The sequence below is a fragment of the Narcine bancroftii genome, chromosome 2 (assembly GCF_036971445.1).
Source record: "Narcine bancroftii isolate sNarBan1 chromosome 2, sNarBan1.hap1, whole genome shotgun sequence".
In the NCBI taxonomy this organism is placed as follows: Eukaryota; Metazoa; Chordata; class Chondrichthyes; order Torpediniformes; family Narcinidae; genus Narcine; species Narcine bancroftii.
In genome coordinates, this window is record NC_091470.1 from 257,101,530 (window position 1) to 257,173,618 (window position 72,089).

The 72,089-nt window shown below is 44.8% G+C and overlaps 1 long non-coding RNA gene across 1 annotated transcript; it reads right to left on the reverse strand.

Annotated features, from left to right (window-relative positions):
• Window positions 1–9,403: 9,403 nt before the first annotated feature.
• On the reverse strand, window positions 9,404–45,752 carry LOC138752682 (uncharacterized). Its single transcript, XR_011350833.1, has 3 exons — window positions 45,704–45,752; window positions 29,495–29,734; window positions 9,404–9,481 (listed from the first exon to the last, which is right to left on the reverse strand). It is a non-coding gene; the product is annotated as an uncharacterized lncRNA (long non-coding RNA).
• Between the last annotated feature and the right edge of the window lie 26,337 nt (window positions 45,753–72,089).

Here is a 72,089-nt window from a genome sequence, read left to right on the forward strand (position 1 = left end):
CACAATGGATGATAGTTGATTCTCATGCCTCTTCCTGGTTATATCTTTATTTCAAAATGAGCATGAAAAGGGTGGACAGTATAGATCAGGGCCACTCTATGTCCTAGCCTATGGCAGTGTCACCAATGCGGCCAATGTGTGCCTCATTTGAGGGGAGCCAGGAATGTGCCTGTGCACAACCCACGGACTCTAGGACCTGCCGTGCTGCACCTCCTGTTGACTGGGACTGAGGATTTAGTTGAGCTGAAAGCCCCTTTGAGGGCTTCAGCTGGTCTGCGCGCATAAATAAACAAGGCCATTGAATAAAGCAAAGAGTTCATTTGGGGCAAATAAAACAGTTTGTCCGCAGTTTACTGCAACATTTAATATTATTGCTTTTATTTTACTCACTGAGTGAGGATGCAGCGACTGTGCCTTGGAGCCCTGCACACACACCCCTCCGCCCCCCCCCCCCCCCCCCTTGCTATGCCACTGAAGAAGGGGAGACCCCGTGATCTTCTTGGCTGTTTTGTTGATCCTTTGTATTGGCTTCCAGTCCAATGGTTTGCAGCTACCATTCCACAAAATGATGCAGCCAGACACGTCACTCTCACTGTGCTCCTGTAAAAAGTTGTCAAGATGGGACTGGTAGCCTTGCCCTCCTCAGCCTCTTTAGGTAGTGTAGGCACTTCTGCTCTGTCTTGATTAATGAGGAGGTGCTGTGGCTCCAGGATAGAACATCTTTTTTTATGCAAACCAAGGAAATTTGTGCTCTCAGTTCTTTCCACATTGGTGTGTAATGGAGAATAGTCGATCTTCATCCTCCCGAAGCCCACAATCTCCCCTTCGGGGTGCATCTGCCAAGATAACATAAGTAATGTTGCATTCTTCTTGAGGTGCATCTCTGCGCTCTGCAGACCTTTCCCGGGGATGCATACTGCTGTCAGCATTGACAGCTGGGAGATCATCAGCTTGAGGTGAAAGGTGATGTTGTCCTCTTGTGCCATGACTGCATGTGGAGAATCACCCTGAATCTGGGGCACTCATTGCAAAGGCCTTCCTGATATTATCCACCCAGGAGTTGCAGCTCAGGAAAAATCTTCAGAGTTTTATTGTTCCGTTTTCTGCACACTGATAACTTGGTGGGACTGTAGCCATTGGCAGAATGTGGTTAACAAAATGTTAGCTAAACAATCCCAGGAATAATTATGTCCTCCAGGCACTTTTGATCACTCTCACCAATCCGTTTGTTCCACCACTTAATGGACAGTGAAAAAAGCATATGGTCAGCAGCAGTTGTTTCATAAATGGAAGTATAGGGCACTGAGGGTCACCATCTGAGTTTCGTTCCTGTGCTGATCAACGACATGTGGAAACTGGATCTTGATGCTTCAGTTGAATGTTTTGCTAGTGTTCAAGGTGGGTTCATTTCCATCTGTTTCCTGTGACTCTGCTTGAGAGTCAACATGGATGGGTTATCCAATGAATTCAGTTATTTATTGTCACATGTACTGAGATGCAGTGAAAAGCTTTGTTTTTTACGCTATCCAGGCAAACTAACCTATACATCATACAGCAGGTGGAAGAATAAAACTAAAATACAGAGGCTAGGGTTACAATATAACAAGTGCAAGGTATAAAGATGATTAAAAGAAAATTACAAATACACAATGCAAGGTGTCACCTTTCTCTGATGGGTGTCCATTCAAGAGCCTGATACCAGCAGGAAGAAACTGTCCTTGAACTTGGACTTGGGCTTTTTTCAAGCTCATGGATCTTCTATCTGATGGGAGAGAGGAGGAGAGGGTGTGACTGAAGTGAGATGCTTTCCCAAGGCAGTGGAGGAGGTGAGGTGAGGGCCACCTTGACCATTTCCAGCCTTGCAAGATATCTTCGTCTGCTGATCTCTCAACAGGGAGCTTCTTTTAAATAACCTTGACCTGACAGCTCATCTCAAAGTGATTTTCTGTTACTTGATCTGAACACTTTCAATAAATTCATAACCCATCCATGTTGACTCTCATGTAGAGTCACATAAAATGGATGGAAATGAACCCATCTTGAACACTAGCAGAACATTCAACTGAAGCATCAAGATCCAGTTTCTACATGTCGTTGATTACTTGATCCGAACACTTTCAAGGTTGGTTTCTATTCACTGAGCTAGTCTTTGCCCATCCACATTGTTGGATATTGCAATTTTCCAGTCCTCGTGACATTGCCAAGTTCTAGCCTATATATAGGTTTGACTTCCACCTGGGATCAAGATATTGAAACACTGAGAGAGAGGGATAGTTGTCATCTTATCGATTCCACTGGGAATGGAGGCACACATCAGGTGCATGTGACACCCCAACATGCACATCAGGAGACGTGGAGGGGTGAGAGAATTCACTCCAGGCAGAATGAAAGGACTATATAGCCTGGTTCTGCGCTGCTGTGTTAGTGTAATTGAGAGTGGTGGTGTTTCAGAATTTGCAAGAGTTTGCTTTCAGTTAATGCGACCGAGTCAGCAGGTCACTATCACTTGTCCTGCAGCACCTCCAAGAACCACTTCACCCTGCTCCACATCTGCTTTCCATTTACTTCCAGGAGAACCCGGAAGACTGAGCGGAGTTATAAAAGGTTTTCAGTCCTTGTTGGATGCAGATCAAACACAGGATTAGGGATGTGGGGGTCACCGAACAGGAACAAATAGTCAAACTTGCAGATGAAAAGGAAACTCGCAACCTATAGACATCCAAATCAAACAGACAGGCAGCAGTTTAAAGTGTGTGTGTGTGTGTGTGTGTGTGTGTGTGTGTGTGTGTGTGTGTGTGTGTGTGTGTGTGTGTGTGTGTGTGTGTGTGTGTCTGTGTGTGTCTGTGTGTGTCTGTGTGTGTGTATGAGACGATGTGAAATTGTGTCTGAGTATGCAGGAGTATGTGTAGGTGTGTGTCAGTTTATATGTGTGTTCATGTGTGAAAGTATCACTTGCTATATAGGTGCATGTGTTGGGTTTGAGATTTGAAGCCCATATATCTGTCCAGATGATTGTTAAACATTGTAATGGTACCTGCCTCAACCACCTCCTCCAGCACCCCTTTCCATACTCCCACCAGCCTCTGTGTAAAAAGTTCCTGTTAAATCTCTCTCCCTCACCCTAAACCCCTGTCCTCTGGTTACCTATTACCCTATTCTGGGCAAAAGACTGTGTGTTCACCCAATCTATTCCTCTCGTGATTTTATGCACCTCTGTGAGATCGCCCTTCATCCTCCTTCACTCCAAGAAATAAACTCCTAGCCTGCCCAACCTCTCCCTATAGCTCAGGCCCCTGAGTCCTGGCTACATTCTTGTAAATCTTCTCTGCCCCTCTCCAACTTGACAACATCTTTCCTGCAGCATGGTGACCAAAATGGAGCCATCACCTTGGACCCTTCCCCGTTCCACAGATCCCACCTTCTTATGTGGACCCTTCCTACATCAGAAGTGACTGAGGATCCCAATGGGAAACATAGACTGACCCTCTGCCTCTGCCGACGCTGTTCCTCCATCTTCCCTCTGTTCACTTGTTTCTAGCCCTTCAGCTCTTTCATTTCTCTGTAGCCTTGACGACTCAAGTACCCATCAAGATATAGTCTGTGCATTCCAGATTCTAGTCTCCCTCTGGGTGAAAGGGTTCTTCCTTGGATCTTATTCGTCAAGATCTGTGGAAACTCCACCTTTCTCAGTGAAGGGCTCTGACTGGACATATAATCGCACTGATGCTGCTCCACCTGTTGAACTCCTCCAGCAGATTGTCACTCCCGATTCCTGCATCGACAATCTCCCATGTGAACCCTTATCCTAAAACTATACTCTCCAGTTTTACACCCTTGTTATAACCATGAATAAAAGTGCTGATTAAAATTACTTATTACATAACCAAGAAGTACAAATAGAAGTTTTGTTCGTCCAGTACACATTAGACTGATTTCTCTAATTAACTCACCCATCTGAAACCCATCAGTGTGTTCATTAATGGCTGCAGGGAGGCAGGACATCTGTTTGCACTAGTGTGTCTGAAATTCATTAGTGATACAGTTTTAGGGTTTTGCTAATAATGTACCTTGCCCTATCTGTGAACTGGATGTGTCTTCCTGTGAAATCAGTTTGAAAAAAATCTTTCAGAATCTTTGTTTACAATGAAGTTGACAATCCATGGCTGGATTTCCATGAGTCGGAACACATGAGTAAAACCTTTGTAAGCTCAGCATTATGATGGACCTGTCTCTCACTCACCTGCCTGTTGGTCTGATGTACAAACTCACAACAGCTGTAATAATTTGGCATGATTATTGAAGGCTGGTGAATCTTGAAAGCAGTTGGATGGAATTCAGACTCAAGGGAGAGACAAAATATCCTGTCGCTGTCTTTAGAACTTGCCACAAGGTCGTCATTGAAAGATCTGCCGGCATTCACAGTGACACTTACTGGAAGTCACAGTGAGACCTGCTGGGATTCACAGTGACACCTACTGGGATTCATGGTATCAGCTGTTGGGGTTCATAGTGGTACCTATTGGGATTCATGTTGTCACCCATTGGGATTTATGGCATTTCCTGCTGGGATTGTGTGCCACCTGCTGGGGTTCAGGCCCCTCTGGTTGTTTATGATAAGGAGCGTGCTTTTGTCCCACACCCTTCTGAACCTCTCCTATCTGTGCACCTGCCTAAATGTCTTTTGAACCGTTAAACCGTCCCCTGTTCTTCTGACAGCTCATACCACACACTCACCTCTTCAATATGGATAGCTTTCCCATTAGATCCCCTTTAAATCTTTCCCATTCACCTTAAACCTATGCTTCTAGACTCCCCTACTAGGAGAAACATTAATGGCATCCTGGGGCTACCTACTCTAGCTGTGTCTTTCATACTTTCATAAACTACTAAGCCTCCTTTGCTCCTGAGCTTAAAAAGTCCCACCCTATCCAATCTAGCTTTATAAATCATGCCCTCCAGTCCTGGCAACATTCCTGAAAATATTATTTGTGTGCTATCTGGTTAATTCTCATTCTTCCAAAGATGTGGGGACCAGAACAGCAATATTCTAAGTGTGGCCTATTCAGCGATTTGTCCAACTGTGAGATGATGTCCCAACCTTTTGACTGCCTTCTTCCCACCCTGTCAACCTGCATACCCTCTTTCAGCAAACCTGCAGGGGGTGCACAGCCACAACCCACCTAGTCAAGACCAGACGGCTCAACCCAGTCCTGGATAGACTTTGTCTTCATGTCAAAGGCTGTCACGATCAGAACCATCGATGTTACGAAAGTGTTCTTCTCTGACCACTGCCTCCTTCGCGCCTCCCATCGCTTACAGGAGGACTAGAAGGTGGGCAGGGGAACAAACAAGCTGAATGTGAAGTTGGCGATCCCAGAGAATGTAGAGGAACTAAAGAAGGAGTATGCTGGTTGGAGAACTGTGAAACTGACTCCCCAGTGACCTGGTGGGAAGCGACCAAGTAGAACATCAAGGCATTCTTTATCCTCAAAGGTGTTCAGAGAGCAAGACAGAGACCGAGGGGGCTAAGCCAACTGCAGACTGACCTGCAGCAAATCCTCCTTCTGCAGTCAAAGGGGGTGGACATGCAGGATGAGTCATGCTCATGTGTCTTCTTCCAAAAGGTTAACAGAGGGAGCTCTGCAATCCATAGCCTTAAGGAAGAGGACCAGACCAGACCTGCATGGTTCCAGACAGAAAGATCTCTGAAAGCCTCATGCTGTTCAGGGATATCATCGCTTATGTACAGTGCAGGTGTGTGGATGCCTGCCTGGTCAGCTTGTACCAAGAGAAGGCTTTTAACCTGATATCGCACATGTACATGATTGGCGCGCTCTCCAAAATAGGCTTTGGGGAAGGAATTTGGAATTGAATTAAACTGCTCTACACAGACATCCGTAGTGCAGTCCAAATCAATAGGTGGGTAACTGGTAGCTTCCCATCAAGTCTGGAGTTAGGCAGGATTGCCCATTGTCTCCATTCTTATTTATGTGCTGCATAGAGCCCTTCGTCGAATCCATCAGAAGGGATGAGGGCTTTTATAAATCAGAGTATTGAATGCAGGAGTTGGAATGTTATGTTGAAATTGTATAAGGCATTGGTGATGCCAAATGTGGAATACCGTGTGCAGTTTTGGTCGCCGAATTACAGGAAGGATATAAACAGTATAGAGAGAGTGCAGAGGAGATTTAGGAGAATGTTGCTGGGGTTTCAGGGTTTGTGTTACAGGGAACAGTTGAACAGGAGTGTAAAAGGTTGAAGAGTGATTTGATAGAGGTATTCAAAATTATAAGGGGGAAAATAGAGCCAATATGCATAGGCTTTTTCCACGGTAGGGGTGGGGGGGGGGGATTCAAACAAGAGGGCATGGATTGAAAGTAAAAGTGAAGAAGTTTAAGGGAAACACAAGGGGAAATTTCTTCACGCAGAGGGTGGTAGGGGTATGGAATGAAATTTCCAGCAGTGGTGGTATAAGCGAGATTGATGCAAATATTCAAGGAAAGGTTGAATAGGTATATAGACAGGAGAGGTGTGGAGGGTTATGGGCCAAATGCAGATCAGTGGGACTAGGTGGGAGAAGATGTTCAGTACAGACTAGCAGGACCGAACAGGCCTGTTTCTGTGCTGTAAATGGTTATATAGCATAAAAGAAGTGATGTTGCCAGGCAGCAGAAGTGCTCAGGTCAAGGCCTCCCTGTACATGGACAACGACATGGTACATGATCATTCTGGAGGCTAACCAGCATATGCAGGTATTTTGAGTCCACATCAGGCGCTAGAATAAACCAGAAGAAAATGGAGGCAATGCTCTTCAGTAACTAGCTCAACCTGTCCACCATCCCCTTCACAGTCAGATCACTCTGTAAGGTGCTAGGGATCTGGTTTGGATGGGCTAACGCATGCAACAAGAATTGGTCAGAGAGGATCGCAAAGGTCCACCAAAAATTGGATCTGTGGGCGTGGCATTCCCTCTCAATAACTGATAAGAGCCTGGTTATCAGGTGCGAGATGCTCTTGGTATTGCAGCACATTGCACAGGTGTGACTCATCCTCCACACCTCCACCCTGGTGTTTACCAGAGCAATTTTCTGAGTCATTCTTCTTTCTTTGGCTTGGCTTCGCGGACGAAGATTTAAGGAGGGGGTAAAAGTCCACGTCAGCTGCAGGCTCGTTTGTGGCTGACAAGTCCGATGCGGGACAGGCAGACACGGTTGCAGCGGCTGCAGGGGAAAATTGGTTGGTTGGGGTTGGGTGTTGGGTTTTTCCTCATTTGCCTTTTGTCAGTGAGGTGGGCTCTGCGGTCTTCTTCAAAGGAGGTTGCTGCCCGCCGAACTGTGAGGCGCCAAGATGCACGGTTTGAGGCAATATCAGCCCACTGGCGGTGGTCAATGTGGCAGGCACCAAGAGATTTCTTTAGGCAGTCCTTGTACCTTTTCTTTGTTGCACCTCTGTCACGGTGGCCAGTGGAGAGCTCGCCATATAACACGATCTTGGGAAGGCGATGGTCCTCCATTCTGGAGACGTGACCCATCCAGTGCAGCTGGATCTTCAGCAGCGTGGACTCGATGCTGTCGACCTCTGCCATCTCGAGTACTTCGACGTTAGGGATGAAAGCGCTCCAATGGATGTTGAGGATGGAGCGGAGACAACGCTGGTGGAAGCGTTCTAGGAGCCGTAGGTGATGCCGGTAGAGGACCCATGATTCGGAGCCGAACAGGAGTGTGGGTATGACAACGGCTCTGTATACGCTTATCTTTGTGAGGTTTTTCAGTTGGTTGTTTTTCCAGACTCTTTTGTGTAGTCTTCCAAAGGCGCTATTTGCCTTGGCGAGTCTGTTGTCTATCTCATTGTCGATCCTTGCATCTGATGAAATGGTGCAGCCGAGATAGGTAAACTGGTTGACTGTTTTGAGTTTTGTGTGCCCGATGGAGATGTGGGGGGGCTGGTAGTCATGGTGGGGAGCTGGCTGATGGAGGACCTCAGTTTTCTTCAGGCTGACTTCCAGGCCAAATATTTTGGCAGTTTCCACAAAGCAGGACGTCAAGCGCTGAAGAGCTGGCTCTGAGTCATAATGAGGGTCTAAAATGCATAGGATCTGAAGAGGCACCATGTACAAGTCATCAGACAATGGGGGCAAGGTCGTGTCCACTGTGGCCCTTATCCTGCAGACCACTTTCGTTTGTGGCTGCATCTGGCTGTGCGTGGAATCAAAATACGAGAACACCTTGTGCTGCTATGTGCTGAGGTTTACCTGTCTCAGGTGTTGTGAATGATTGGCCTGGCACCGGTGTCGTGCAATGTCCTAGTTAGTTGGACTTTGCCACACCACCTATCCTTCATGGAAAAGTTTTTCCAGGACAACACCTTCAACCACAAAGCCATCACACAGTGGTCAGCACAGAACATCCTACAGAAACTGAGAGAAGAGGACTCGATGGACCGAGTGGGATGGTTCCCTGAGCAGACCATCCAGGTCATCTGGCAGAATGCTTCTTTGCCAGAGCTCACAAAAAAGCACCAGGACTTGGTCTGGCTGGTGGGGAGAAGGGCCCTCACAGTGAGATCCTTCATTCTCCACCCATGTTGCCCCGGGATGGCTGCGGAGGAGTGGAGACTGTCGCCCACCTCTTTGCTGAATGCAAGTTCACAAAGAGTTTGTGGAGAAGGATGCAAGGGTTCTTGTCACAGGCTGTTCCTGAGTGCAACATCCAGGACTTCTGGAAGACCATTAACTTGGTGAAAGACGAACTTTGGTCTGGCCAAAACCTGTTGCTCTTTCAGCATACTGAATGTCGGTGAGGGAATGCTGCCAACTCTCACATTTCAGGCTGTAGGGGTACGTGCTGAGGGATGCACTGAGACTTGGTGCAGCCGACACAAGGGTGCAGTGGGGAAGGACAACGGTCTAGAGGCATCCCATTACTGGCACTGAAGGGCTGAGACTGAGGGTTAGCCCCTCAATGGGGCATTGAGAGAATAAATGCCACATTGTACATTGATGAGAATGTATTGATGTGACTGATATTATGAGTGTAAAATGGTTTTCTTGTTTATTAATAATTTTTTTTCTAAACGAGGTAATGTCTAATGACAATGTGTAGAAATGAAAAAGTGCCACAGTGTTGGTAATGGTGAAGTGAGAGAACAATGTAACATATACGTTGCTGAGTACGTAGAGATATGACTGACATTATAAATATAACAAATCTTGAACGGTTTTCTTATTTGTAAATAATTTATTGTGAATAAAGTATGTTTTTGGAAAGAAATACCCTCTTTCAAGGAACAATGTAGTGATAAACTTCTGCATGTATTTTATTTCATCTTGTGCTCTCATTATACAGGGCTCGTCATACAAATTGCATTAGTTCCTGCGACTTAAAAGCTTAATCTCACAGTAGTTGCCAGTTATGATCAATGGGGCTGTCCTATAATTTCTTGTCAGTTCCTTTGCTCGACAGCATCCTAATAAAAGTTCTGGCTGCAAAAGACAATATGTTCAGATTTCAGATTTATTGTCAAAGTACATACATGGGGCAGCACATTTGGCATAGCAGTAAGCGCAATGCCTTTACAGCACTAGCGATTGGGGCCAGGGTTTGAATTCCATGCTGTCTGTAAGGTGTTTGTATGTTCTCCTCATGTCTGTGTGGATTTTCCATGGGGGTTCTAGTTTCCTCCCACCGTTCAAAATGTACTAGGAGTGTTAGTATAGGTTAATTGGGTGTAAATTTGGTGGCTCGGTCTCGTGGGCCAAAATGGCCTGTAATCGTGTTGTATGTCTAATTTTTCTTTAATTAAAAAATTTTAAATTTAAGATTAAAATGACATCACATATAACCCTGAGATTCTTTTTCCTGTGGGTGAAGCAGAATTACCACTTATTAGTTGTGCAAAAAAGCTGTAGTCAACATATACATGTAAATAATAAAGAAATGTAAACAAACTGTCTGTGCAATTCAGAGAGAAAAAAATAATATGTACAAGTAAGAGTCCTTAAATGAGTCCCTGATTGAGTTTGTTGTTGAGGAGTCTGATGGTAGAGGGGTGAAAGCTGTTCCTGAACCTGGTGGTGTGAGTCTTGTGACACTTATATCTCTTCCCTGTTGGCAGCAGCGAGAACAGAGTGTGTGGTGAGTGGTGTGGATCCTTGATGATAGATGCAGCTTTCCGACAGCAGTGTTTCCTGCAGATGCTCTCAATGAAGTGGGGAGTTTTGCCTGTGAAGTCCTGGGCTGTCTCCACTAAGTTTTGAAGAGCTTTCCGCTCGGGGGTATTGGTGTTGGTGTCCACGATAATTTCCCTTTCTTCATAGAAGTCCAAAATTCTCTGTTAAGTATATTTACTTGTCACCAAGTAACTTGTACAATGAGAATGATTCTTCTGTGTGCATACCAACAGGTTATGCTGAACATTCATCCAGCCATGTGAAGAGAATGTGTCCAAGGAGTTCTTCAAAGTTAGCATACCTTGAAACTTTGCAGTTGAGTAGAACAAGAGAGAAACATGACAGCTACAGGTACCATAATCTTGATCAAACAAAGGGCTGCAAAAGATTTCTGTAGTGTTTTTCAGGACCAAAGGCTTTCAACTTCAGGTTTACAAAGGAGAAGCTGGAGCAAGGAGGGATGAAGGAGATTTTGTCGAGGTTGATAAGAGTTAAATAACACAATCTGCAGATGCTGAGGTGGAGTGCAATACACAAATGTGCTGGAGAAACTCAGGTCACACTACATCCATAGGAAGTAAAGGGTAACCAACGTTTCATGCCTGAGCCCCTCATCAAGGTAGGAGCAAAAACAGGAAGGTGTTTGAATAAAAAGGTGGTTGGGGGGGGAGGTAGGAGGGAGAGGGAATGGGTGCATAGGCTAACTAACAAGTAAGAGGTGATAGGTGGACCTAGATGGAAGGGCATGAGAGAAAGATGGGGGAGAAGGTCATGGGTAGCTCTCTAATCTGAGAAGGAAGTGAAGGGGCTGGGGAGCTAGTGGAAAGGAGTCAGAAGGGTAGTGAAAGAGAAAGATTGAGGGAGGGAGTCAACAGAAATTGGAGAATTACAAATGCCCTTGTTTAAAAACAACCTCATGAATCTTTTATGCTCCCTATCCAGTTTAATGAAATCCTTCCTATAAATGGTAAGCTAAACTGCCCTCAATATCCCAAGAGTGCTCTCACCAATGCCTTGTACAATTGTAACATGGCATCCCAACTCCTGTGCTCAGTGCCCTGACCAGTGAAAACCATGTACATCATTAGACGTTTGTTCAACATTATTGATGAGTAGTTATCATCCTTTGACAATGACTCTGTTCATCTGTGAATGACAGGGACACCTCCAGCAGACATTTCATGTCCCAGAGGGCATAGCATTGCAACTGAAACAAGAAAATGTTCAAATGCTGGGGTTGATTCCAATTGACCTCACCTACCACTCCACCAGCTTCTGCATCCTAGATGTTATCTTGCTGAATTTCCACCACCTACAATGAGATCCCACCACCAGACACATCTTCCCCTCCCCTCTCCACTATCCACAGGGACCACTCCCTCTGGGTATGCCTTATCCACTAATCCTTCCCACTAATGCCTCCTCAATACCTACTCCTGTGACATCAAGAAATGGTGCATTGGTGCCCACACCTCCTCCCTCACCACCATTCAGAGGCCCCAACAGTCCTTCCAAGTAGATGTCATCTCCTGAATCCATTCCCATTGTGTTCCCGCTGCAGCCAATTAGACTACATTAGAAGAGATTGGATTCAGACGGGGAGATCGTTTCGTGAAGCACCTTCGCTCTGTCCACTGCAACTGCAAGGCCTCCCAGTGGCAACCACTTCAATTCCACACCCTACCTTTGCCCTACCAACATATCCATCCTTGGCCTCATGCACAGCCAAAGTGAGGTCACCCGTAAGTTGGAGGAACAACAACTTATACAGTAAAAGTGCAAAAGTCTATTGCCAGAAATCCAGACCACCTGAGAATCTGGACTTTTAAATTTAAGTTTAAATTTAGACACACAGCATGGTAACAGGCCATTTTGGCCCACAATTCCATGCCGCCCAATTCATACCGAGATAAACTACACCCCCAGTATGCTTCGACAGGTGAGAAGAATCCGGAGCCCCCGGGGAAACCCAGGCTGACACAGGGAGAACGTACAAACTCCTTAGAGAGAGAGCGGGATTCAAACTCTGGTCCCGATCACTGGCACTGTAAAGTAATTGCACTAACTGTACCACCCCAGAGACTTCTTGAAAACTCTCTCTGTTTTTGCATGCATGCATGTGTGTGTGCAGGCGTAAACGTATAGATGCACAGCAGTGACAAGCGATCACGTGGAAGTCGCGGAAATGTAAGAAAAAAGTGTGTACTTTGTATTGATACGAAAAAGTTTCATTAATAAATTATTTCCCTGCTTATTTACCTCTTTGTTCTCCTTAAATTTTAATTTTAAAAGTACGGCCTGAGAATCCAGAAAATCTGAAAATCCGGACCGACCCAATACCCAATCAGTGTGGATTTTAGGACTTTTACTCTATTCTGTCACAGCCTTGTCAACCAGTAGTATCGGTATTGACTTCTCCAATTCTGTTACTCTCCTCCCCTGTGTTTTTTATCTTTTTCTACCCCTCTGTCTCCTCTCCTCCAGTTTTCCACCTCTTTCCTTTCCTTTCCTTCTCCACTCTTCTTAGCCCTCTACCCTCTCTGTATTGGGAAGGGTTGTGGCTTTCATGTGACAGCACTGCCCCCTACCTAGTCGGAGGACACACCAGCTGCCAATCAAGGTTTGGTTCCGCCCCACCCATTAGTGCACACCTTGCTGTTGGTCACATGTAAATTACCTGGTCTGCACTGTCCAGCCTGCCTGTACTTGGCCTTGGGCCATTGGCTGTTGTAATGAGATTAACCCTCCTGCCACTGAGCTATTGGCCCCCAGTAAATGATGTGGGCTTGTCCCTCTAGCATTACAAAGGTGCCATGTGCTCTTTGTTCTCTCCTTTTTCCAGCTTGGGACCACCCTGCTTCACTCCAGGCCTAGAAATGTGGAAGGGTGCTGGAGAAACTGTTGGTAAGATGTGCTCTGTTAAAAGGGTTGGGAGTGTTTAATTAGTGTCCCTTGTAGCATAGAGCTGTGTCTGCACTGAGTCAAGGGGTGGTGGGATATTGTAGTGATTTTCCCCAGATCACTGTATGTACCAGTTCATTGTGTATGTTGTGTGTGTGTGCTTTGCATCAGTTGCCATTTTCCCACACTTGCCTTCTGTAAATAAAATCCTTCCCTACATCAAAACTGTGTTCAGAGTCTTCGCCTTTGAGACCTACCAAGCCTATTTCCTCACTCACAACACTCTTTCCCCCATTGCTCCTCAGCTTTTACCCTCCTACCTGTTTCCATCTTTTACCTGTTATCCTTCCTCCCTCCTCCCTCCTCTCCTTTCCCCCCCTCCCCTCTCCCCATCTCTCTGTTCAGGCACCTGCCTGTTTTTGCTTAGACCTGATGAAGGGCACAGACCCTAAAACAATGGTCACCTTTTACTTCCGATGGATGATGCACGGCCTGCTGAGTTCCTCTGGATTCCAACTGAAATGAGAGCTTGCCTCTACAATCCTCCTGTTTGACCCCTCTTCCTGACATAAGTTGCCAGCACTTTGTGAATCCACCAGTGTTAAAACCTCATATTTTACAAACAGGACTCTCATACCTGGGCAAGTTGAAGGAGGAAATGAGTCATTTCTGGCAGTTCATTGGTCATTGTGCATCCACCTTAGGGGGCATTAGCTGCTCTCTAATGGGAACCAGCTGAACGATTCCAACATGTCAAAGTAAAGGGGAGCAAGTCCAAAGTGGCGCCTTGGCATTGGAACTGTGCACTCTGCCTTGCTCCGCATTATCTATTGACACCTCTCTCCATTCCACCTCACTCTCTCACACCTGACACTTTTGTTCCCAATTCATTGCCCTGATCATTGAGAAGTTGAACACAAATAATGAAGATAAACGCAGCCATTAACTCTGCCTTTCCATCTCTAATGATTCGCTCCTCAGCTGACGGGTCTCAGGTTTCAGGTTTTAAAGTTAATTATCAGCAGATGCTCATTTCAGATGAAACCTGAAAGAAAATACACAACCGAGAATATTTGGGAGATCCATGTACTGACATTTTGCTATTAACTGCGCCAAGTGTTATGGAAACTGAACCCACAGTTATTAGAAATACAATAGGTTCCAAATCAAAAACAAGTGAATAATTTCTGAATGGAATACTTTGTAAATGGACTGAAGATTTGGAGTCATTAATCTGTTGGAGGCAAGGCTGGAGGCAGTTGTTTCACAAAAGCCCTTTAGAAACTGGATTCTGCCTAATCATAGAACATAGAACAGTATGGGGACGGGCCCTTTGACCCTCACAAGTGTGCTGAACACAATCCGTAAGTTAAAGTTCATCTCTGATGCCTGGCCATGCTCCATCTTTTGTATATTCATGGGTCAATCTGGAAACCTCTTCAGCACCGCTATTGTATCTGCTTCCACCACTGCTCCTGGCAGTCCACCAGTCACTGTGTAAAATATTTGTCTGCATATCGTTTAAACTTCCCTTTCCCACGTTCAAATCATGTCCAGTGTGAAATGCATGTCCTCTCTTGTGTCGTTCATGTTCTCCTGTCCATAATGCATGTCTTCTCATATGTCATCCATGTTCTCCTGTCCGTAATGCATGTCCTCCAGTGTGTAATGTATGTTCTGGGTACAATGGGTGCATTCCAGTGTGTAATCCATGTCATCCCTTGAGTAATACATGTCCTTTTATGTGTAATAAACGTTTTGTGTGTCATGCATGTCATGTAGTTGGCGTGCTCAGATATGGGCTGTGAGTTCTGTCTCTAGGTATAGCTGTGCCTAATATTTTAATGGGAATGACTCAGGGGTGATCTAGAGACTGCACAGAGCAGAACAGTTCCATGTTTCACCCAGCAGCATTCACCTTTAAACGCATTATATACAATCCTCCAAGAATATAGCCTGCAGCATTCTAGTCTGGTGACTGATGTGCTACGGATATCATTAAGCTGCAAAAAGGAATTGAAGAGATTCCAAAGGATGTTACCTGGACTGGTTGGCTTGGGTTGCAAAGAGAGGCTGGGACTGTTCTCCCTTAAGTCTGGCAGGCTGATGAGAACCTTATAAAGATTTATAAAATCATGATGGCATTCATAAATAAGGAGAATATTCACCATCTATTTCCCAGAGAAGGGAAGTCTAAAACTAGTCAGCATGGATTTAGGGTGAGAGGGGAAAGACCTGAGGAGGACTTGAGATACACCACCTTCACACAGAGAGTGGTGGATTTGTGGTAGAGCAGGGTGTAATACACAGAAATGCTGGAGGAGTTCAGCTCGCTTAAATAGAGCTCAAAGAATTATTGACAATCCCTACCATCCATCACACAGTATCTTTGTGACTCACTACCATAAGGAAGGAGGTACAGGAGCATCAAAATCAGAACTGCTAGGGTGGAAATTAGCTCCTTCCAGAAGACTGTGAAATTGATGTAGCCTTGGATGTCATTTATGAAATAAGTAAATTATTTCAAAATATTTATATTTATTTTATATTATATTTTTATGTATTAATATCATAATTATGTACTGTGTGTTGTGTGTGCATTGTGGTCTGGAGAAATGCTCTTTTGTCAGGTTGTAGAAGAGTCAGATAATAATAAACTTGAACTTCTGTTGACAAGCTCTATGACCATGACCCTCACCCATGCCTCTGCTCACTCCGGACTTGACAGGAGCAGGCTGAGAGGCTGACTGGCATATCTCTGCTCTTCAGATGCGTTTGTATGTTCAGAATGAGCTCCTGGACCTGAACTCATCCCAAACTCCAATATCCAGCCAATACCAAAAGTTGGAGCCAACATTTGCACTCGTACCTCATTCTGACACTCTTTCCATGCTAAAGCTTTGCCTCATTTCCAACACTTCTGTCACCTCCTGCAATTTCAAACGTCTCCAATTGGCCAATTCCAAACTCTTGAAGCACCCTGTATTACCTGAAACAACAACACTACCATTAGACCCCCAAAGGTCTGGCTGCATCACTGATGACACATTCTTGGCATTACTGGATAACAGTGAATGGTTATTATTTATTTCCTTTTCTCTTCCTTTGGTATCTGTTATAATTTCCTTTCCCTTTGTGGTGTCTCATGTGTTAATTACACTAAAATTGTTGGGAGGATGTCCATTCCATCTGAACTTTTGTAGATAATGAAAACTCACCATTCATTTACTTTAGTTTCCTGTGAGTTTCCAGCTTCCATCACTCCATCAGAAGAGGTCATGCCAAGGACCTGAACTCGAGAATTTACCTCATCCTTGAACCTATCTTTCACTTTTTTTTAACAGAACATAGAACATTACAGCACAGTACAGACCCTTCAGCCCACATTGTTGTGCTGACCTATGTAGACCTACTCCACAATAATCTAACAATGGAGTGATGGGGTCACAGATAGGTATGAATCCCTAGTTGATCTCAACATCAGAGGAGCTTCAGGAGTAGGGTTTTTAATACAAGACAGGCATGGCTGAAACTCATAACCTGACACACATGGTGGGAAGTGAAGGAGGAAATTGCAGGTGCCCTGACTAAGATTCTTGAGTCAGAAGAATGGAGGGTAGCAAACCTTGTGCCTCTATTCAAAAAAAAACTCCAGGGAGAAGCCTGGGAACTACAGGCCAACAAGCCTATCATCTGTGGTTGGTAAGTTACTGGAGAGTGTTCTGAGGAAAAAGATGTACATGAGCTTCAGTGGACGAAGGCTGTTTAGCGATTGTCAGCACAATTTTGTTACGGGGGGGGGGGTCATGTCTCACAAATCCAATTGAGTTTTTGTTTAAGATGTGGCCAAGAGGATTGATGAGGGCAGAGCTGTGGATGCTGTATATATGGATTTCAGCAAGGCATTCAATAAGGTTTTGCACAGTAGGCAGCTCTAGATGGCATGAGATCTAAGGTGAGGCAGAAGAATGGATAGAATATTGGTAGAAAAGAGGGGCTGATGGTAACAAGTGGTGCATCACATGGTTCATTGCTGGGACCCATTGCCATTTAACATCTATATCAATGAATTAGATGAAATGTACATGATATATAACCAGATAACAATTACAGTATGGAAACAGGCCATATTGGCCCTTCTGGTCTGCACAGATTTAAATGAAACTACCTGCTCCCTGCCCATAACCCTCCAACCCCTTCACATCCATGTACTCATCAAATCTCTTCTTAGTGACAAAAATGGACTCTGCTACAACCACCTCTTCCAGAAGGTCATTCCATTCAGCCACATTCTCTGAGTGAAGAAGCTTCCTCTTAAGTTACTTCTAAAGTTTTTCCCCCTAACCATGTTAAAAACTTATGACCCCTCATTCCAATCTCTCTTGCCCTCAAGGGGAAAGAGCCTATTCATATCTACTCTATCCATTCCCTTCATAATTTTATATACCTCTATCAAATCCCCTCTCAACCGTCTAAGCCCCATTGATCAGCAAATCTGAGGATGACAATGAAATGTTTGGTATTGTAGGGAGTGAAGTCAGTTACCAAAGATTGCAGCAGGATCCTTATCAATTGGGCAGAGGAATGGTTGATGGACTTTAATGCCGAGAAATATGAGTTGTTGCATTTTGGGAGGCCTAATATGGGTGGGATCCACACAGGGAATGGTAAGGATCTAGGGTGATGTAGAGTATAGGTACATAGTACCTTAAAAATGGTGTCATGGGTAGACAGGGTGGTCTAAAAGGCATTTGACACATTGGCCTTCATCAGTAGGAGTATTAAATATTATAGTTGAGCAGGACATTGGGAAGGCCCCATTTGGAATACAGTACTGTATTGCATTCAGTTTTGGTAATCATGTAATAGGAAAGATGTTGTCAAGCTGGAGAGGGCGCAAAGAGGATTTACGAAATTGTTGCCAGAACTCGAGGTCCTGAGCTACAGTGGGAGGTTGAACAAGTTGGGGCTTTATTTCTTGGAGCACAGGGGGATTAAAGGGGTGATCTCAATGAGGTGTACAAAATCACAAGGAATAGATGGGGTGAGCACAGAGTTAAAGAATCGATCACTAGAGGAAGTAAGTTTAAGGGGAGGGTGGAAAGATTTAACAGGAATCTGAGGGCAACCTTTTTACACAGAGGGTGGTGGGTGTATGGAATGGGCCACCGGAGGAGGTGGTTGAGGCAGGTATTTGCAAGGTCTAAGAAAAAAATTGTCAGATTAATGAATAGGATGGGTCAGAGGGTCATGGGACAAATGAAGACAGGTGGGAATAGGGTGCGTGGGACATTTTGGTCAGTGTGGGCTGAAGGGCCTGTTTCCATGCTGTAAGACTCTGTGATCTAGGACACTGTCAACTCCCTCATAGTAGTGGAATAATGCTGATCCCAGCTTAATTCTTGTTGTATGTTGCAGCCTCTGTATCTAAACCCTTAACCTGAGGTAACTTCCTCTTGCTTCTAGACACTTTTATTTGCCATGTCTCTCTTATTTTTTCCATGAGCACCCTTTGCCCTGCTGGTCCAAGGGTAGGTCATTCCATCCAACATGACACAGCCATCAGCAATTTGTTACACAGACAGAGGAGATTAACTCTCTTCTCAGTGGATCTGCCTCATCATACATTTACTGGCATTCTATCCATTCACCCACTGTTGACCTCCCCCACCCTCTGTACTACCCCTCCCCACCCTCTACTACCCCCACCCTCTGTGTTACCCCTCCCCACACTCTCTGCTACCCCATCACCCACCATCTACTACCTCCTCCATTCTATTACCCACTCCCCCACCCTCTACTACCCATTCCCCATTCTCTCTGCTACTCTATCACCCACCCTCTACTACATTCCCACCCTCTCTATTACCCTCTCTGCTACCCCATCCCCCACATTCTATTACCACCTCCCCCACCCTCTCTGCTACCCCATCCCCCATGTTCTATTACCACTTCCCCCATCATCACTGCTACCCCACCCCTAGTCTCTTTCACTCTGGGAAATAAAGACCCAGCCTATCCAATCCCTATAATTCAACCCCTCCAATCCTAGCAACATCCTGCTGAATCTCCTTTGAGCCCCTTCTGACTGATGATGTCCTTCCTATAGCTGAGTGACCAGAAATCTACCCCTAGGTAATACATGGTGGCGCTGCCAGAGCTGCAGCAGGGAGGAGTGTTGGAGGTTTGGACCTGGAGCTCTGGTTGCCATTGGTTTGGACTGGGGTTTGTGTGGCTGTGAAGGCTGAGGGAGTGCTGGAACTGAATCCACGGACACTCTGGAAGGGACTCTGTTTTGATTTTCTTTCTCTTAGAGATGCTTCAGGCTATTTCTGCCATTGGTGAACCTATCTCCCTTATGGCAGATGAAAGGAAATTTCATGTAATATGACAATGTTTTTATTACATGACAATAAATAAAATATTGAATCTGCTGGACAACACTCTCCAGAGCCCTACCATTCACCGGGGAAGACCTGCACCAGTTTGACTTCCAAAAGTGCAGCATCTTAGACTTGTCTGAGTTAAATTACATTTGCCTCTCCTTGGCCCACCTTCCTAATTGATCTCGATCCCATTGTAAACACAAATATCCTTCCTCACTGTCAGCCACACCACTAAGTTTACTAATCAAGTTAACTGCACTGCCATCAAATTGTTCATTCAGATAATGAACAGTGCACCCTGGACCAATTCCTGTAGCACACCACTAGGCACAAGGATCCAATCAGAAAAACATCCTTTCAATACTCCTCTCTGCTTTCTTCCACCCAGTCAGTTTTTATCAGTCCAGCTCCCCTTCCATCCCATGTAATCTTCCATACTAACCTGCCTCGTAGAAACTTGCTGCTTCTGCTGCAGTGGATTCTGGGTAAGAGTCTGGTCAGACACCTAATATTCTTATCTCTTGAATCATTACATTGTGGGTTCAAATCTTGATGATATGATCTCAGCCAAGTCTCAGAGTCTCAAAGTAATACAGCGCAGAAACAGGCCTGGTCCATGCTGACCATCATGTACTCACATACGTTCATCCTAGTTACCAGTATTTGGTCTGTCATCTTCTATGCCTTGAGGATTCATGTGTTCATCCTTAGTATCTCTTAAATGTGTGGGACTACCTGGCTCCATCACCCTCACTAACAGTTTCAGCCCATCCTCTGATGGATGAAAATTCCCCACCTCTCAACCTTTCAATCCAAGCCTAACCCCTATATCCTTTGGTCACTTAGGCAAGACAGCAAACTGAGACCATGAGGGTAAACTAAACAATAAAACTCCAAAAACAAGACTTGAAGAACTGAGAGGATTAGTTCTGGCTACCAGTTCACTCTTGTTTGAACAAAGAAGGTTCACATTGCTACTTTTGGGACCTAGCCCTGTGCTAATTGATGCCAGATAACCACAGTGAATTTGTATGAATGCTTTGAAATCTTTCACTGCAAGTTAGTGGTTGTAGGGTTGGTGGGGTTTCAGAACAACAGAGCCACTTGCAGCTTGAGATTCTCCAACCAACAGCCAAATTCATCTTTTGGATGTGAAATATCATGTAACTTATGGGATTCAAGCACACTTGATCACTGCTACACCAAAATAAGGAGGGCCTACCACTTTTTCCCACAACCACACTTTGGCAAGTCTGTTTGCTTGGCTGTGTTTCAGGGTTGGCTCCAGAATGAATGTTAGAGGGCGACTCTTTCAGTGGTGGGAGTTGGGGGGGGTGGTGGTGCTAGCCAGGACCTACCTTTCCAACACAGGAGACAAGGTTGCTCCTTTTATTGTGTCAAGCATCACTAGATGCTCCTGATGCTTGACACACGCTAGTAATGTGGGGGTGGGGGGGTGTTTGATGGCCAGCGATGGCCACAACCATATGGGGGGGGGCACAGCACCTCGTTTGGGAGGCAATGCCTGTGGATGCCCTCTTCCCCCTTTGACGTCGACTCTGCTGTGCTCCTTCTGCCTTCATACAGACAGAGCCTAATAAAAGAGACTCTGGTGGTCAGGACAGCTAGAAGGTGATCACAGGAGGCTGAAGAACAGTTACAGGTCTTCCTCGAGTCAGCAGATTGGCTGGTGTTCAAGGACTCTGCTGAGAATCTGAGAACACTGAGGCTGTCACATACTTTATCAGAACAGCTATGGATGAGTGTATCCCCACCAAATAATTCAGTTTTCCCCAACCAGAAACCCTGGATGAACAATGAAATCCAGATCCTGCTGAGAGCCTGATCACAGGCACTGAAGTTTGGAGATCCAGATCAGTACAGCAGGAGCAGGTATCACCTTCGGAAAGCCATCTCCCGGAGATTCTGGATAAAAATGGAAATAACAAGGGACACCTGATAACCGTGGCAGGGCCTAAATGCCATAACCTGTTAAGAAAACCAAATCCAGTAAAGTAGCAGACTGCAAAGCTTCTCTCCCATCCTGTCTGTATCTGAGGATGACGTGTGTGTTGCCTTCAGGAGAGTGAATCCGAGAAAAGCATCTGGCCCGGATGGAATACCTGGCCAAGTTTTAAAAATCTGTGCTGACCTATTTACCAAGGAATTCACAGACCTCTTCAATATCTCACTCCAGCAGGGCGTGGTACCCACCTGTTTGAAACAGGCATCAATCATACAGGTGCCCGAGAAGAGTGTAGTAACTGCCTTAACGATTATTGACCAGTAGCACTTGCAACAACAGTGATGGTGTTTTGAAAGGCTGGTGATGAAGCCTATCAGCTCCTATCTGAGCAGTGACATGGATACATTCCAGTTTGCCTATCGTAGGTAGGAATAGCTCTAGGGTGGATGTCATCTCACTGGTTCTACATAAAGCCCTGGAACACCTGGACAACAAAGATGTATTCATTGGGATGCTCTTTACTGACTACAGTTTGACATTTAACACCATCAGCAAACTCCAAGACCTGGGCCGCAACACCCACTGTGTAATTGGATCCTGGATTTCCTCACCTCCAGTCTACAATTAGTGAAGGTTGGTAAGAACTTCTCCTCCACAATCTTCATAGTACCAGAGCACCACAGGACTATATTCTTAAGCCACTGCTCTACTCACTAAACACCTATGTCTATGTGGCAATAACACCATCAGCAAATTTGCTGATGTTTCCACTGTAGTGGGTTGTATAAAGAAAGGTGATGAGCTAGCAAATGTTCTCACTGACATCTTTAACATCTGCCTGAAAAGTGCCGTAGTCCCTACGTGCTTCAAAGCCACCACCATTGTCCCCAGGCCAAAGAACTCATCTGGGTCCTGCCTCGATGACTATCACTCTGTTGCATTCACCTCAGGCAGTCTGGATTGGACACAGCACTTCCAAAACCATCACCCTAAGCACAGGGTCCCCCCCCCCCCCACCCCGGGTTGCGTCCTCAGTCCACTGTTGTTCACTCTGTTGACCCACAACAGTTCAGCTAAACCCAGCTCGAACCATATCATCAAATTCACTGACGATTCGGCCATGGTGGGCCTTATTAGTAAGAATGAGGAGTCAGCTTACAGAGATGAGGTGCAAGTTCCTTGGAGTGAATTTGGTGGAGAACCTCACCTGCTCCCTTAACACAAGCTCCATAGCCAAGAAAGCCCAGCAGCACCTCTACTTCCTGTGAAGGCTGAGTAAAGTTAATCTCCCATCCTACAGAGGATATACTGAGACCATCCTGTGCAGCTACATCACTGCCTGGTTTGGAAACTGTACCATCTTGGACCGCAAGACTCTGCAGAGGGTAGTGAAGTCAGCAGAAAAGATCATTGGGGGCTCTCTTCCTACCATGAAAGACATCTACAACACACAATGCAGGCAAAACTGAATAAACATTTGTGAAGGACTCAACACATCCCTCACATAAACTGGCATCTGGAAGGAGGTACTGCAGCACTCGGCCCTTACATCCAGATTGAGCAACAGTTTTTACCCCAAGCCATCAGACTCCTGAATTCCCAAAACATATGGATAATGTAGACATATACTGTTTACATTTTAATATTTAAATGAGCTTACCTTCTATTCTAACCTATATTTATGTAAATATGCTGCATGGTCCTGTAGAAATTCCATCTCGCCTTTACCATGTGAGCATGGTATGAACAATAAATAAAGGTGACTTGGCTTGTCAGCGTACAAGAGGGAGATTGAAAACTTGGGTGAATGGTACACGAACAAAAACCTTCCCCTCAATGCCACCAAAACTAAGGAGCTGATTGTCGACTTTAGGAAGAGAAATCAAGAGGTATACAATCCAATACATTGGGGGTTCAGAGGGGGAGAAAGTGAGCAAATTTAAGTTCTTAGGAGTCACTATCTTGGAGGATCTTTCCTGGACCTGACACACTAAAGGCAACATGAAGAAAGCCTCTACTTCCTCAGGAGTTTGCAGAGGTTTGGTATGACACCAGAAACCCTGCCAAATTTCTACAGATTGTGTGGTGGAAAGTGTGCTGACCGGCTACATCATGGTCTGGTATGGAAACACCAATACCCCTGAGCATAAAGCCTTGCAAAAGGTAGAGGTCATAGCCCAGGACATCACTGGCAAAACCCTCCCCACTATCGAGAACATCTACAGGGAATGCTGCTGTCAGGACAGCAGCAGCAATCATGAAGGATCTGCACCTCCCAGTACAAGCTCTGTTCTCATTGCTGCCATCAGGAAAGGGGTAGAAGTGCCACAAAACTTGCATCACCAGTTTCAGGAAATGCTGCTTCCCCTCCACCATCAGAATCTTCACAATGGGTGGATCTGGCTGACGTAGTGGTTAGCGCAGCGCCTATACAGCGCCAGTGATCAAGACTGAACTGGGGTTCCAATCCTGCGCTGTCTGTAAGGAGCTTGTGCATTCTCTCCATGACTCCATGGGTTTTCCCTGGGTGCTCCGGTTTCCTCCCACCGTTCAAAATGTATCGGGGTGTAGGTTAATGGGGTGTAAATTGGGCAGCACGGACTTGTGGGCCAAAATGGCCTGTTACCGTGCTATATGTCAAAATTTAAATTTAAACAAACTCGATCAGGGACTCATTTAAGGACTCTTACTTGTGCACTTTATTGAACTTTTTATTCTCTCTGTATTGCATTTGGTTTGTTTACATTCATTATCTGTGTACAGTTATTTATTTGTTTGCAAGTATACTCCGAATACAGGTTTTTTTGGACTACCTCGTTCACAGAAAAAGAATCTCAGGGTTGTATGTGATATCATCTATGCAGTCTGACAATAGATCCGAAATTATTAGACAGCAGCTAGAGGGAAGTTCATTGGGAACAGCTGTTACCAGGCAAACCCACAATGTGAGAGTTGTTTAAGGACCAAATGATTAGAATTCCAGTGCAAAAGTAGAATGAGGATGGTTGGGTAAAAGAACCTTGGATTATGAGAGACGACATGAACTTAGTGAGAAGAAAAGGAGACATATGTAAGGTTCATAAACCTACAATCTGACAGGGCCCTGGATGAACATAAAGATTGAAGGAAAGAGCTCAAGCAGGTCATTAGGAAGAACAAAAGGCGACAAGAAATGTCCTTAGCAAGCAGGATTAAAGAAAACCCAAGGCAAGAGGAAGACTAGAGAGATGATAGAACCACTCAAGGACAAAATAGGGACTTTATGCTTGGAGTCAAAGGAGGTGGGTAAAATCCTAAATGAGTACATTTACCAATGAGAAGGACATGGACAATGAGGGTGAGCATCATGTGAAGGATGTTCACATATCAGAGCATTTTGAGATCAAGGAAGAGTTGATTCTGGGTCTTTTGAGGAGAATGAAGATGGTCAAGACCCTTGGGTGCTGATGGGATATATCCCTGGAGGTTGAAAGAGGCAGGTGAAGAGATTGCTAGGTCCTGACAAAGACCTTTGCATTCTCACTAGTGACAGAAGAGATTCCAGAGGACAGGAGAGTAACTAGTGTTCCACTCAAGAAGGGAAATAAGGATAATCAAGGACTTTATAGCCCAGTGAGACTCACACCAGTGGCGGGGAAATGATACTTAGGATTAGGATTTATGCACATTTGGAAAGTGTGGTCAGATTAGAAACAGTCAATATGGCTTGGTGAGAGGCAGATCTTGCGTTAACAATTTGATTGACTTGGATGAACAAGTAAATGGATGGGTTAGTAAGTTGATACAAAGATTGATGAAGTTGTGGACAGTGGAGAGGATTATCAAAATGCAAAAGGATATAGTTCAGTTACAGATATGGCCAGAGAAATAGAGTTTAATCTGGACAAGTGCGAGGTGTTGCACTTTGGGTGGTCAAATACTAAGGGAAGAAACAGAGTTAATAGCAGGGTTCTGAAAAGCATTGATGTACTGATGATCTCGGGATCCAAGTCCTTAAGTCATTGAAAGTGGCCTCACATGTAGATAAGATGGTAAAGGTGGCATATTATATGCTTGGCTTCATTGGGGAGGAGGGAAACATTGAGTATAAAAGGAGAGGCTATGTTGTATGATGCACCATAATATCACAAAAAGGTGGATGATGTGAAACTATCAGGCTTTTATTAACTGGAACAACCATCAACCTCAATGACTGATTTAAGCAGAAAGGGGAAGGATGCAAGGGGCTATGGGTAGGATTGGTCTCTGGAGATGTGTCTAGCTGGCAGCAGCCAATCACAGCATAAGTGGTTTACTACATTCACCCCTCCTTTTTAAGAAGAGTCCTGCAGGGTGAGGAAAAAAAGAGAAGGTGAAACAACTATACATACATACATATTACAGGTTAAGTTTATCAGGGGGTCTCCCCTGCTGTAGTGAGTGATGTGGCAATGGCTGGGGTGCTGCCGTAGCATCTGAGCAGCTTGTGAGGTTGGCCTCTTAAGTTTGTCAAGGCCTGGGGTCAGGTGGCATGGTGGGGGAGTGTGGAGCTGGTACATTGTCAGTGACAACAGTGACCAGATGTAGGGGATGGTCAGCTGCAGGTTCCAGGATCCCTAAGGTTGAAGTGGGAGAACTATCTGTTGAAAGTCAGTGGTGGTCAGGGAGGCCCCCGATGGAGCAAGGTCCCAGATCGAGATCTTGTCTTCGCACCCATCAGGGAAGACAACGTTAACATACTGGGGGTTCGTGTGGAGAAGGTGGACCACTGCAACAAGTCTTAGATTGCCTGACATGCTTCCAAAGCAGGACTGGTCCTGGGGAGGTAAGCCAGGTGGGCAGCGTAGACCCTTGATGCAGACTTCCTTTGGAAAACAAACATTCGTTCATGAGGAGTGTTGTTGATGATCATACATAAAAGTGACCAGATGAGTGGAGTGGGTCTGGGAGGACTTCTTGCCATTGGGAGACAGGGAGATACTGTGACATCAGTGCCAGGAGGAAGGTCTTCCATACTGTGGTGTTCTCCCTTTCTACTTGCCCCTTAGGGTTGTAGCTGGTGGTCCTGCTCATGGTGATGCCCCTGGCTAGTAGGTACTGTCGCAGCTTATCACTCATGAATAATGTCCCATGGTTACTGTGAATGAAACCAGGGTAACCAAAGAGTGTGAAGATATTCCAAAGGACCTTGATAACTGTGTCCGGGCAAGGTATGGTGAAGGGGAAGTGGGAGTATTCGTTGATGATTGTAAGGAAGTAGACATACAGGTTGGAGGAGGAGAGGGGGTCCCTTGAAATCAATGGTGAGGCACTCGAAGGGGTTGGTAGCCTTGATCAGGCGTGCCTGGTTTAGCAGGTAGACTTGTGGTTTGCATTCGGCAGTTTTTAGTCATTGTCTGGATTTCCCCAACAGAGTATGGTAGATTCCAAGATCTGATCAAATGGAAAAACCTAGTAACTCTGAGGTATCTAAGGTCATTGTGGAGAGCCTGCAGTCTGTCCATTTGAACACTAGCACAGATTCCTCAGGATAGAGCGTCTGGGTGTTCGTCAAGTTTTCCGGGCCAGTAGAGGATGCCATAGTTATAAGTGGACAGTTCGATCCTCCACCTGAAGATCTTATTGTTCTTGATTTTTTCCCCTTTGTTTATTATTAAACATGAATATGACCACTTGCTGATCTGTGAGGAGGGTGAACCATTTCCTGGCGAGGTAGTGCCTCCAGTGGTTAACAGCCTCCATGATGGCCTGGGCCTCGTTCTCAATGGAGGAGTGGAGAATTTAAGGGCCTTGGAGGGTTTGTGAAAAGGTGGTGACAAGTCCGCTCACTTGATTGAGTGTGACAGCCAAGGCAAAGTCAGTTGCATTGCTCTCTACTTAGAATGGTGTGGACCTGTCTTTGGTTGTCTTGATGATGTTGTCTTTGATACTGTTAAAAGGAGCTTGGGCCTCTGCTGGCAGGGAAAACATGGTGGTTTTGACCAATGGGCAAATCTTATCCACGTAGTTGGGGACCCATTGAGTGTAGTATAAGAAGAATCCAAGGTGTCTCTTCAGAGCTTTGAGGGTATGTGGGAGGGGTAGTGGATGCATGCAGAGGTTCATATTATGATCCTGCAGGTCGTGGTCGCAGATAGTAATGTTATCTAGATATGGGAAGGTGGCCTGTTAATCCCTACAGTCTACCATGCGGTCCATTTCCTGCTGGAAGATGGAGACCTAATTTATGCCGCTGAAAGGGACCTGGAGGAAGTAGTAGAGGTGGCCATCTGCCTTGAACACTGAATACTGGCAGTCCACTGTGTGGATCGGGAGCTGGGGATACGCCGACCAGGCCAGTCAAGAAGAATACCAGATGTTATGCAATCTGGTTGACCATATCAGATATGTGAGGAAGGGGGTAAGCATCAAGCTGCATATATCAGTTGATGATCTGGCTGTAATCTATGACCATTCTATTCTTTTCCCCATTCTTTACCATGACCATCTGGGCCCTCCAAGGGCTATTACTGGCCTCAATGATACTCTCACCCAATAAGCGCTGAACCTCTGCCATAATGAACGCCTCATCAGCCGCACAGTACTCTTGGTGGCCACTGGCTTGCAATCAAGGGTGAGATTGGCAAACAGCAGAGGGGGGTCAACCTTGAGGTTCGCGAGACCATATGTCACCTGCAGGGGGGTGTCTGTGGACTGTTTGTTGCAGACGTTGGGGGGGGGAAAGGGACCCATTGAAGTGGAGAGTGACTTTCTGAAGATGGAATGGAAATCTAGCCCCAGTAGCAAGGGAGCACAGAGTTGTGGCATCAAGAGCAGTCTGAAGCATTTCCACACTATTCCTCCTGTGGTGCTCTGAGGTAGCAGCAAGCAAACACAAAACTCAAAAGACTGTACAACAGGCCTCATTCAGATAAAAGTCTGAACACCAGTTCATGCTTCGGTGGCTCCCTTGTGACTGGCTCAGGAGGGGCCGGCTCAGGTCTATATTCAGGTCGGCTGATTGACAGCCGGCCAGGTGGAGTCAACCCTTAGGTGGTCTTTCTGCAGGTAAGCTGGTGTTCGTATCACCACACCTCCAATGCTGAGGGTCACTACACGGGACCCCAGGATGGCTGCCATGTATGATATAGAAAAGAGTGATATCCTACATTTGGTGGGCCATTCTTAAGGGACAGTCAATTAGTGGTATCGGGGTAGATAAAGATTTTTGTACTCCCACTATCAAATAAACAGTTGATATCGCACCCATTTACCTGGTCGTCAATCATGGACCTGGCAAGTTTGTGCAGGGCCTCCTAGTTCAGGGTGCTGCAGGCCAGTATGGATTCATTGTCCAGGTCTGATGGGTGCTCCTGCGCCCGAGATGGCTGCCTTCAGCCCCAAGATGGCTGGCCTCAACCCCTCATAGTATTGTATGCCTAGGAAGATGACATTTGACGTGCAGTCCAAAAGGGTGGCCCACATAATTTGAACATGGCGTCGCTGGAGTGTAGGGGAGATGGTGATAATCATACTGCCCAGAGTGGTGACTGTCTGCATGCAGCTCTGCTAGATTTCACGGATGGTTTACACTGGAAAACTTTGGTGTAATGCCTCTTTTTCTAGAAGCTGGAGCACACTACATCTTTGGCAGGGTAGTGTTTCCTCGGGTGCTAACCCTGCCCGCAAAGGTATCACTTGGAGAGTTCACGCACAATGGCGGCTGAGGTCAGCTCTCTAGAGTAATGGGACAGTGTAGGCGACCAATCACTCACGGGGCAGGATGATGCCCTGGCCCAGGATAGCATCACCCATGGTGACTAAGTGGCCGAGTATGCATTTGAGTTCTGGAGGGCCACCTCCAGCGTCTCTAAGTTCAACTGACATTTGCAGATCGAAAGCTTTTTGCTCCAATAGATGTTGTCATATATACCTGGAGCAGATACTGGCCACATACGCATTTCTGATGGCATCCTCTGTATTCTGGGCGGCCAACACAGCCTTACAGTTGCCCGCTGTACACAGGATCCAGAGGCCCCACATTAACTCAGCACTCAACTAATCAGGTTGCTGATTTCTGGTGGCCAGGAGATGCCTGGCATAGACCTCACTAACCTTCCTGTGATACTGAGCCTTGAGGATCTCCATAGCTGCTTGGTACGACCTGGTGTCATTGATCTTGGAAACACTTGAGGCCTGTCACACTAGAGTAGTAGTCTCAGTTGGTTAGTGTCCATGGTGATGGCATCCATGGCTGTCACCAGGAGGGTTTAGAAGCACCGTAGCCAATGTTCGGACATGATTGCAGCATCAGATGACTGGGGGTCAGATATCAAGCTTCTCAATTTTCAGGTACTGTTTCATGTTTTTAAAAAAAAAAAAAAAAAAATTAGTTAATAAAATTGATGCACCATCAATAATCACAAAATGCTGGAGTTGTGAACTATCAGGCTTTTATTAACTAAAGACTGGAACAACCATCACCCTCACTGACTGATCAAACCAAAGAGAAAGGGGAACATACAAGGGGCTATGGGTAGGATCGGTCTTGGGAAGCATGTCCGGCTGGCAGCAGCTAATCATGACACAACAGTAGTTTACCATACTGTAGCTATAGAAAACTTTGCTCAGGCTGCATTTGGAATACTGTACAATTCTGGTCACCCTATTGCAGGAAAGATGTGGGGGGTTTGAAAATGGTACAGAAGAGGTTTACCAGGAGATTGCTTGGTTTAGTGGGTATGAGTTATGGGGAGAGGTTGGACAAACTTGGGTTGTTTTCTTTGGAGAATTGGAGGTTGAGGGGAGACCTGAAGAGGTGCATAAAATCAAGAGAGGCATTGATCAGGTGGACAGTCAGAATCTTTTCCCCAGGGAAAAAGTGACACACACTTGGGGAGATATGTTTAAGGTGAGGGGAGAGGAAATTTAAGGGAGATGAGAGAGATAGATATTTTGCACTGACAGTGGTGGGTGCCTGAAACTGGCTGCTATGAGTAGTGGGGAAGCAGATACAATAGTTGTGTTTGAGGCTTCTAGATGAATATGGAGGGAATGGAGCGACAGCTATCATGTGGAACCAGCAGACATTTAGTTTGATTTGGATTTAATGTTTAGCATAGGTACGTGGGCCAAAGGGCCTACTGTACTGTTCTACATTCTCAGGATGAATCTGGATACAAGTAAATATAGAACACTGGAAACACTCAATAAGCATCTCTGGATGAGAACCCTCTCAGGTATAGGACCCTTTGCCAGTATGAATAGAAACCTCTGCTCTGTGATGTGACAAGGATCATCTCTCCCCAAAGTCCAAGAAGAGTAAACAGTAAGAAGCTGATGAGACCCAGGAGGTCTGATCTACCAGAGGACTGGTCATCATTTCAGGTCAGGACCTTTCACAGAAACTCCTGAGTGTATTGAGGGTTCCCATCCAAAAAGTTGTCTGACCGTTTTCTTCCACAGATGCTGCATTATCTGCTGAGGCCCTCCTGCTTCTCCTTGTTTGCTCTGGAGTCCAGTATCTGCACATCCTTTGTGCTTCTAAAACTCAAGCAGACCTGGGCAAAGCAGCCTCCCCACTATGAGTTTTACACCTCTGTGCAACTCCAAACTCTGTCCCACCATCACTTGCCAAGTGTTAACTGGCATTGAAGCTTGGGCCCAAAGAATTAATCATATTTAATAACTCACCGTTAAACTGAACCAGGACATCCATGTGTTTACTGGGCAATAAAAACACCTATGAACAAACAGTACTTACTATGTTTCTACCATTTTTTCCTGTAATATAATGCAAACCATCCTCCTTTGCCCTAGTTGCTCTTCTCACTGCCTCCTTCCAGAGGAACAGAATGTGATGAAATATCAGCTCACATCTTGATGTGACCCAAGGCAGTCTGTGCAAGAGGTTAGAGTTATTGCTTGGTTCTTCCTGCCCTGATGTAATGTTTCTATGGTTCACAGGACTGAAGAACAGGCAGGAACAAATCGATCCTATCGGGCCATGAGGCCATTATTTGTTACACACACACACACACACACACACACACACACACACACACACACACACACACACACACACACACACACACACACACACACACACACACACACACACACACACACACACACACACACACACACACACAACAAAATGACTGGGCGCGGGCGAAAGTAAAATCGCCAGCCCTTCCCAGGAAGGAGGAGAGGCAGGGGTGGAGTTTAACGGAGATTGTGGAGAAGACCTTGTCCACAGGAGCCTAGACTGGATGTTTAAGGGTTATAGTGGAAGCTGATTCAATGGTAGCATCAAAAAAGACTTCTTGGTAGATACATTGCAGTGAACTGGAATTCACTGTCGATGCATAGATTAGACGGCCTACCTCTCCTCTTGGCTTCACTCTCGTCAGTCCTGATATAAACCCTGTTTTCCTGCCTTACCTCCAATTTACCTGAAGACCATTGTAGATACCGGCCGTTATTTGAAAGCCAATAAAAGTATATTTGTGCTCCACACAAGTCTCCGAGTACTATCGATCATGTTACACACATCCAATGCACAAAAGTGCTAGAGAAACTTAGCAGGTAATGCAACATCCATTGAAAGTACCAAACAAAGGGCTCAGGCCCAAATTGTTGGTTACCCTTTACTATCTATAAATGCTGCGTGGCCTGCTAAGTTCCTCCAGCCATTTTGTGCATTACACTGCTAACACAGTATCCTGCTTTACTAGGTGGAATCATGAATATGCAGGGAAAGTGGGATATGTATCAGGGTCAAGCAGCAGGCATGTGGATTGAAAGGCCTGTTCTTGTTCTATACACTTCTATCTTCTATAAATGCTTCAGAATTTGTTCCAGGCATCTTTCCTGCTTTCAATCAGTGATCATCAAAATCCAGAAGCGATAAATAAAACCCACTTTAAAACATGACTTCTGTCCTGTAGATCAAGAGGACTGATCTGAACCAGAGGGTTTCACCCACTCTGGACCTCCTTCCTACTAACTCCACCACAGCTGCTGGTTCCAGCTATATTAACAGGCACAAATTGATCTAACATGTCAATTTTAAGGATTAGTTACCCACTAGAAAATTCAGACCTTCAAAGCATCTTAACTTCAAAAGATGCCCAAATGTAATCCTTCTTCGAGCAGGCTAATCGGCTTGACCTTTAGCCAGTCCCCATCTGTGACCCTCCCCTCCCATCTTATCTCCCTTATTAGTACAATAACAACTATTTATTTTGCTTGTAATTTTTTCCCCCTGGATGTTGGCCCTGCTAAAGCACAATGCCTCTCCAACCAGAGCTCAGACTGCATGTTGCTCAGTCATAGAAGAGACATTCCGCTCGACTATCCATTTTGGGGCAGACTGTAGTGGAAAGAGAATTTTATCCAGTAATCTGGAGTCCATCATATATGAAATGTATGAATGAAAGCAGTTAGAAGGATCATCTGAACAAGGCACTTAATGCAGTCATCAATGTGACACACTCCCAGTGCTTCACCAGAATATTCACCAACTATCTCAATTCATGCCTCTTTTATTGTTGTGTGCATAATATGCAAAATGTGTTTACTTTTGTTGACCCTGTAAAGAGGAGCTTCTAGTGCAGCGTCTTCATTGAGAAGAGAAAGAGAAGCAAGGGGTTCTCTTCAGAGACTCTCATGGTTTTTACACAGCTGCTGCATTCCAGGAAATTATTCCCAATTTCCCAGAATGCAGTCTGTGCAGAAAGATTGGAATGGGAATTGGGAATAATTTCCTGCATCGCCTGCAGTCTAAACTGAACGGCAGGCAATCCATGAGCGACAGGCTAATGAATAGGACATCCAGATTTCTTAAATACCCCACTTCAGGTATCCTGTCTAAACTCACGGGATGTTACAGAAATTCGGAACTTTGGTCATTCCTGTGTGAACAGCCACTCCTGGAAGGTAGGGAGGAATTTCAGAACACAAAAATCACAAGTTCCATGCAAAAAAACATAATTGTGTGTCCATGGAAGGCACCACCTCCTCTGATGTGCCCACCTCCTGTGCCCCCAGAACAACTACAGTCACACGGCCTCCTGTCTGTTCCAGCGGTGAGCCTGAGCTCCAGGCACCTGTCACCTTCCTCAGGCCCTGTTTCCCAACCCTAGCTGCATTTAGGAAGCTGTTGGTGGTCGAAGCCATTTGGGAACCCTGCTCACCGTCAACACCCGCATGGATCCAAGTCCCGATACCTGGTTCCTTCGAGCCAATCTCCAGAAGCCCGTGACCTAGTGTGAAGCCTTCAGACTCCAAGCTCCTCATCCACAGTCGTAGTCTCCCAGACTGTACAGTCCTCCCCAGGTTTCTTCTCATTGGGGAAATGAGTGTGATCTCCTCCGGTTTCCTCCCCTGGAGCATGCAATCTCATGGCTTGGGCACTGACCTCTGTGGGGTGTTGATGTTAAAATAAACCACTGCCGTCCTGGTCTACAGGATGTTAAACCTATGCAGGGATGTCCTTGTAATAGGTGGACAGTGGGACCCTGTTGAGGAGCACTGTGCCTCTGCTCCCCTCGCCTTAGGTGAAATAACATCTCGAGCATGTACATGTTCAATTGCTGGGTCTGTTTCTGAGCAACATGTAATAGAATAGCTGTGCAGATATGAAGCTGTAGCAAGTCTGGTCAACTGCACACACGACGGTCCGAATCGCCATAGCGAACAGCCAGCGCAGCAGGCCACAGGAGCTTTCACCCCACAGTGCAGAAGTTCCGGACTGCAGGAGCGCATTCCCAGGGGAACAGCCAGGCCTCACAGCAGTATTATGACATCACTCTCGTGACCCTGTCACCTCCCCTAAAAAGGAACGCGCGTGGTTTGAATAAACGGCAGTGTGGACAGCATTTATTTCAGTAGCTCTACCTTTAGCAGTGCTACAAAGCTGACTTAGATGCAGAAAGACAGAGAGAATGAAATGCAGAGCCAACACTGATTTGTTCACCCACGACAAGGGGAAGAAAAATGACTCAGATGCAGGAAAGAGAGATAAAACTATCCCCTTCCCCCTCACTTACTGAGAATTTCTCGGAAAATGAAACACTTTCAAGGGTATTTCTGATGACGCTGGGCTCAAAATCAACCACGTCACCATGTTAAAACCAGATGTAGTATGCTCCTTGAAGTCTGCCTTTTGACTTTTCTCTCAAGCTCTACTGATTAATTTGTTGATGGATTGGCTTTGTTGATGTTTCATTCCTAATTCAAGGTTGAGGTCAAACATTGTCAGTCAGATCGAAACCAGACCCCCACCAGTAACATGAACATTTCTCTTTCCTCCTCAAGCCCACAAGTACTTTAATTTTGTTAATGCTTATCAGTTCCTGTGGTCATTTAGATCTTGCATTCTCAACAGCAGAAGAAGTATTCCTTTTGACATCTCTGCTGTTCAAATTACATGAACTGCCAATCGATTTCAACAAAAAGAAAATGTGTGCTACACCCTTCCTTCAAGAGTAACTTGCTGAGTTATTATAATCAATGAGGCAGGTCAAATATATCTGAACTCCTTGAGGATTATTTGGGAGTTGTTTAAAAGTCATGTGATGTCAAAGCAGAGAATGATGTAAACCCTCAGCAGGTTCAACAGAGTTTCTGGAAAGAGAAACCAATTTGGGCCTGGATGTTTTATCAGAATGTTGTGTTTCTCTTTCAACAAATGCTGTTTTTTCTAGCACTTCCATGTTTTCTTCCCATTTCCAATATCTCCAGTTTTGTTTTTCCATGTCGGATGTAACACAGAACATTATAGCATAGAATAGGCCCTTCGGCCCATGATGTTATGCTGATCGATGTAAACCTATTCCAAAAAAATTCTAACCCATCCCTACCTCATACCCATAACCCTCTATTTATCTTACATCTATAAACCTATTTAAGAGCCTTTTAAATGTCCCTATTGATCCAGCATCCACCACAACCCCCAGAAATGCATTCCAGGCATCCACCACTTTCTGTGTGAAAAAGAAAATGACCTTTGAGGTCTCCCTTAAACTTTCCCCTTAAACAGATGATATGATAGTTTGGATGTGTTGGAGAGGAATGTTGAAATATCATTGGAATTTCTGTCCATGGCCTCATGTACTGCCAAGTTGAAGTAACCCACAAATTGGAAGAATAACACCTTATATACCATCTTGGCAGCCTCCAATCAGATAACATCAATATTGACTTCTTCAATTTATGTTAACTGCTTCCCCTGTTTCCTTCCCTCAACTCCCCGCCCTCCTGCCTTCCTTCTATCAGAAAGCTCTCTTGTGTAGCCCTCTACCCTCTTCCCCATCACTTCTCAGCTTCTTTCTCTTCTTCCCTTCCACCTGTACCCACCTATGACCTTTTACCTGAAAGTTTACATCTCCACCCTACCCATTCTTTCCTCCTCTCCTCATCCCTCCCCTCTCCCTTCACCATTTCATTCAAGGGTCTGCCTGATTTTCCACACACCTGGCGAAGGACTCAGCCCGAAACGTCAACTGCCTTTTACTTCCTGTGGATGCTGCGTGACCTGAGTTTCTCCAGCACTTTTGGGTGCTACGCTCAACCCCAGCATCTGTTTACTTCTCATTCCTCCATGCCAGTATTTCTCCATCAATGGTCCAAGGACCACTTGTGGTCTGTGCAGGTGTTACAGATGGTCCTCAACAGCCAAGGATGACTGAAATAATCAACAAGTAAAATCTGAAACAAGGTTGTAAATTCGATGACAAAAAACCATGAAATTTTTCAAAAGAATTCCCCAAATCAAAAATCCCGTTGGTGTTCTGGGAAGTGGTTTGAGCCCCTCTCCACTACTGAATTTACTCTTGGTGGTCTAGGGGTGAAGAGAGGTTGAGAACTGTTGGTCTGCATCATTTTCCAGCTCAGCCACACAGTAAACTACATCCAGACAGATTATTAAACCTCCGTGAAAAATCATGAGGGGCCTCAATGAGTGAATGCTCACCATCTATTCCCCAGAGTGGTGATTCAAGAACTAGAGGGCACAGGTTTAAAGTAGAGGAAAGAGATTTTATGGACCTCAGAGGCAACGTTTTCACTCAATGGGTGGCCAGTAGCTGGAATGAGCTGCCAGAGGAGATGGTAGAAGCAGGTACCATTATAACGTTCAAAACACATTTGCGCAGATTGATGGATAGGACATTGAACATTACAGCACAGTACATGGCCTTTCAGCCCATGATGTGGTGCCAACCTAGGCAAAGCTATACTCCGCAACAATCTAACCCTTCCATACCTCACATCCATAACTTTTATTTTTCCTACATCCAGCACAGTACAGGCTTTTCAGCCCATGATGTGGATCGAACCTTAATCATTTCTCCATCCACAGTTGTTGGGTGATCCCAGCCATATTTTTTGTTTCCCGTTTCCAGCATCTGCAATTTACTTTGTGTTGACTTTAAGGGTCCATTCTCACCACCAATCCCACAGATGAACTTCAGCTGTGCATCAGCTTCAGGTGAAGCTGACTTTCTCAGGAAAGATGATGTCAAGCTGGAGAGAGTCCAAAGATTTACAAGGACATTGTGCAGGAGGATGAGGGGTGAGCTCATTGAGTGTAGAAAACTATGAGCAGATGAACGCAGTCTTTTACTCAGAGCAGGGGAATAGGTAGCCAGAGCACATAGGTTTAAGGTGAGGGGTGGAGAGATTTAACAAGAACCTGAGGGATGACTATTTTACGCAGAGGATGGTGGGTGTATGTAATGGAGGAGATGTTGCAGCAGGTACTATGGAGGTTTATAAACTCATGAGGTTCCATAGATAAGATGAATGAACACAAACCTTTTCCTGTAGTTGTTGAGTCCATAAGACCCAGAATTAGGCCATTCACCATTGGAATCATGCCTGATATATTTTTCCTTGCAACCCCATTCTCCTGCTCTCTCCACAACCTTTGCCACCCTTACTATCAAGAATCGATCAACCTTCGCTTTAAATGACCCAATGAGGCTAAAACTAAAGGGCATAGATTGAGAAGGGAGAGATTTAAAAAGAACCTGCTTGGGCAGTTTCTTCACACAGAGGCTGTTGGAGATGTGTAGCAAGCTGCCTGAAGAAGTGGTCGAGGCGGGTACAATTATGATGTACAAGACATTTGGATAGATAGTTGGAAGTCACAGCAAAATGGTGGCACTGCCGGAGCTGCAGTAGCGACAGCGCAGCTGCAGATGCTGACCCGCAGAGAGTGTGGAGTGAGGAACAGAGATACAGCACTCCCGCGGGGTCCAACCATCCAGTCACCTGCCGTCAACTCCACACAGGCTTTGACGGCCCATTAAAGTAGTTTTATTTAAAATCCCATGACAGTGGGGTCTGCAACCAAGATGGTAGTGCCTCTGATCGGCAGCAGCCAAGAGGGGTTGCAGACTCCAGGGAGTGGAAGACTGGGACATAGGACCAGAAAACGGGGAGACCATCCCCGTCTGAGAAGGAGAAGCAGAGGGACGACCCACGGGGCAGTAACTACAGCGGAAGACCAGTGAGGGGGCTCTGAGGCTAGAGGCCCATGCATGCAGCGGATTGCTGACAACTTGAGGTGAGGAACCCATGGAGGCTGGGGGCTGCTGGAGACTGGATCAAAACCGGCTGAAGGCATACCAGGTATATGAACTGGATGCGAAGGGGTGCCGAAGACACTGAAGGATTTCTGACTTTGTCGTCGGTTCGGATCTGGAGCTCAGACTGCTGAAGGCTGTGGATGCGCTAGTGGCAAATCTACGGACATACGGTACCTCTGGGAGGACTCTCTTTTGCGTCTGACTTTAAGGAGGCGCTTCAGGTTATTTCTGCTGAGCAATAGGAAAAAGCAATTTCTTGTAAAATGACACTGTTTTATTACATTGACAATAAATTGAATCTTGAATCTTGATATCCATTAAATATTGCTGTTCTGCTGACTTTGGGAAACGAGATATTTGCTCCAACTCGCACTTTCCCTTCTTTTCCAACGAGTGTTCACTTCATCTTAAGGGAGAAGATGTGGCCAAGTTGGGGGCCATTGTCTCAGACCCTTCAGGCCCACAAGCACACACCATCCAAATGCACCCATGTGACCAATTAACCTACCAATTCCATTCGTCTTTGGAACATGGAAAGAAATTGGAGCTCCTCGAGGAATCCACGTAGGTCACGTGGAGAACGAGCACTCACCTGCTCCCAGAGTAGATTGGAGAATTACAGCACATACTGCGTCATCTCAGCCACTTCCATCACCATTTGGATCCTGGACATGCAGATGAGATAAGAACATAAGAAATAGGAGCAAGAGTCGTCCATCTGGCCCATCGAGCTGCTCCACCATTCAATAAGATCATGGCTGATCTGATCATTGACTCAACTCCACCTACCCACCTTTTCCCCATATTCCTCAATTCCTTTTTTTTAATGTAAAAAATTAACTGAACCTTAAATCTGTTTAATGAAGCAACCTCAACTGCTTCCCTGGACAGAGAATTCCACAGATTCACTACTCTCTGGGAAAAAGTTTTTCCTCATCTCCATCTTAAATCTACTCCCTTGAATCTTGAGGCTGTGTCCTCTAGTTCTGGTCTCACCCACCAGTGAAAACAATTTTATTGCCTCTATCTTATCTATCCCTTTCATAATTTTATGTTTCTATAAGATCTCTCATTCTTCTGAATTCGAGTGAGTATAATCCCAGACGATTTAGTCTCTCCTCAAAGCTCAACCCCCTCATATCCGGGATCAACCTGGTGAACCTCCTCTAGACTGCCTCCAAGGCTAGTATATCCTTCCTGAAGTATGGAGACCAGAACTGCACACAGTATTTGAGGTGCAGCCTCACCAGTACCTTGTATATTTGTAGCATGACCTCCCTGCTCTTGAATTCAATTTCTCTAGCAATGAAGGTCAACCTGTTATAATACCTGCAACCCAACTTTTTGCGATTCATGCACAAGCACTCCCAAGTCCTTCTGCATAACAGCAGGCTGCAGTTTTTCACCCTTTAAATAATAATCTGCTCTTCTATTTTTCCTACCAAAGTGCATGACCTCATATTTACTCCTTCTGCCAGACCTTTGCCCACTCACCTAACTTAACTACATCCTTCTGCAGATTCTCAACATCCTCTGTACAATTGCTTTTCCACTCAATTTAGTATCATCCAAAAATTTGTCTACACGACACTCTGTTCCCTCTTCCAAATTATCAATGTAAATGGTGAACAGCTGCAGGCCCAACACAGACCCCTGCGGCCCCCCACTTACCACTGTCTGCCAATAAAAAAAAACACCAATTTATCCTGACTCTCTGCCTTTTGTCCGTTAACCAATCCTCAATCCATGCCACTATACTTCCCCCAACTCCATTTATCTTTATCTTATTGATATATCTCTTGTGCGGCACCTTATCAAACGGCTTCTGGAAATCCAAATATACAACATCAATCTGTTCTCCTCTATCTACTGCACACATTATATCCTCAAAGAACTCCAGAAAGTTTGTCAAACAAGGCCTGCCCTTTCTGAATCCGATGAAACCCCTTCATTCTAAATATCTTGCTATTTCATCCTTAATGACAGTTTCAAGCATTTTTCCTGACTACAGACGTTAATATAGTTACCCGCTTTCTGCCTACATCCATTTGCTGTCTTCCAATCTGCTGGGACCTGTTCATAATCCAGAGAATTTTGATAAATGACTACCAAGACATCGACTATCACTCCTGCCATTTCCCTCAGTATCCTGGGATGCATCCCATCGGGACCAGGGGATTTGTCCATTAGTTTGCTCATCACTATCTCTTTTGTATCAATTATTTTATCGAGGCCCTCACCTCCTTTCGCATCCCTAACACCATTCTTTGGCATGCTGGGTGTGCCTTCCACTGTGAAGACTGACACAAAATATTTGTTCAATGCCTCGGCCATTTCCTCATTACTCAATCTCAATCTCCCTCTCTCATCTTCCAAGGGGCCCATGTTGAACTTAGTTTTATATATTTATAAAATTATTTTGCTGTCTGCTTTTATATTTCACCCCTCCATGTCTCATCCAATCTTCTGTCACAGCCCTTCCATTATCTCCACCTTGGTCGACTGCTTGGTAACCCCCAACACAATGTTCTCACCAAATATCCAAGCCTTGCTCTGTAATCTCCTGTCCTTGTCACCAGTTTACTGTGTATTCGTGGTTAAAAGATTTTATTCTATTGATATTCTCTCCTTGCCAGTCTTATTTCCCTCTCCACTCTCCTCCCCCACCTTGACTTATTGTACATAGTCTAATTCCTGGACCAATGCATTCATAAGAAACTCAACAAATCAAGAAGAAATGTCGCTGTGATTCTTGTGATTGCACAAATATGACTGAAGTAAACTTGTATGATCTTCGGACGGAATTAATTTTGAGAGAGGCACATTTGGTTTTCATTTCCGTTATTCACAGGTGGTAAAAATCCTTCGAGTTTGAATCAGGATATCAAGTCGCTCTCGATACTGCTGACTCATTGTAGCGTAGTGAAAGGGGGCAGTAAATGTTGTCTGAAGCCATCTTCGGTTTCCCTCTCAATGTTGTAACATGGAGTATAATATTACTGTTGGCAAAGCAGCCAGATTCAAACAGAGACAGCAGGGAACACCTGGGAATGATTCCGCATGGGATTCCTGATCTTTTTTTTATTTTCATTCTTGAAGTCCAAGTCACTTTGATTGCATAATGACTTCTTCACAGCTTTATTCTCATGCTCTCATTGAGCAAGATATCTTCATGGATTCCTGGTCTTTTTTTTATTTTCATTCTTAAGTCCAAATCACTTTGATTGCACAATGACTTCTTCACAGCTTTATTCTCATGCTCTCATTGAGAAAGATATCTTCATGGATTTGTGATACAATGCTGAAGGATCATAAAACCCATACCTCCAATCCATGGGCTTCAGCAGGCAGCTGTCTAACCTCTTGACCACAACATTTGGGTTCAACACCCCCTTCCAAAGCTACAAACTCAAACCTCGCTTGTCTCATCAAGAGAGGCTTAACTGTTTGGTTTTGTAGTTCATGAAGAAAGGGATATGACTTTATTTATGGACTATAGAACAGAACAGTACAGCCCAGGAACAGACCCTTTGGCCCATGATGTCTGTGCTGAATGCCCAAATTAGACTAAAACTCTGCTACTTTATAAGATCCAAAGGACGCTTGACAGGGTAGATGTTGGGATGTTTTTATTCATAGGAGAGTCACAGACAACAGGACACTCACTTAAGACTGAGGTATGTGGAAAGGTCTTCTCTCCAAGGGTGGTGAACTTCTGGAATTCTCTGCCTCCTAAGGGTGGTGGGGCAGATTATTGGATATGGTTATGGCGGAGGGATAGATATTAGATATTGAGGAAGTGAGGGAACTAGAACAGAGGAGGAGTTCAGGCCAGCATATCTCAGCCATGTTCATTCTAAATGGTGAGACAGGACCACAGGCCTAAGTGGTCTCCCCTACCTCTATTTTCTTGTGTTCTTGTAATGCTCCCGGTGCAAAACTGGGTCTCACTAAGCGGGTTGCAACATAGTAGAACAAGCTGTGTTTTAGTGAGATATTGGTCCTATTGTTGAATATAAATGATATGTGGAGGCGCAGGAGACTGCAGATGCTGGAATCTGAAGCTTAACCCAATCTGCTGGAGGAACTCAGCAGGTCAAGCAGCATCAGTGAGACCAAAAGAGTGGTTGAGTTTTTGAGCCCAGAACCCTTCGTAGAAACATTGTCTTTCTCCCGCAGAAGCTGCTCGAGTTACTCCAGTAGATTGTGTTTAGCTCAGGATAGAATGCAGATTGCTGGGAAGATGCTTGAAAAGTTTCTCTCAACCACATTCCTCAAGGAGCAGTTTATTTGGTTGTTAACATTTCACTATTGTGGGGTCACCATGCAAAGTGTCTTCCATAATAGCTACTTTTCGAAGTCTGGGTAATTGGATTACAGTTTATGGTTTATTGTCACCTGTGCTAAGATGCAGAGAAGCTCAGTTTTGTGTGCTATCCAGGCATTGCTGAAAGCCACCTCACTCCAGTACAGTTTGGACAAGTAGCAAAGCAGTGCCAGAATGCAAGCCTTTGGCATGCTTTTCCTTTACAGGAATTGAGTTGGGGTGGACCATGGTTTTAATAGTTCATCCCCCGTGCATTGTACTCAGTAGGGTGAATTTGAAAGGAAGTGTTCAATGGTGTAACTGCACAATGTAATTAATACAGCAGTCAATGGCTTGGCCATTTATTCCCTCACTATCAAGAAAAAAGGGAAGAAAAAGGCTGCCCTGATTGTTCTGTGAGGATCCACACTGCCAGACAATTCCATATTCAACATCTGCATTGATTCCAGCTGTGGCTGGCTGGACTCACTCCAGGACATGCTGCAATCAGTTCATATTCAAGTTCATCCTAACACTGTAATGACTACTATCCATGAAAAAAATGCTCAGAGGCTAAGCAGGCTCTTAACTGTGACGCGTTAGAACAAATTCATAGCAAAGTCCAGATGCATTTTAAACTGTTTATTAATGAACCAAAAAGGACTCGAAACATCCATGGTAACATGGTCATGTCTATTGAATGTGATAACGACCGTGGGAGCGTCCATACAGCACGGCAACGACTGTGGTAATGGTCAACAGAAAATATCAGAGCCCTACTCACCCTCCTTTTCTCTATCCCACCATACCAGTCGACGCGGCCTAATGACTCTCAAACCCCACAAAACCCCCACGCATACGCCAATCACCCAAGTCAATAGCAGGTGCACACCGGAAGAAACAGAGCATGTACAGTCTCAGGATGATGGGATGCCGCTGACATCCACAGCCAAACCAATGGCTATAAAAATCACATGTTTTGCTCCTACAACACCGACCACTAATAATTATCTCAAATAATTATTACACAATTATAAATAATAATCAAACACAGTATATTCCAATATTATGTAGATCTTCTTCCTTTATTCTTCATTAGGGCAGCGGTAACTACATCACATTGAAAAAGAGTGAACTTTACCCTCTCTCTGGGCCAGTAAAGTCTGTAGTCTGTGCAGTGGGCAACAGGCAAGGCAGACTTTGTTGATGGGTCTATCCAGAAAGCTGGTTTTGGTCTTGATCTCAACAGGATGTACAAGTCCCTTTTTGCCCAGAATGGTCTAAACAATTTTTACAGTTAGCCAGAAGTTTCGAGATCCTGAATCGTCCACGATGATCACGTTGTCTCCTGGTGTGAAGTTGCATCTGATGTTAGGCCATTTCTGTCATTCCTGCAGTTGAGGAATACATTTTTTAATCCATCTTTTCCAGAACAAGTCCAACATATACTGAACTTGCCTCCACCTGAACCTGCCCTGCTGGCATCGATGGCATAGTCATAAGGAGTAGAAAGTGGTTTGGGGTAAGTACTTCAAGGACATTTGTTGAGGATAGACTCACCTTCACATAAAACTCCTCAAGACTTTGCCCATTTACAGTGGAATTGAGAACTGTTCACACTAATCTAATTAATATTTCCCATACACTTCCATGGTGAAAGCCAACAGTGAGATGGAAGATCCATATGATTCCTCTCTGGAGCGTGTTTTATGGATTTGACCCTGATTCCAGCTTTTGATTGCTTCCCTCAACTAACGCTGAGCTTCCATAAAATTGTTCAATCGTAGTTCTTTCACTTGACCATGTCTGGCTGTAAAGCACTGAAGGACATTGATGAAAGAGTCTTTGTCGAGTGATGAGACCTCTTCGATGTGAATTGGTCTTACAGCTAAACTTGTGAAAATGACACCATACTGCTTCTCAGCACTCCTTCCACACTTCACTTCAAAGGGTTCAAAATAATCTAATCCAACATACGTGAAGGGAGGTTCATCAGGAGAGGCTCTGTCCAGAGCCATATTTGCAATTTGATGATGTCCGGGAGTGGCATTTATATGCCAACAAACAACACATTTCGACATAATTTTTCTGATCGGCACAGTGACACCCCATGATGACCCACCTCTTCATGATCATGTCGAAGAATTGTGAAAATCTTTGTCCAGTATGACAGGATGTTTCATCTCTTCTGGCATTGCTACTCTACTAAGTCGCCCACCAACTCTTAACACATCATTTTCCAGAATGGGATTGAGTTTATGCATGTGATTCATCCTCTTAACATTCATTCTTTTTCCCAGACTTGAGATTTCATCTTCAAATCTCTTCTGGCCAAAGCAGATTATCTCCATCTCAGCATTTACCAGTTCTTCATCTGTGAGACCATTGTTTTCCATTGATTTAGAACCATAGAACACTACAGCACAGAAACAGGCCATTTGGCCCTTCTAATCTGTGCTGAAATATTATTCCACTAGTCCTATTGACCTGCACCCAGTCCAAAATCCTCCAGACCTCTCTCATCCATGTATCTATCCAATTTATTCTTAAAACTTAAAAGTGAGCCTGCGTTTACCACATCAGATGGCATCTGTCTGAGTGAATAGGTTCCCCCTAATGTTTGCCCTAAACCTTTCCTCTTTCACCCTATAGCCATGTCCTCTTGTATTTATTTCTCCTTAACTTAGTGGAAAGAGCCTACTCACATTTGCTTTGTCTATACCCCTCGTAATTTGTAAATCTCTATTAAATTTCCCCTCATTCTCCCCTCAACCTCCCCTCAATAAAGTGCTAACATGTTTCATCTTTCCCTGTAACTCAACTCCTGAAGACCCGGCAACATCCTAGTAAATCTTCTCTGCACTCTTTCAATTTTACTGGTATCCTTTCTGTAGTTAGACGACGAGAACTGCACAGAATACTCCAAATTCAGCTTCACCAATATCTTATACGACCTCACATAACATCCCAACTCTTGTACTCAGTACTTTGATTTATGAAGGCCAAGATGCCAAAAGCATTCTTTACAACTCTGTATCTCTGACACCACTTTCAGGGAATTATGTATTTGCTGTCTCCTTCTATGGCAGATCCCTCTGACAGATGTCATCCGGACAAGAACACCATTTGCTTGTTTCTTATTTCTGCTATGGTACAGAAACAGTCCTTTATGTCTGAGCATCCCTGCTACTTACTGCCCTTTTCAAATGATGCAGGATGAAAAGTAATGGATAAGCGGGTTACTGGATCCAATTTTTCAGATGTTATCTGAGCAGCATTTATAGTTACTCTTCTCATTTCAGAGTTCTTTGGTGAGATTTTTTCCAATCCATCAGGATTTTGAGGTCATTCTTGAGGCCGAAAAAGAAAGTGAGGCCTGGACACCCATATTTCTTAATTCAGAAAAAAAATTGACTTTCAAACCTTGGGAAGCCTTGTCTGCTGCATAGTTAATTGTGGTAACATATCTCCACTGTAGTGCATGTCAATTTCAGCAACTCTGTTGGCCACAAAAGTTCAGAACCTTCTGTTTCATTGTTGATGTATTTGAGCTCATAAGTGCCATCGTTCCAAAATATGGAGTCTGCTAGGTCCATCTGCAGCTCTTTTCTCCAAGCCGTGTCCATTCTCCTCGCCTTGGTGGCAGCAGTCAACTCCATTTGAGGGATAAAGCCTGCCTTTAATGGAGCCACTCTTGCTTTTCACATCATGAACCACAATGTGTCTGACCATGGTTATTATGCAGTGACAGGTAACTAACAGTTCCGTAACCATCCTTACATGCATCAGAAAAATGATGCCGTTGAGCAGATGTCACTGTTCCAAAGTTTGTGGGTTCAAACCACCTGCCAACCTTGAAGTCTTCCAGCTTATGAAGATCCTGAATCCAACACATCCATTCCTGTACAATGGAGTCTGGAATAGTATCATCCCAGTCAATCCTTTTCCTTCACAAATGTTGCAGAATCTTCTTGGCAGTCAGGACTGCCGGAGCAATATTTCTAGGGGATCATTTATCGAACTGACTGCTGAACGAATCCCAAGGACACTATCTGACCTGGTGAGCTGCTTCAGCATTTTGTGTTTTTACATTGAAAGAATCCCCCTTCTTGTGAGGGGCCAGTCTTTCAAGCTGATTTTGAACTTAAAACATCAGACTGAACACACCATTGTACACCTAACACCCTCTCCACAGGGAGGTTGTCATGGTCAAAGTCCAGCTTCTTCATCACTTTTGCTCTCTCTGCTTCAGGTGTGGCAGCCAACACATGACTTCAGTTACTTATCGCTCTTGGTAAGTAGGAAGCCTCCCTTGAAACAAATCACTGGTAGCTCATGATAAAGAGCTATTGCATCTTCTTTCTGAGGCTGCTGAAGTGAGGCAGTCATCTGCATAGAACACCGGATCCCTTTGAGGGTCCTAGTACCTTCACTTTGGCCAATGTTGGCTTCCAGCTCCAGCTGCTTCTTTTCCTTCTTCAACTGCTCCTCCTTCTTTTCTGAGGCATATTTATCCTGAAGCATTTTTTGTCGTGCACCAAAAGCAGCCACTTCAGCCTCGGCCTTTACATGTGCAGATGTTGTGCTGGAAACTCTGGAGGATGATCCAGAATTTCATTTGCTTCTCCTGCTTCCAACATTTCACTCCCTGTCTCTTGGTTGAATTTCATCCTGCATGTCAGATGTTGCTTTAATATTTGACTCTTTTTCCAGTTTGAATTGCATGTCCTCTTTACCACCATGTTGTGACACACCTTCAGCCATTTCCAAGTTGCTGATGTTAAATAGGGTTATGTCTTCTGTAGTGGTTTTACAGGGTCTTCATTTCCATCAACCAAAGCCAACTCTTCTTCTATTGCCTGTTTCAGCTATGAGAATGCTTTTCACACCACTTTCACACTGCTTCAGTTCTGATTTGAGATCTTTGACCCACAAGTCTGTGATACATTGCGCCTCAGTAGTGACAGCGGCCATTATACGCATCTCCCTCCAAACGTCTGTCGAGCTCAAGCACCAAGCACACACAACATAAGCCCAAAATCAACAGTCTCCAATGGACAAGGGGCAGCGCATCCAAACTGTGTTCAAACTTACAACAAATACTCAGAAGGAATCCACAAAAGTAATCCTACCACTTCTGATGGCTGTGATGCACTGCTGTCAATGAGCGAGTTTCCACTTTGGCAGCAGTCAATAGCATCACAGTGATTCTCAGCAAATTACCCTAACAGCGTATATATAGGACATTCTGGTCTAAGGTTAGAAGCACTGGAGCCCTTCTCACACCGATGGAGGTGGATCGCTGTCAGCAGCCTGCGTTCAGCATTTCCAACATGGCAACCATATTGTTTTCAGTATCGCTCCAAACCGGAAGGGAAACAGAGCAAATGTTCCAATAATGTCCACTCAATCCAAAACTCCCAAGATTCAAGGTGACCATGCAGTTTTGTCGCAGATGCAGCTACTTTCTGTTGACTAAAATGTAGCAACTACTATCCATAAAAAGGCCACTCAGAGGCTACGTAGCCTCTTAACTGTGACTCTGTAGAACAAATTCATAGCAAAGTTCAAACGCAGTTTAAAATGTTTATTAATTAACACAAAAGGACTCGTAACATCCATGGTAACGTGATAACATCTATCGTATGTGATAACAGCTGTGGTAATGGCCATGTAGCATGGTAACGACTGTGTACGGTCATCAGAAAATATCATAGCCTTACTCTCCCTCCTCGTCTCTATACTGCCATACCAGCCCATGCAGGTTAATGATTTTCAAACCCTGCAAATCCTCCCGCATGCGCCAACCACCCAAGTCAATAGCACGTGAGCACCGAAAGAGACAGAAAACGCGCACCCTCTGAACCCCAGGACATAACCAACACCCACAGCCAAACGAACACACATTTGGCTCCTACGCACACTGTACCATGAGAAACAGTCTAGCAAGGCAACATACAGACTAGCAGGAGACAGTGGAAGAGCAAGATCACATTACAGTACGTGGTGTTGCAGTGAAAAGATCAGTAAGTACATAGTAAGGGAATAGTGTTGTGGGTAATGCACAAGCCTGCTGAGAAACTCAGCACGTCATATGGTATCCAGGAAGAGTAAAGGATATCCAACGTTTCAGGCTTAGGCCTTTCATCTGAAATCAGGTAGACATCTGAGCAAGGTGAAAGGAGGGAGGAACAGGAGAGGAGAGAAGGAAGGAAGGGGAAATGGGAGGAGCATACGCTCACGCTATTGATGGGCTCAATCAGGAGTCCAATGGCTGCGGGGAAGAAACCTGTTGGTGCATGCTTTCACACTCTTGAACCTTCTCCCCAATGGGAGGAGGGAGACAAGAGTGTGACCAGGGCATGAACAGTCCCTTAGTGTATTGGCTAACTTGCTCGAAAGTGAAAAATTGGAGGTGAGGAGGCAATTCTGGGCTGTCCACCCTTCCCTGAAGACCCTGTGGTTTGGAGGGGTCACACTGGGTTTGAGCTCCTGCTGGGTTTTAAAATGAATGAATGAAAATGCCAAATGAGCTCTCTAAAACTCTTTGGCTACAAAGAATCCCACTGTGAAGAGGTTTTCTTCAGCTGCCAGTTTGAAAAATCATGATTTAGATTTGTTTTCTAAACTCGATATCCCACTGTGATGAGAAATATGGGAAAATCCACCTGTGGAGCAGAATCCCAATTAAGAAGGATTATGGTCAGATCTAAGCAGAGCCAGTTGATTTATTTATCCTGAAATTTGTTTACGTAGCTTAGCGTGGCAGTTAGTGCGACGCTATTACAGCGCTAGTGGCTCGCATTAGAATCCCCTGCTGTGTGGAAGGAGCTTCTAAGTTCTCCCTGTGCCCCTGCATGGGTTCCTCTGGGTGCTCCGGCTTCCTCCACTGTCCAAAAACATAGGGGGCTGTTAGGTTCATTGGACACATGGATGTATTTGGGTGACGCCGGGTGGTGGTCCAGAAGGGCCTGCTCCCGTGTGGCATCTCTGAATTAAAATTAAATTAAAGAGCTGGTTTCTGAGCCGCTGCCCTGTAAGTTATGGCAATGATCAAATTGTTCAGTGTGGCTCCAGAGTCAGTGTGTGATCAAAGATATCCAAGCTTGGTTAGCTGAAACTGCAGGCTTTCAAAGCACCAGTGAGCCCTGTCATGACTAAAAACTGTCCCCCCCCCCCCCCCCCCCCCCACCCCCGGTTCTCAGGCTCCTCTGCAACGTGAGGTCAACTCTCTCAAGGAGGTCACTCCCAGAATGACACCAGCCAGCTCATCTGATCACAGAGAATTGAAGATCCGCATTTCATTAGTGCCAGTGTTTATCTTGTGGTGTTTCAAAGCAAATCCTCACATCTCTGTTTAGCTCTAACCTGGCAATGAGCATATGTGGGATTTGTTGAGGTTTCATGAGTCATAGCCTTATAGAGACATGGAGAAACTGAGAGTGATTGCACTCACCCAGGGACACCACTTGAAACATTTGTTTCACTGCTGTTCAAAAGAATTTTTTTTAAGTCATCCTGCCACAATCAGCCACACTCTCAATATCCTAACCAGCTCTCAACTCTCCCCAACGGACCAGTGGGACCTCTTGACCAATAGTTCACAAAGGCGGCTTATCTCTTCTCTCAAGGTGTGATACCCACTCATCCAGTCACAGAATCAAAGATAGAAAGATAGTATTGGGGCCACCCTATATAAACCTACTCCACATCAATCTAATTTTCCCCCCACCTCATACCCAAAAGCCTTTATTGTTCTGATAGCCAGCTGGTTATCTAAGAGTCTTTTGAAAGTCCATATTGCACCAGTCTCTATCACAGCTCCTGGCAATGCATTCCAAACATTCACCACTCTCTGTATAAAATTCCTACCTCTGATGTCTCTCCTAAACTTTTCTTCCTCTGATGTCCTCAGGTTACCGTTTCCCCAACTCAGGGTTTCCCATGAATGAGTCGGCAAAGGGCAGTCAGAATTTGTACAATAAGGCATTTGCTAAGAATATTGCCAGTCATGAATAATTGATCTCAGAACTGCGTTAACTGCTACAACTGCAGACATCAGTTAGTAACTGAGTAATTCAATTGATAAATGTTCATCCACCTCTGGGACACTGCCTCAATGTACCCAGCCTGGTGAGTGAATGGGAACCCTCTATTCTAACCCTAACCCTAACCTGTCTTAAACAGAATGGATATGAAACAGTGCTGAATGACTGAGAATTGAGACAACCCTTTGTTTATTTATATTGTACAGGGTTTTGCAATCAGTGGTAAAGGAACAGCACTTAATTATATTTATATTATAGCTTCCCAACGAGTTTTTAACAAATTTTTAAGCATCAAATGAGGCATTAGGGAGTTGGTTTCTTTGATAGAAATTGAAGACCCTTTGTAAGTGTAGAGCTCGTCGAAAGAATCAAAGACTTGTTGATCCAAACCAAGGCTTTTATTAGCAAAAGACAGGAGCTCTTCACAGGTGACCGACCAGTCCGGAATGATCTGACCTGGCTAGGGACACAACCCTTTAAGGCCCAGACAATAGGCGTGGCTTAGCTCTCAGCCAATCGCTGTAAGCACAGTCTAGATACAGTAACTATATACACTATGTACATTAGTGATAGATCTGTACTATCACAGTAAGCAAAAAACACAAATGCTGGAGAAACTCAGCAGGTCAAACAGTGTCTTTATGTCTCAAAGGTGAAGATACATCATCAGCGTTTTGGGCTTGAGCCCTTCATCAAGGGCACCTTGATCAAGCCTGAAACGTTGGTGATGTATCTTCACATAAAGGCACTGTTTGAACTGCTGAGTTTCTCCAGCATTTGTATGTTTTTTCACTTAACCACAGTGTCAACAGAATCTTATGTTTTACCCTTTGTAAGTAGGTCAAGCAACAGCGAAACTCTTCAACGAATCAACTTATAGAATCTTCAATTAGTCTAAATTGTATTGTCAAAACCAGGAATTATAAATCAGGATATTCTATTGAATGTAAGATCAAGTGAGGAAATAAAGTGAACGAAAGCGAGATAGGATTCATTGAGAGAAAAGTAAAGGACAATGTATTTTGATTTATTTTTAATCAGTAATATTCAGTCTCTGGAATGAGTCTCCAAGCTTGTAATATTTAATTTTAGTCCCAGAGAAGCTATTTGCCTGTAATTAATGCAGTTAAGCATTCACTTCCGCAAAATGGAATTATCCTAACTCCATTTTGAATTATCAGAACTCCATTCTGAGTTCTATCACAGGAAGAGATTACCAGATGGATAGACTCGAGGATGGCTTCAAAGCTCCTTTGAAGGAATGCAACCTCCCCACAGGAAACCTCTGGCCTGTGAGCACGCGGAGAGAAAGAGCATTCAGCATGGTATTATTAACTTGAGCTGAGGAGTGGAAACTCAGAGGGCCCCCACCCATCCACTGAATGAGCAGGCCACCTCAAGGACTGCCCGCCCATCCTTCCCAGCAGCAAGCCATCTCCAGCGCCTATCTGTGGACAAGTTCACATCACCCTCATTGGTCATCTCAGTGCTCACAGAGCCAGGTTTGGAGTAAGTCCTGGGCACTGGCAACTTGTAAATATTCAGGCTCTCAGTGAGTCCTCAGTGCAGTGGACCTGAACAGGGAACTGGGGAGATGGACTTGGATCGGCAAGGCTCTGCATTTTTAATCGCGTTTTGTGGGCTCTAGAGGGTGCAGACATACCCAATCCTTCTCCATAGGTTGTCCTGACTGCTTCCACTCCACCACACACAAGCATACTGGAGAAACTCTGCAGGTCACACAGCATCCATAGGAAGTGAGGGGTCAGTATCAGAATTTATCGTCATGAATAATTTGTTCTTTTGCAGCAGCGTCACTGTGCAAATATTCATATAAACACTTTACAAAAATAAATATTTAAAAATGGTGCATGAAATGTAAGGCCATGTCTTTGTTCATTGATTATTCAGGAATCTGATGACAACAGGGAAGAAGTTGTCCTTGTGCCACTGAGTGCTCATCTTTAGGCTTCTATACATTTTCCCCGATGGTAGCAGAGTGAAAAGGGCATGCCCTGGATGATGGGGATCTTTGAGGATAGAGGCTGTTTTTTTAAGACACCACCTCTTGTGGATGTCCTCGATGGAGTGAAGTCCGGTGCCTTTGATGTCGCAAGCTGAATTAACAACCCTGTGGAGTTTATTCTTGTCCTGAGAGTTGGTGCGTCCATACCAGCCAGTGATGCAACCAGCCAGAATGCTCTCTACAGTTCACCTGGAAAAGTTTCCAAGCACTCCGAATCTCCTCAAACTCCTCACTAAGTATAGCTGTTGATGAGCCTTCTTCATGACTGCATCAACGTGGAGGCTCCAGGATGGATGCTTAGAGATGTTGACACCCAGGAACTTGAAATTCTTGATCTTTTCCTCTGCTGACCCCTGAATAAGAAGTAGTTTATATTCTCCTGATTTCCTCTTGAAGTCCTTGGTTTTGCTAACGTCAAGTGCAATGTTGTTGTTGTGACACTACTCAACTAGCTGGTCTAACTTCCTCCTGTACACTTCCTCATTGCTGTTTGTGAATTCTGCCGATGATATCACTTCAGGCCTGAGACGTTCGTAAGGTATAAGCAAAAAACAGGCAGGTGCCAGAATAAAAAGGAGGGGGAGGAGGGAGGAAGGGATGGGGGTGGAGCACAGGCTAATAGGTCAGGGGTGGATACAGGTGGGAGGGTAGAAGGGAAAAAAAAGCTGAGAGAGCAGAGGGCTAAGAAGGGCAGCTCTCTAATAGGAGAAGGGAGGGAAGGGAGTTACCTTTTACCTCCTAAGGATGTTGTGTGACCTGCTGAGTCTCTGCAACTCGTTTGTTCATTGCACTTGACCACAGCATCTGCAGATTTTCTTGTTTAACTCATTGCCTCCATGCTAGTTTTGTGCATTCTGGAGTGAGTGATGTGAGGTCACTTTCAGGACAGCTGAAAATCAGCTTCTACTATATTGTAAATAAATTTAAATGTAATTCCTGTGCTTTTTTTGTGCTTTTCCAGCTGCTTTCTCTTGTTTCCCTCTTCATCTCATCCTTCGTTCGGTCTCATTGGAGTTGATCTGTCTCAGCCTTTATGTCTCTCCTTGCCCCAGGAGTCCTCTCCTTTGTTCCTCAGCTCCACCTCCCCTTATTGATAATAAGTAATGTTTTTTTTTAATCTATATTATGTATTCATCATCTTTTGTAATTTAATTGTTTGATCATAGCTTTTTATACAAAGTAAGTGAAACATGAAAATCTGCAGATACTGTGATTGTAGTAAACACATCAAAATGCTGCAGGAACTCAGCGTCAATAGGAGAAAAAGGTACACTGCCAAAATTTTGGGCCTGAGCCCTTCTTCAAGGAATAAGCAGAATTAGCCAGAAGCAGGACATCTCAGAAAGTCTCAGAATTCAAACAATGGGGGAGGAATCCAGATCAACGAAAGGTGTTAAATGGATGTGATAAGGGACCAGGTAAGAATTTATCATCTTTGTGCAAAAGGAGGCAGAATGGAGAGACAGAGAAGGAAAGGTGATGTGGAAGAGGAGATGGGGAGGTTTAACAAAGCCAGAGAAGTCAATATTAGTGCCATCCGGTTGGAGGATGCCCAGTCGGGTGTTGTTCCTCCAATTTACAGGCGATCTCAGTCTGGCAGTGCATGAGACAATGGACAGACATGTCAGCAAGGGAATGGGACGGGGAATTGAAATAGGTGGTCACTGAGATCTTTGCTGTTGCAGTGGACATAGCAGAGGTGCTCAACAAAGTGATCTCATGGTCTGCATCAAATCTCTTCAATGTAGAGGAGACCTCAGCAGGAGCACCGAATGCAGTAGATTACCCTTTCAGATGCACAAGTGAAATGTTGCTTCTCTTGGAAGGACTGTTTGAGAGACTGTTTCTGTACATGTCTGGGTCTTTGTGCAAGTGTGTGTCTTTTGCATGTATCTCTGTGTCAAAGTATGTATTACCATATGTCTGTGTATTTGAGTATATATGTCTACCTTTGTGCGTGCATGTGTGTGTGTGTGTGTGTGAGAGCACCTGTGTTCATGAGTGTGTGTGCCCGCACATGTGTGTGGAGGTGCACACTCTACAGGGTTGGTAACATGGAAGTCTCCTATTGGTGGTATCAATTTATTGATAGGATTTTTTAAATCTTTTTTATTTTCATTTAATTTTACAAGGATTAACAAAGCACATACAGAACATTTGTACACAACATAGATATTAAAAATTAAAGAACACAACAAAATTGTTAAACTTATAAACCACATCCATGTTATACAAACACAACTTCTAAGTATATCCCAAAAATCCCCCAACTCTTTGGTCCCATCTATACACCAGAATTTTATATTTAAAATATGTTTCATTCCTGGAGTAACACAGTAAGTTGCTGGAAATTGAGTTTTATATTTAAGGAGAAAAGAAAAGAAGGAAAAAAATGAATGAAAAATATAATACTTAGTTTAACTAAGGTTCTGAAAATAATTCAGGAATGGTCCCCACAATATTATTAATTGAATAGAAAATCTTTTCTAGATTTAAACAAGATGTAATACCTCTCAGCTACTGAGCGTGGGTAGGCGGGCAGGCTCCCTCTTCCTTATTAATACTGCTCGTCTAGCCAAAAGAGAGATGAAGGATAGAGTGTGACATTTGATTGGAGTTAAAGGAACATCGTCTTCTCCAGTCATACCAAAAAGAGCAGCCAAAGGGTTGGGTTCCAGATTTAAATTAAGGATTAGGGACAAGGTTTGGAACACATGAGAATATGAGCTCAGATCAGGATTTCTTGTCATGAACAAGTCATGAAATTCGGAGCTTTGCAGCAGTATCACAGAGCAAACAATCATATTATAACCATCTTACAACACTACTGTATGAAAAAATAATACCAATAACAGTGAATGAAAAGTAAGGCCATGCCTTTGGTTCATTGATTATTCAGGAATCCGATGGCAACGGGGAAGAAGTTGTCCTTGTGCCACTGAGTGCTCGTCTTTAGGCTCCTGTACCTTTTCCCTGATGGTAGCAGAGTGAAGAGGGCATGGCCTGGGTGGGGGGAGCCTTTGAGGATAGAGGCTGCTCCTCATGTAGATATCCTCAATGGAGTGAAGTCTGGTGTCTGTGATGTCGCAGGCCAAGTTAACAACCCTTTGGAGTTTATTCTTCGCCTGACAGTTGGCGCCTCCATACCAGGCAGTGATGCATCCAGCCAGAATGCTCTCCATGGTTCACCTGAAGAGGTTTACTCTAGTTTTGGGTGACATACCAAATCTCCTCAAACACCTCACAAAGTATATCCACTCGTGAGCCTTCTTTGTGATTGCATCAACATGGAAGCTCCAGGACAGATCCTCTGAGATGTTGACCCCCAGGAATTTGGTTCTTGACCCTCTCCGTTACTGAGCCCTGAATGAGGTCTGTGTCGTGTTCCCCGACTTCCTCCTGAAGCCCACAATCATCTCCTTGGTTTTGCTGACGTTGAATGAAAGGTTGTTGTCATTACATCATTCAATGAGTTGATCTATCTCCCTCCTGTACGCTTCCTCATTGTCATTTGTGATTCTCCCAACAACTGTGATGTCATTCACAAACTTGTAGATGGCATTGGAATTGTGCCTGACCACCCAGTAGAGAAGAAGAGAAGTGGGCTAAGCACGCATCCTTGGGGTGCACCTGTGTTGATGATCAGTGAGGAGGAGATGTTACCTCCAATTTGTACTGACCATAGTCTTCCAATGAGAAAGTCAAGGATCCAGTTGCAGTGGGTTACAGAGACCTAGAGTTTGTAGCTTCTTTCTTATCAGTTTTAGCGCTTCTTGTAGCCATTTTGAGGCAAACACAAATAAAAGAACAAGATGCAAAATCTCTATCACTTTGGTTGTGAATAAAGAGGTAGAGGAGTCAAAAAATAGAAAGTAGGCAGGAGCTCTTGATCTTTGCTTCTCGACTATACTGCTGCCAAATGAAAGTTCTCAGTATGATTTTTAAACCATGGTTTGATCTCTTAACATTATATTCATCATCTTCAACATCACAGACACCAGACCACTCCATCGAGGACATTTACATAATGTGGTGACTTTAAAAAGCAGCCTCTATCCTCAAAGACTCCAACCACCCAGGCCATGCCCTCTTCACTCTGCCACCATCGGAAAAAAGGTACAGGAGCCTAAAGACGAGCACTCAGCGGCACAAGGACAGTTTTTTCCCTGCTGCCATCAGATTTGTGAATGATCAATGAACCAAAGTCACTGCCTTACCTTTCGTCACTATTGTTGGTATTATTTTTATTTGATTTGATTTTTTTACAGTAATGCCGTAAGATTATTATAATATGAAGGTTTGCTCTATGATGCTGTTGCAAAACATCAAATTTCATGAATTGTTCCTGATAATAAATCCTGATTCTGATTCTGATTCGCCATCAGCACTCCCTTGCTAAGTGTTTTATGACCAAAAATCAAAATATATGGCCAGATTTTCATTTGGCAAGAAGCTTTGCCAAAAAGAGTTGTTTCTTTTATTGCAATAAATAAACTTGGGTTCTTTTACAACTATAATTTTTTAGCTACAGTACTCAGTCACGACCTTGTGGAGCCATCCATTTTGAATCTACTCCTAGCTGCAACAACTCATCTCCCACTCCCTCTAGTGGCCAGGTTTACCACTTGCACTCTACCATTGCATCCCCTTTCCTTGAGATGTTTAATCTAACAACATGACAGCCTCTATCCAACCAGTTTACCTATCTCGGCTGCACCATTTCATCAGATGCAAGGATCGACAATGAGATAGACAACAGACTCGCCAAGGCAAATAGCGCCTTTGGAAGACTACACAAAAGAGTCTGGAAAAACAACCAACTGAAAAACCTCACAAAGATAAGCGTATACAGAGCCGTTGTCATACCCACACTCCTGTTCGGCTCCGAATCATGGGTCCTCTACCGGCACCACCTACGGCTCCTAGAACGCTTCCACCAGCGTTGTCTCCGCTCCATCCTCAACATCCATTGGAGTGCTCACACCCCTAACGTCGAGGTACTCGAGATGGCAGAGGTCGACAGCATCGAGTCCACGCTGCTGAAGATCCAGCTGCGCTGGATGGGTCACGTCTCCAGAATGGAGGACCATCGCCTTCCCAAGATCGTATTATATGGCGAGCTCTCCACTGGCCACCGTGACAGAGGTGCACCAAAGAAAAGGTACAAGGACTGCCTAAAGAAATCTCTTGGTGCCTGCCACATTGACCACCGCCAGTGGGCTGATAACGCCTCAAACCGTGCATCTTGGCGCCTCACAGTTTGGCGGGCAGCAGCCTCCTTTGAAGAAGACCGCAGAGCCCACCTCACTGACAAAAGGCAAAGGAGGAAAAACCCAACACCCAACCCCAACCAACCAATTTTCCCTTGCAACCACTGCAATCGTGTCTGCCTGTCCCGCATCGGACTGGTCAGCCACAAACGAGCCTGCAGCTGACGTGGACTTTTTACCCCCTCCATAAATCTTCGTCCGCGAAGCCAAGCCAAAGAAAACACACTAATACTGTATTCATTTCAACATAAACACAAACATCAGCTGCACAAACTTTTTAAGTGTGCAGTTCTTTTTCATTTAGAGACTTAGTCTGTCAGAGGTTTTGATTTCACATGTGGATCTTCTTAACATAGATACTTGTGTCGGCTCTGCTGGTCCACTACTGTCTAGCACTGGTGGTATTACCTCTGTTGCTGTACAGGCTGGATCCTCTGCATTTGTCTCTTCCTGCAATGTCTCTTGCATTTTCAGGAGGCTTTTTCAATTCCTTCTCCATATTTGATCATCCTCTGTTCTGACAGTGTAAGATCTTGATTTACTTCCTCCAGGACAGTAGCCTTTTTGTTCCAAGTGTTGGAATCTCTGAATCTCACTGTGTCATGTTGTCCCAGTGGTCCTAAGCTTCTTGCTGACTTGTCATAGTTTGCTTTTTGTCTCCATTGCAGATGCTTTTGTTTCCATTCGACATCTTCAACATCTCTGTTCTTGTTTGGGTCTGCTGAGTAGGGAAGTGTGGAGCTTTGTCTGCAGAGCTCAGCAGATGACATGCCTTGTTCAAGTGGCGAAGCTCTGTCACTCAATAGCACTAGATACGGATCTGAGCCACTGTCTAGTGTTTTCTTGAATAACTGATTAACTATGTGAACACTTTACTGTTCAACTGGGGATGCAGAGGAGTTGAAAACACATGTCAAAAATCATTCTCTTCTGCAAAGTTCTGGAAATCTCTGCACTGTAGCATGGTCCATTGTCACTGTAAACAATTTGAGGAATTCCATGCCTTGCAAAGATTGATTTTATATATTTGATCACATAAACAGTAGACATGTTAGGAAGAAGTGCGATCTCCATATAGTTCAATAGCTAGTCAATAATCGCAAGTAATTATTTCCATCCATGTGGTACAGATCAGTCCCAACTTTTTGCCATGGCTCTGCTGGTATGACAGTGATGAACATGGGTGGCTTTGTCTGCTTTGCGTGATGTTTCAAACAGGTCTCACAGCTTGAAATCAACCTGTCAATATCAGCATTTATCCCAGGCCAATAAACAGCAGTTCTAGCCCTCATCTTGCATTTCTCCATTCTAAGGTGCCCCTCATGCCCCCTTTTCAGCATCTCGTCGCAGTGAATGAGATATGACAATTCTGCTCTGTCTGATTAAAAGCCCATTCACAACATTCAACTCTGCTCTGATGTTGTAGTATGGCTCACATTCACCTCTAGGCCATCCTTCATTCAGATTTTTGATACATCTCTGTCCTTTTCTGTTTCAGCTGTGATCTTTTTGGATTTCGTGTCAGATACGGGAAGAGATTTAGTGATCAGGTTCACGTGGAGATTCACATCTGTCTCTGTGGAAGTCTCGTGTGCTTCACTTTACATCATTATTCTGGATAACGCATTAGCTAACACAATAGGTTTCCCTGGTGTGTGCACCCTCTTGACTAGACTTAATTTTAATATCACCAAGCAGTAATTCATGTCCATCAGGGACTACTAAAACCTGAGGTGCTGCTCTTTATATTTAACTTTCATCTTGAGTTTACATGTACCTTTCATGTCGATGCTCTGTCCATTGTAGGCTTTGAGCTGCACAGGATTTACATGGATGTATGGCTTTATCTTCATTGCCCTGATATCGAGCTCACAGATCAAATTGACTTTTGCCCCTGTGTCCAGCTTAAAAGCAATATTTGTTCCATTTGCTTGCAATGACACAGTCCACTTATCCTGCTTGACTCTGTTCATACTTGGCTGTTCAGTGTCTGTTCAGTGCCGGTTAGTCTTTCTGCACTACCATGTCCACAAGAGTGCATCACTGAGAGCAATTTCATTTATATTGTGTAGAGTGTGCCACACTCACTTCTGTTTGTTTCCCTCTGGAAAAACATTGCTTTGCACTTTCCACTTATTATAGACTTTTCCATTGGCACATCATTTACATTTGAATGTGTCTCCTCCTTTTTGTTATTTCCTATACCTTGTGTTTTGTTTATGTGTGTGTCCAGACACTATGGCTATGAATATGCCTTCATTTTCACTGGCTTTTGCGCTATCACCAAACTATTTTGAGTGCTGCAGAGCTAGTTCACGATCTTCACAGCTCCATTAAGGTGAGCTCTATGATGGCGACAAGCATCAAATCACACAAAGCAGAGTGCAGTTAAAACGTTAGTTTTAATAGACTAATATATACAGCTAGGTCTTGAGGACTTGCCTCTGTGCAAGCCTTGGCCAGAATAAGGGGGGATGGGTCTCCCGCTTGCTGGTCGTTGGGGGTGTGCTCATCCGTTGCTTGTTGTGCTGCTCCTTAGGGGTCTGCCACCTTCCCGCATCGTCCTTGGTGCATTCCTGCCGGTCCGCCAGCTCTCCTGCATCATCCGCTGTCCCGTCCTGCCAGTCTGTAGAGGTCTGCAGTTCTGCTGCGCCGCCCATGCTCCTGCCGGTGCGAGGTCCCTGGTGGCCACCGAATCTTCCCGTCTGTCCCCGAATGCGATGAATGCGTAGTGAGGGTTCGCATGCCTCACTTCCATGGGCTCCACCAGAGGGTCCGTCCTATGGTGTCTGCAGTGCTTCTGGAGGAGCGCCAGTCCTGGTGTCATCAGCCATCTAGGCAGCACCGTGCCTGTCGCAGCTTTGCTCGAGAAAGGAAACATACGGTCATGGGGGTGTCATGTTAGTGGCAGTACACAATAGCGAGCGTATGGAGTGCAGGGCCTCTGGTAACACATCTTGCCACCTTGCCATTGGTAGGTCCTTTGCTTTTAGGGTCAGCAGGACCATTTTCCAGATGGTGGCGTTTTACCTTTCTACCTGTCCATTCCATCTGGGGTTATAGCTTGTAGTGCGACTGGTCACAATGCCCCTATCTCTCAGGTACTGCTGGACCTCGGTGCTCATAAAGGCAGCACCCCTATCCGTGTCTATGTAGCTGGGGTACCCGCACAAGCTGAAGATGGATTGCAGGCACTTTATTACCGTGGCTGCAGAGACGTCGGGACATGGGATAGCAAAGGGGAAGTGTGAGTATTCGTCAATGGCATTGAAGAAATAAACGTTCCTATCGTAGGAAGGGAGCGGGCCTTTAAAGTCGAGGCTGAGATGCTCAAAAGGCCTGGTAGCTTTTATTAGTGTGGCTTTATCTGGTCGGTGGAACTACGGTTTGCACTCCACACAAATAGGGCAGCTCCTGCTTACTGTCCATACCTCCTCTACTGAGAATGGGAGGTTTTGGGCCCTTATAAAGTGGAAAAGCCTAGCAACTCCCAGATGGCCCAGCTCATTGTGCAAGCTCTGCAGTTGCCACATATGGTTAAGGGCCGCACAGGTGCCTCTGGACAGTGCGTCTGGGGGCTCGCTGAGCCTCCCTGGCCGATATAGAATGTCATAGCTATATGTAGACAATTCTATCCTCCAGTGCAAGATCTTATCATTTTTTATCTTCCCCCTGTTCTGGTTATCGAACATGAACACCACGGATCGTTGGTCTGTGACAAGGATGAAGCATTTACAGGCCAGAAAGTGTCTCCAGTGCCTCACTGCTTCCATGATGGCTTGGGCCTCCTTCTCCACTGCCGAGTGTCTTACCTCGGACCCCTGCCGGGTCCACAAGAGAAAGGCCACTGATCCCCCCCCCGCCAGTTCAGGGTGGCAGCCAACGCCACATCTGAGGCATCGGTCTCTACCTGAACAGGGACCGTCTAATCTATGGATCGCAGGTTTGCTTGCACAATCAGATCTTTAATCTCCTTAAAGGCTTTGGTAGCTGCTGAGCTAAGAGGAAAAGTTGAGGCTTTTATAAGTGGGCGAGCCCTGTCAGCGTAGTTGGGGACCCACTGTGCGTAATATGCAAAAAGCCCCAAACATCTCTTTAATGTTTTCTGTGAATGTGGAATTGGGAGGTCTAGGAACGGGCACATGTGGGCAGGGTCCGGGCTGATTTCCCTGTTCTGCACCACATAGCCCAGAATAGCCAGCTTCCTCGTGCTGAAGACGCATTTATCCTTATTATACGTTAGATTGCGTTCCTCTGCTGCCTGAAAACAATGTTCAAGGTTAGTGTCATGGTCAGCTTGCGAGTGGCTGCAAATCATAACATTGTCTGGGTATGGGAACACCACTTGTAAGTGGTACTCATCCACTATGCGGTCCATCTCCCGCTGGAACAGGGATACCCCATTGGTGATACCAAAGGGGAGGCGGAGGAACTGGTACAACCTGCCATCCGCCTCAAATGCCATATATATCCGGTCGCTCTCCCTAATGGGCAACTGGTGGTACGCTGCCTTGAGATCAATGGTGGAGAACACTTTGTACTGGGCAATGCTGTTTACCATGTCCACAATACGTGGAAGTGGTTAGGCATCCAGCTGCGTAAATTTATCGATCGTCTGTCTATAGTCCACAACCATGCGCATCTTTTTGCCAGACTTCACTACAACAACCTGCGCTCTCCAGGGGCTGGAGCTCTTCTCTATAATGCCCTGGGGGGAGCGGCCCATCATGCACTATTGTGATGCTTTTCAGCTGGCCCTGAAAGTCCAGCCCCAGCAGTACTGGCGTGCAGAGGCGCGGGAGCACCAGCAACTTAAACCCCTCATACTCCGTACCCTGTATCTCCACTGTGACCCTGCAGAAATGTTTGATCTTAGTTACATGTTTGTTAGACGCCAATAAAATTTGGTGATCACTCGGGTACATTTTTAACGCAAGGCATTCTACTAGCCCTTGGTCTATGAAACTCTCCGTACTCCCACTATCCACTTAACAATTTACAGTGGACCCATTAATCTTAATACTAACAGTTGCGTCCGATAAATCGTGTGGACTCACCTGGTTCAATTGCAGTGAGGTTAGCATGGCGTGTCCTCCGTTCTGGTAGGAGTCTGCATCTTGGTCATAGTAGCATTCGGCATCGTATTTGTCACCCAGTCGTGATGTCCTCTGTCCAGCGTCCCTTTCCCAAGATGGCCGACAGCACATGGCACTCTGCTTCTGCTTGCCTGTGGCGGTAGGAGAAGAGCTTTCCCGCCTCTCATTTGCTTGAGAGCAGGCTTTGGCGGGAGCCTTGAGGCTTCTGCAGACTTTTACATAATGCCCCCTCTTTCCACACCATGAACAGTCCTTCTCCCTAGCCGGGCAGTGAGCTCTGTGGTGCTTTAGCTGCCCGCAGAAAGGGCACAGTGCTCCATTGGGGCTGCTGCCGCTATGTGCTGCCCTTGATCACCTATGTATCTCTCCCTGTGAGGGGCTAACAAGTCCAGTTCTGAGTACTCCTTTAGTTCCCTCCTAGAGTCCTCCAGAGCCTCCGCAATAGTTTCTGTCTCTTCAAGCCTAACTATCCCCTTTTCCAGCAGCCTTTGTCTTATTTCCGTCGATCTGACACCGACTACAATTCTGTCCCTTACCAGGTCATCTGCATACTCTTGGGCTGATACTGCTTTAAAAGTATAAGCCCTTACTAAATCTTTCAGCACAATTATAAAGTCTCTAACAGACTGCCCTGCCTGCTGCGACCTGATCATAAGCCGATGTCTGAAGTGCAGTTCACTGACCCCTCTATTATAGTGTATCTGCAGTGTTCTTTGGTTCTTGATACAACTTAGCGTCCTGTATTAATGAGTACAGGTGAACTCCCAGCTGAGCTAACAGTAGCATCAGCATCTCCTCCTCTGATGCTCCCTCCACCCCCCCCCCGCATAATTTAAAAAGCATCTCTGCATCGGCCGAAGTGCATGCTCACTCCAGGAGTTCTGGGATCCAGCTCTAGCCTGTCGGGCCTCAGTACTTGGCTGAACCTCAGCCTGTGGTTCAGTAGCTTGGGGGGGAACACGTACTGGTCTAAATCCCTCTCCCACATGGTCACACGGTCCTGCGGAAATGCAGGCCTTCTCCAGGGAATCGGGGATGGTTGGGGGTGGCTCTGGGGTAGTAATCTATCCCCACAATCCTGCCGGTAAATCACGATCGGTAGGGTGACTTTCCTCACGCCTTCCACCTGCGCTTGGCACCACTCTTGGTTGTACAGCAGGAACCCCTTGGGCTACACGGCCGGTCCTGGTCCTGGCGAGTTAGTTAACAGGCAGGGCTCTTGGCTGCTCATTACCTGCTCAGGGATGCTTCTGCCCCTTCTGTAGTCCACCACGACCACTGGGTGAGTCCCTCCCTCTCTCTCTCAATCTCGATCTTGCAGCACTCCATCTGATCCATTTCTGGCTGCATGTGCACGGGGCCCATCTCTGTTCCTGGGTCCCTGAGTCGGAACTCAGCTGGGTCGAGGGTTGGTGGGGCATCCATTCTGGATATATATTAGTCTATTAAATTGATGGCGACAAGCATCAAATCACACAAAGCAGAGTGCAGGTAAAACGTTAATTTTAATAGACTAATATATACAGTTAGGTCTTGAGGTCTTGCATCTGTCCAAGCCTAGGCCAGAACAAGGGGGGAATGGGTCTCCATTGGTCAATATATGCAAGGTCACCAGGTGAGCCATCTGGTGACCTAGTGGTGTAATAACATACCACCACACTCTGTTTCTCGTAGCAACCTCTCTCTCACTTTTTTATCAATAATGCCAAACACAATTTGATCATGGATCATTGAATCTTGCAGTGATTCAAAATGGCATGTTCTTTGCTTTTAATTTCAAGTCCATTACAAAAGTATAAAAACTCTCTCCCTGCAACTGCGTGCCTGAGAAAAACACGTAACTATTGAACGTTTTACTTTCCTTTGGTGTGCAGTGTTCATTAAACATCTCGATAACCTTGTCAAACTTGCTCTGGTAAGCTCCCTCAGCAAAACCAAATGTGTTGAAAATCTCTAGTGCTTGAGGTCCTGCCATGGTAAGTAGCAGTGCAATCTTCTGTGCACCAAGTTTACTATTGAGTCCAATGACTTGCAGATACAGCGTGAATCATTGTTTGAACAACCTCCACTCATGGTCAACATTTCCAGTTAAATTTACAGTGTCAGAACCCTTTACTCTCCAGGTTTTCTGTTGCTATCAAATGATTCTCACCCTACACACTTCTGGTGTTTATTCCACTCCTGGTACCATGTGATGTTTCTTTCATTGTAATAAAGAAACTTGGGTTCTTTTATAACAACTATAATTTATTAGCTACAGAACCTGTACTCAGTCATAACCTCGTGAAGGCATCCATTTTGAATCTACTCCTAGCTGCAACAACTCATCTCTGACTCCTTCTAGAGGTCAGGATTATCACCAGCACTCTATCATTACAAAAAGTAGAGTATAGAACATAGAACACTACAGCAGAGTACAGATCACTCAGCCTGTCTAGTCCATGCCATATTTATTTTCTCCAGTCCCATTGACACCTGTACTATAGTCCTCCGTACTCTTCCCATCCATGTATCCATTCTTCCCTTAAATGTTGAAATTGAGCCCACATATCCATAGGTAGCTCATTCCACACTTTCAGCGTTCCCTATAACTCTCAATTTTACTTGCATGTACCTGCCTATCTAAGAGTCTTCTAAATGTCCCTGTTGTAGCAGCCTCCACCACCACCTGTCGCATTCCAGGCACCCACCACTTTCTGTGTAAAAATGTTATCTCTGATGTCTCCCCTAAAGTTTCCTTCACTCACCTTAAATACATGTCCTCTGGTATTGTCACCCTGGGAAAGAAGTGTTGGCTGCTCATTCTGTTTAACCTCCTCATAATCTTATCATACGAAGTCACTCTAAAGAGATAAGCACTAGTTCTGTCAATTTTGCTTCATAAGAAGTTTTCCAATCCATGCAGCATCCTGGTAAATCTCCTCTGCACCCTCTCTGAAGCTTCCATATCCTTCCTAAAATGAGGTGACCAGAACTGAACACAATACTCCAAGTTTTATTGAGCTGCAACATTACCTTGCGGCTCTTGAACTCAATCAACTGACTAATGAAGGCCAGCATTCCATACGTCACTTAACTGTCCTATCAACATGTGAGTCAACCCTGAAGGATCTATGGACCTGGACCCCCCCCAAGATTCCTCTGTTCCGCCACACTATTAAGAATTCTGCCATTAATCATGTGCTCCAACTTCAAGTTCAACCTTCCAATGTGCATCACTTCTCACTTTTCTGGATTGAACGTCATCTGCCATGTCTCTTCTGAACTCTGAATCCTGTCCATATCCTTTTGTAATCTATGACAACCATCCACTGCACCTCTAACCTTTGCGTTATCTGCAAACTTACTGACCCAGCCGTCTACTTCTTCAACCAAGTCACATAAAAATCACAAAGTACAGGGGTCCGGCGAAGTACTACTAGACACTGATTTTCATACGCACTATGTTCCATCTACTACTACTCTCTGGTAAACGGTCAAATAATACTCAAAATAATTGCTGTTCTGCTTCTGGTCAACACCTGAGGACTGCATGGGCATTCTAACTGTTGAGGCTTTTACCTCAGAATACACTTTCAAAACTGACTCTGACCAGCTCTCAGCCTTGGCAGTCATATTCGTTTCAAACAAAAAGAAGCTAGGGGAACTCAATGGCATCTACGGGTACAAATGATCAGTTAATGTTCCGGCCCCATTGACCCTTCACCAAGACTCTGATGAAAATAGGTAATCAAGATGGAAGGTCGTTGCAAGTGCAGGAGAAGAGCAGCAGGATAGGGCTTCACAGGTCTTCCTTCAGTGTTAGCATGCCTTGAGATTCACAGTGGAGCTGAACAATGGATAAACACCAGAGCTGTCTGTGCTTGAATCCTGGAGTATTGAATTCAAAAGTAGGGAGGTTATGATGAAATCGTACAAGGCATTGGTGAGGCCAAATTTGGAGTACTGTGTACAGTTTTGGTCACCAAATTATAGGAAAGATATAAACAAAATAGAGAGAGTGCAGAGAAAGTTCACGAGAATGTTGACAGGATTTCAAGGTTTGAGTTACAGGGAAAGGTTGTGCAGACTAGGGCTTTTTTTTCTCTAGAGCGCAGAAGATTGAGGGGGGACTTGATAGAGGTGTTTAAGATTTTAAAAGGGACAGACAGAGTAAATGTGTATAGGCTTTTTCAATTAAGAGTGGGGGAGATTCAAACTAGAGGGCATGGTTTAAGGTTGAAGGGGGAGAATTATAAGGGGAACATGAGGGGAAATTTCTTTACGCAGAGGGTGGTAGGGATGTGGAATGAGTTTCTGGAAGACGTGGTTGAAGTGGGATCATTGGTTACATTTAAGGATAGACTGGATAGTTACATGGAGAGGAGAGGACTGGAAGGGTCTGGACCGTGTGATGGTCAGAGGGACTAGGAGGGTGGAGATTTGTTACGGCATGGACTAGTAAGGCCGAACTGGCCTGTTCTGTGCTGTAAGTGTTCATATGGTTATATGGTTAAAACAGAACATAGCTGGAAAGACTCAATGGGACAGGTAGTGTCCATGGAGTTAAATGGTCAGTTAACGTCTCAGGTCGGGACCAAAGTAGGCGTTAAAGTAAGAGCACTGTTTGCTCAGGATTTCAGCATCTGCAATTCCTATGATGTTCACTGCTCTGTTTATTTTGGACAGCTGTTGCAAGTTTCAAGTGATCACAGGACCCAGGGAGAGCAAAGGAGCTTGGTCTGATGAATGAGGGAGGGTTTCGCCAAAATATTGCAAAAGATTTAGCTTTTTCCCTCAAAGCCACATCATCAACCTCAAACATAAAGACTACTTGAGAAGTTCATTAAATTTGACCTCACCCAAAGCCTGTCTCCCACCAAGTCATACTCCCCCGCTGACTGAGGAATTCTCATTGAATCCTTTCATTTCCTAATATCAGACTTAGAAATGTCTCCAATCTCACAGCCCTTTGGTTTCTGACTGAGATGAGTTCAACTCAAACCTCACTTCCATTAATGGCACTGCAAAAGGGGGAATGAATGCTGTGTCACAGTCAGCCACCATCAGGCTTGTTATGTTTGACGGGTTTGTTGGTGATGGAAACCTGGAGCCAGAGAATCACATGGCATATGACAGGTCCTTCGCCCCAACTCTTCCATACTGACCAAGTTGCCATTCTAGACCTACATTTGATCCATATCCTTCAAAACCCTTCCTCTCTGTATATCTGTTCAAATATTTCTGAATCGTTGTAATTGTCATTCAAGATTCATGTTCAAATTTATTATCATCTCACTGTACATATACAACCAGATGAAACAGAGTTTCTCCGGACCAAGGTGCACACACATACACACATAGTACATGGCACATAATAATCACATGAATACATACAAAAGTTATTCAAAATAAATATAGATTTATTTTGGAATAATTTAGTCAGTACCGTTCATCAATCTCACAGGCTGCGGGAAGCAGGTATTTCCCAGCCTGCAGTCCTGATTTTGATACTCCTGTACTTCATTCCTGATGGTAGTAGATCCAAGATCCTGTGTGATGGATGGTAGGGATCCTTGATGGTTCTTAAAGCCCTGTTTAAGCATCGCTCCTGATTAATGTCATCAACCGTTTGTGGGAGCTTGCTGTTTCGCCCCTGACAGCCACTTTCTGGCATGACATGACATGGGGGCTCATACTATTTCTTTTGGATTCTGGGATGTTCTGAGACTGTGAATGGTGTTATGAAAATGTAAGTGTCTCCTTTGCTGTGATAACATTAGCATAGGATCTTCACATTCTCAAATTCTCATCAGGCCATGAAAAGTGCCAGAAGAACTCATTGTCCAGATGTGTTTGATAAACATTGCTGCTTATTTCTGAAATTTTGCTCAATGCAACCAGATTCACTCTGTAATAGAGTTATAGAGCCACAGAGCATGGACACGGGCCCCTCAGTGCACCTTGCTCAAGCCAACCAAAATATTCTATCCACACTAAGACCATACCTCTCAAAAACCATCCTATCCAGATATCTGTCCAATCTTTTCTGAAGTGTTGCAATAGCATCTGTCTCAACCACCTCATCTGGAAGCCCTACACATAAACCCACCACCCTCTGTGTAAAAAAGTCGCCCTTCCTGGTAAATCTCTTCCCCCTCACCTAAAACCTATGCATTGTGCCTACATAATCAAATCTCTTCAGATTATTTCAATGTGATATTGTTAAAATCATTCCCTTGTGATGAGGATACTATGAAATTTTGCGATCAGATCAAACAAGGGCAGCATGGTTATTGTATTGGTTGGTGCCAGTTACCCGGGTTCAAATCCAGCACTGTCTGTAAGGAGTCTGTACGTTCTCCTCATAGATGCATGGGCTCCAGGTTCCTCCCACGTTCCAAAGAATACAGGGTTAGAAGGTTAATTAGTGTATTTGGGCAGCAGAGACCAATAGTTGACTTCACTACTGGCCAGGAATTTATCTCCATGTTTTGCGGTTGGATCATTAGTTTGATTGCTTTCATTTCAAGGCAGCATTGTTTGATTCCTGACCTGGTATTGCCAAAAATAATTTGGAACACTTCCACTGGTATGATTGGCTCATCTGAAGCTAGTGAAATCAATTCACACTCCTGAACATAAACCAAACAGGGAAGCTTGAATTTCAACAATGTCTTCATCCTTGGAGCCCCTAGACAGATGAACAAGTTTCAAGCTCACACGTACCAAGATGCACTGACAGAAGCTATTTTGCAAGTAAACATCTCATGCATAGTACAAGAAAGAGACAGTTCAGATGTGCAGAGTTACAGAGAGAGATCAGTTGGTATGGAGCAAAGGCAACAGAACTTTGATATTTTGGGTAGTTTGATGATATTGGGGAATAAACCATCCTTGCACCTGGTAGTGCAACCTTGCACTTATGAAACTTCTTCCTGACAGAAGGGGGAAGGGTGAAGGGAGTGTGGCCAGGGTGGGATGAGTATTTTCAGGGTGTTGGCAGTGTGAGATACAGATGGAGTTGATGGAGAGGAGGAGATGTGTGGGATCCCCTGAGCCACGTTAACAGCCATCTGCAGATAACAGCCAATCTAGATGGAAGAGCGGCAGCTGATGTGTATACAGCAAGGGCCCATCTACAGGAGTATCTAAGGGATTGACATCATGGGAAGGAGCTCCCCATCTGGTTTTTAGATAGCAACATAGGGTTATTTGTGCTCACTCGAGTACAGGGTTAACAAATGGTATCTCTGACAATGCAGCATTCACTTAGCACAGCTGGATTGTTGGGCTCTAGTCTCCAGAGTGGGATTTCAACCCCAAACCTCCAGATTTCAAGGTGGAGGTGCTGCCCACGGGGCTGAGAAAGAGACAATCAGATTGAACTGGTCAGCAGGATGGCTGAGGAACAGTTGGCAGTTGCTCCTTTCAGCTGGATCAAAGAAATAATGTGCCAAGACCAGACCTCTGGGAACAAAACAATCACAGAAGATTAGGCTGATCCCAAATCAGCCACACCACAGTCCCCTCTAACTACTTTTTAAAGCACAAAAACTGGGGGAAAATGCCTTTTCATTTTGTATTTCCTCGTGCTCTACAACAGACAAGTGGCTTAGACATGGGACTTCCAATAACTGATGCAGGTGTATAATAAAAGCTGAAGATAAAGAGTGACAATTCATTCTGCAGATGGTGTCCTCCATATTGGAAACAAAAAGGTTTTGCTTTAGACTGAAGCTTCAGTTCATTTTAGTTTGGAATATCGCCTGCAATTTGTTTTAAGGTGCATGTGTGTAAGTACATGGGGATACAATGCTCTTCACAATAGGATCTTTTAAGATCCCATTAGATAGGAACAGAGACAAATGAAGGGTTATACAGTATGAAAAATCTAGGTAGTTGATAGAGTAGATTATTGAGTCGGCATAACATTCTGGTCCAAAGAGCCTGTATTGTAAATTTCTGTTCCATATTAAGTGTTTGAACATCAACAAGAATAACGTTTGCCATAACAAACAGGGTTCCAAAGCCGGACGGGTTTAGGGGTTTAATTTGTCACATGGATGTAACTGGGTGGCGCAGGATCGTGAACTGGAAGGGCCTGTTACCGTGCTGTGTCTCTGTGAAGGTACGAACACAGAATTTATCTGCCCAAAACTTACCCTCTTCTGATACCAGGCTTGTAACAGCTGGAGTTTCAAAGTGTAGGATGGGAGGGGGATATATTGTGTAAAAACGGCAGGCAGGGGGAGGAGTCAAGGTGATAGGGTACTGGATAGATGAAGGTGGAAGAGGGGGGAGAGACAAGTAGGAGGACAGACCATTTGGGGTGAGGGGTGAGTTGGGAGAAAAGCAAGAACTGGAGCAGGTAAAGCATAGATGGAAATTGTGGAACCAAATCTGGAATGGGGGTGAACTGAAATTTGAAACTTCACTTTGCTTCACTTTGCTTGTAAATCATTTTGAAAACACAATGCAGGAGAAACACAGTACTTTTTATAGCAATATAAAGATACACAACTAAAGTTTCAGGCTTCAGCCTTTCATCAAGGTATGAAAAAAATAGAGAAATGCATCTCTTTATCTTTGCTATATAAAGTACAACTTTTGAGCTGTTGAGTTTCTGCTAAGTTTCTCCAGCATCATGTTTGTACTTCAACCATGGTGTCTGCAGACTTTCATGTTTTACTTCTAATTCTTTTCTATGTTCTTACAGACCATGCAAAACTATGTCGCGCCCATCCCAGACTTTGCAATCGTAATGTGCACAGTTCCATCCAGCATCACCTGGATGTTCACTGAGCTTCATTCATGCCCTCCCTAACCTTGAAGCCCTAATGCTGACATTCAAACACTTGCAGTCTCCCCAATATCCCAAACCTATGAACGGTGAAGCTCTTCAAACTCTACATCCCTGATCTCCTTCATCCCTCAACTCATGACCAAATTAAGTAACTAATCTGCTTCAATTTGTCACAGATAAGGTCGTGAGTGAGAAATTAGACCCTCCAGAGGATGACAACCAGCTGCTGGGATCTGCTGAAGGATCTTAGCCCTCAGTTTACATGGGTCTCACTTTAAAATGAATTTTATAGGAGTTTGGAGAAATTCCTTCACTTGGAGCGTGATGGGAATTTGGAGTGGTTGAAGCAAAGACCATAGATTCCTCTCTGAAGATAATCTGAGAAACACTTAACTGTGCTGTGCAAATTAGTTTTGGATTCCCATGCTAACAGCTGACACACAAGAGACACCACATGGTGTCTCCTGCATTACAAACTCCTGTGTTTCCATGGCTCCTGTCATGCATAAAATTCCAATTTCCCCTTTTCCCTTCAGCTTCTCCCAGCACCAAATGGGACACTTGAGGGGAAGGGGGAAAGGAAT